This window comes from Silurus meridionalis, chromosome 2 (genome assembly GCF_014805685.1).
Source record: "Silurus meridionalis isolate SWU-2019-XX chromosome 2, ASM1480568v1, whole genome shotgun sequence".
In the NCBI taxonomy this organism is placed as follows: domain Eukaryota; kingdom Metazoa; phylum Chordata; class Actinopteri; order Siluriformes; family Siluridae; genus Silurus; species Silurus meridionalis.
In genome coordinates, this window is record NC_060885.1 from 13388021 (window position 1) to 13453631 (window position 65611).

The 65611-nt window shown below is 37.8% G+C and overlaps 4 protein-coding genes across 5 annotated transcripts in view; 1 reads left to right on the top strand and 3 right to left on the bottom strand.

The window, feature by feature from the left end:
- The first annotated feature begins 227 nt into the window (after nucleotides 1-227).
- On the top strand, nucleotides 228-8937 carry LOC124395227 (L-threonine ammonia-lyase). Its single transcript, XM_046863739.1, has 11 exons — nucleotides 228-553; nucleotides 2551-2908; nucleotides 3301-3417; nucleotides 4030-4271; nucleotides 4459-4624; nucleotides 4922-5021; nucleotides 5166-5241; nucleotides 6284-6409; nucleotides 7216-7383; nucleotides 7796-7853; nucleotides 8058-8937. The coding sequence occupies exons 1-11, from the start codon at nucleotides 450-452 to the stop codon at nucleotides 8154-8156; spliced, it is 1614 nt and encodes a 537-aa protein (XP_046719695.1). The 5' UTR covers nucleotides 228-449; the 3' UTR covers nucleotides 8157-8937.
- Nucleotides 8938-11348: 2411 nt separating this feature from the next.
- tmem254 (transmembrane protein 254) lies at nucleotides 11349-18696 on the bottom strand. The gene is made up of 4 exons (XM_046863743.1): nucleotides 18542-18696; nucleotides 13548-13651; nucleotides 13408-13467; nucleotides 11349-12102 (listed from the first exon to the last, which is right to left on the bottom strand). The coding sequence occupies exons 1-4, from the start codon at nucleotides 18626-18628 to the stop codon at nucleotides 11979-11981; spliced, it is 375 nt and encodes a 124-aa protein (XP_046719699.1). The 5' UTR covers nucleotides 18629-18696; the 3' UTR covers nucleotides 11349-11978.
- Nucleotides 18697-20610: 1914 nt separating this feature from the next.
- On the bottom strand, nucleotides 20611-46178 carry srfb (serum response factor b). Of its 2 annotated transcripts, none has more exons than XM_046875867.1 (8): nucleotides 45069-46178; nucleotides 37557-37823; nucleotides 28767-29025; nucleotides 27105-27275; nucleotides 26687-26803; nucleotides 24198-24395; nucleotides 23860-23936; nucleotides 20611-23039 (listed from the first exon to the last, which is right to left on the bottom strand). In XM_046875867.1, exons 1-8 carry the CDS (start codon nucleotides 45717-45719, stop codon nucleotides 22944-22946), a joined length of 1836 nt encoding a protein of 611 aa, XP_046731823.1. In that variant the 5' UTR covers nucleotides 45720-46178; the 3' UTR covers nucleotides 20611-22943. The 2 variants fall into 2 exon arrangements, with proteins under 2 accessions (XP_046731823.1, XP_046731832.1); XM_046875876.1 differs by having other exon boundaries at nucleotides 23835-23936.
- A 3972-nt stretch (nucleotides 46179-50150) lies between these two features.
- Nucleotides 50151-65611, bottom strand: part of ptk7b (protein tyrosine kinase 7b) — a 100221-nt gene continuing 84760 nt past the window's right edge. Inside the window, exons 9-20 of the mRNA XM_046877261.1 lie at nucleotides 64961-65096; nucleotides 61561-61680; nucleotides 61277-61426; nucleotides 59965-60109; nucleotides 59654-59781; nucleotides 58377-58577; nucleotides 55982-56137; nucleotides 54490-54722; nucleotides 53894-53974; nucleotides 53598-53749; nucleotides 51990-52168; nucleotides 50151-51828 (exon numbers count right to left, since the gene is read on the bottom strand). Coding sequence (XP_046733217.1) covers nucleotides 51668-51828; nucleotides 51990-52168; nucleotides 53598-53749; nucleotides 53894-53974; nucleotides 54490-54722; nucleotides 55982-56137; nucleotides 58377-58577; nucleotides 59654-59781; nucleotides 59965-60109; nucleotides 61277-61426; nucleotides 61561-61680; nucleotides 64961-65096 — 1842 coding nt within the window. The 3' untranslated portion in view covers nucleotides 50151-51667. The remainder of the gene's footprint in view (nucleotides 51829-51989; nucleotides 52169-53597; nucleotides 53750-53893; nucleotides 53975-54489; nucleotides 54723-55981; nucleotides 56138-58376; nucleotides 58578-59653; nucleotides 59782-59964; nucleotides 60110-61276; nucleotides 61427-61560; nucleotides 61681-64960; nucleotides 65097-65611) is intronic.

The following is a 65611-nucleotide window of genomic DNA, read 5'->3' on the forward strand; positions in this document are numbered from 1 at the left end:
TGGCTGAACTTATTCCCTGTCTAAGCCTGGACTGTCTGAGAACATACACACTGCTGCAGATGTTAACTACAGACAGACAATATCGTAGAGGAAAGTGGAATTGTCTCTTTCATTCATCACAGAGAGACCTGAGAACAATGATTCTTAAGCGTTAAATCTCTATCCATCCAGTTATCTGATCATCCCACGTCATGGCTCAGTTTAAACTGGGACTGAGACAGGAATAGAGTCCAAGGCTTGGCCAGCAGAGACCCAGAGCCCAGGAAGTGGCAGGTATTTGTCTATAGGTAATCCCTCTTAAATAGTCTCAGTGAGCACATTAGAGTCATGCAGTACAACAGAGTGAGTAGAACAGCACACTGTTACTGCATCTGTACTTTCAACCCACAGATTAAACCAGATAAAAGCTGGAGTTATTGTCTCAATAACTCAATAACTCAAAATTCAGAATGAATTTCGCTGCCCAGTATTTCTTCACAAACTATGTGGCGGAGAACTCACCAGCACGCAAGGGATTCCGTGACATTGAGGACTACGACCCCTTCTGGCACAGGTGGGAAATTTCATTCTTAAATTTCTATAGAGTCTCTGACCTCAAGGTTAGAGATTCTAACATTGTGTGTATTGTATGTGAGAGTCTCTAACCTCAAGGAACCTCAAACATGAAAGGTTCCTCTCAATATATCAATTCATTACTAGACTCTGTAGTTCTTACTCAGTTCTAGATTTTCCTGCATGTGCTCATATTGACTTTTCCAATTAAAAACATCCTGCGCTCGTTATACACATAGCAGGCATTACTACTTTCATATATACTATGTGTATATTACATAGAGGTTCAATATAATCCAAAACATATATTACACTTAAATTCATCTAATGCCATTCCAACACTGAGGGTCAGGACTTGACAACAATTACTATCCCAAAGGCAAAATCATATGGTTTTCTTGCCAATGTAGTGTTTTTGTCTTCCTACACTTCCCTAACATTTAAAAACATAGAAGCCTCTTCCTTATTTTCATATTTAATGTGCAGCACAATGTAATCTACTGCTCTGCATAATGTGACCCTTAGATCCTCACTTTTTTGTATGTTTTTGGTAATCCAGCATTTAGTAGATTATCTGCAGAGATGGCAACAGTACACACAGCTTTTACTTAAAAAGAAGTGCAGATACTCATGTTTTAATAAGACTTTAAAAAGTTGAAGTACTGACTACACTAAAGTAAAGAAGTACATGTATGTAAGTAAAAAGTAGACATTACTACTACCTGTTTTAGTGGCACCCTGGTAACTGGACCTCACATCATATTAATTACATTGACACAAAATAATTTAAAATTGTGTTACCTAATGAATGTATCCAGGCTGAACAACCACCATATAGAACACAAGCAGAGTGAAGATGATGATGATGATGATCAGGTGATCAGGAATGTCTCTGTTCTCAGTCATGATTACATCACTGACTCCCTCTGTCTCATCAAAGTTAACCCCAGACTTCCTGTTGCCTTCTGCCTGCTCATTTTTTCTTCCTATACTAACCTACATCTGTGGTGTGTGAGAGCCAGAATTCATACACCAGTGGTAGATTGAAAAAGTCATGCAATGACAAGAACTAGTTAATGGGCTGAAAACGGCACACAATTAGAAGAAATATTAATTAAAAAAATAGATTAAAACTAAAGTAATGAGCCTGTTTTAAAAATGTAAGAAGTAGAAAGTACAGATATTTCTGTAAAAATAAAAGCATAAGGTTGTTTGAAAAATAAACAGTGAAGTACTGATAGCAGAAAAATCTACTTAAGAACAGTAACAAAGTATTTGTACTTCATTACATCCCATCTCTGATTATCAATTACTGTTTTCATCTGTAGGATGAAAAAGTGTAGAAAATGAATCTGCATTACATACTGTAGTGTCCAACAATATCTGTATTAAGAACAATATTGAAGTGACATGCTCAATCAGATGATCTAATTCTCTCATGTATCTTGAGTGTGTAATGTTATCTGTTAAACCACAGAAATTGAATCTGTTTGGTCTGAAGTTTTTGGGGTGGTAACAGCAGAACAAGACTCAGTAATTCATTATTCATCATGATCATTTCTTTACATTCAAAAATGTAAGAATGTGTAATACCTTTCAAATGACATTGATTATGATTATGACACTGAAAGACAGACATTGTCTTTATGCCGGTGCTTTAAAGTTGACTCGAAAACAACAAGAATATCATTGTCAGATCAGTATATGTTATCAGCTCACACACACACACACAATCGTATCTCTGGTATCACACTGAAAATGGAATTTGAGGAAAAATAGGTTGAATACATACTATCACTTCGTTTAATTGTCTTTTTCAATCTTTGTCTCTAAACATATGTTTCTTGGCAGCAGTTCCATAGATCGTTAGTCACTCCTGATTTAGTTTAGAAAGAAATCACTATATTTCCATCTAAATGTATTACATTAAACAAAAATATGATATGGAAAATAAATGAGGTACTTTTTTCTTTAACAAAGATTTCTGCCTTTCTTCAGCAATAATGATCAGCCTTTGAGCAGCAGCATAAAGTCATGCTCCTTCCATGAAGGCAGATGCCAAAAAGACATCATCAGCAATGGAGTCCTTTCCCATCGATCCACCCTCATCTGCCCAGAGCGTCTCCGAGACTTTGGTGCTGAAGAGTACTTGAATGGAGACGTGAGACCCTTTATAACCAAAGTGATGGAAGTGCCTGAGATAAAACTAAAGGCACCTCCTAAACCCGCCATCAAAATCAACAAGGACTACATGCCTTCACTCAAGCCACCTCTTGCTGAGTGCCTTGTCTTTGAGGACATCAGTGCAGCAGCATTAAATATCCAACAGTCAGGAATTCAGAAGACCCCCTGCACAGTATGTCATCCAATCTCAGTTGCTAGCAGGACTTGAAAAATGGCCACCCGCATGAGCAACATTCTGTATAAACATTTTGACAAGATATTCTTTAACCTCTAAACAATATTCTGGCCCGACTCAAATTTTTGTCTAAACAGCTAATATAAAGATAAATGGCCTGTTTGTTTTTCAAAAAAATATTTTCCGTTTAGAAACATTTGAAACTTTTTGGAGGAGGTGAGAAGGTTTGTTTGGGATTGAGGTTGTGTCCTGCTGGTTTTCATACTGTAAATACTTGCTGCCTTCATGCTTAGTTTCAGGAAGAATGAAAAACATTTAGAGGTCTTGAATAAACAAACTATCATCCAACTCTGATGCAGAACAAACAAGTTATCTGTTTTGCTTTTTAGTACTCTAGATTATCCAAACTCTACGGAATGGAGATTTATCTGAAGAAAGAGTACCTCCACTACACAGGTTCAGTAAAGGAGAGAGGAGTTTTGTATCTGCTGTCTTCCCTAAAACAGGTGAAATTTGCATAAATTCAATAAAATGATTTTGGGTAAATCAGTTTATATTAATTAGGTGAGAAAAGTAAGTGGGAACTTATGAAGGACAATATTTAAAGCCTTACATAAGTTTACTTTAAAGCAAAAAGCTCCCAGCTCAAGAATGGATAACATGTAGGTTTCCTTTGGATTCTCCATTTTTCTTCATCTGTCTATAAACATATTGCTATATAGATTGGCTACATTTAAATAGCCCCATAGGTTGTGGAATATTCACTGGATCCACAACAACCCTGAACAGGATGTTAAAATAAATAAATAATATTAAAAAATAATAATAATCATTACACCTGTCATGTAACTAGTTGCATTCTTTATACCAATTTAATAGCTTTACCCAGTGCACCTCCATCTCCCCACTCCAGGACCTGAAGGGTCAACAATTTGTTTGTAAATGTCATCATGGTTAAAATGATTTTGTCCTTTTCCTTTACTCCAAGAATATCCCTAAAGTTAATAAAACAAATTAAGAACCTTTAAATTACACTCAGGTTTAAACCAAACTGACACACAATTCTTTATGCAAATTTGTTCAATATAAAATATATATATATTTGCCCATTTTTGCAGGACCAGCAGAAGAAAGGTGTCATTGTGGCCACAGACTGTAATTTCTCCATGGCAGTGGCTCACCATGCAGTGGGGCTGAACATCCCAGTCTTTGCAATAATGCCTGCCTACATTTCTCCTCCACGGCTGCGCATGTACCGGGACTATGGGGCCATGGTAATCTCCTATGGCAGCACGGCACGGGATTCACAAAACCATGCTCGCCATCTGGCCAAGGAGAATGGCTACTTTTGCCTAGAAGAGTGAGCGTTTTTTTAATTCAGTACCACACATTTTAATCAAAAATACATTATATACATTAAGTGTGTTACATTATACATTAAGTGTGTATTATCATTCTTTACTTAGTAGTTTGGCTTAGTTTTTGTGTGTGTTCATTCAAGCATTGATTCAACCACCTACCCATCTGTCTCCCTCTCCACCTTGCAGGAATGATAGTATAGTGTACCTGGCAGGTTTGGGTACAGTAGGCATAGAGCTCCATGAGCAAGTGCCCAAGCTGGACGCAGTCATTGTGCCTGCTGGGGGACAGAGTGGAGTGCTGGTTGGGACTGCAGCTGCCATCAAACACCTAAACCCTCACATCTCAGTCATAGTATTTCTCAACATTGTTCTTTATCGCTATAAAAATGTAGTCAAGTTTATCATTTAAAGCTTATTCTTAGATGTTGTCAAGGATTCATAGATGACAGATGGTTTATGCCCGAATTAGTTTAAAGAGGACACTAATTGGTACATCTGGTAGAGTATATTTTTAATAATTATAGTTAAAGCTATTGAACAATAAAGAATCATGAATCAAATGGCAAAAAGCCCGGAGAAAAATATACAGCCCATTATCACTGATGAATTATCACTTATTCGAGATATTGTTTTTTCCCCCCTCTGACAGGGTGTAGAGCCAGAAGAGTTTCCACTTCTACTACAGTCCCTCAGAACAGATTCTTTTGCCAGTGATTTCTCCCACAACACAAATAACAAGCTTTATAGAGGTATATGAGTTTTCTCCTGCCTTCTGCTTTTCACTTGCCAGCAAATCATATTTTACTTTAAATCTTTTTTTCTTTCTCTTTTCACCATTATCTTATTATGATGAGATTCCACATTTAGACCTGAGCTCTTGTTTTGTTTCACAGATTTCACACAGCACTCTTTGGGAGCACACACTTTGCTAATGGCCAAGAAAATGGTGGATAAAATGATCTCTGTCAGGTATAATGTCTTTTTTATTGCACCTAATTCTGAGTTATTAAAAACATTGTATTCCAATTAAGGTATTCTGAGATTCACCTCTAAGTAAACTTGGATTTAACATTAAAAATAAATGTAGCTGTTTTGTCATTTATAGTCTGTGGCTCACACAATGGGCTTCATCAAGCTGGATACAAAGTCATTCACAAAACTGAGTATAACTTATTTCATAATTGACTTGGGGGTAAAGCATTCCATGAGTGAAAACAAAAAAGTCTAGCTATTAGATTAGAACAAAATAAATGCTGTGGTATAGAATGAGGATGGGTTAGTGTTTATCTATGGTGGCTGAAGAGTTGCAGTGACTAAGCTTTACTGGTGTATTTTATTTTATTTAATTTTTTACTTTTTTTAAGCATTCGCTGCTTTCAGCTCTCTGTGGGTTTTATATTATATGGAGATTTGTTGGGATCACTAAATGCAAATCAGTTGTGCCAAGACCACGCTGGCATTTTACAGATGATTGGCATCAATCAGCAATAACAACAAGTGGATGTGTATATATTTTGTTCAATTTGTCCAACCAAAACATTAACACACAACTTTGCTACGGGATGGTCTGTGAGGCCCAGCATTCCCAGTTTGATTAAAACCATAAAACATTTGTTTTAACATTTCTACAGCTACAAAGAATGAATAAACACAAACAATGCAGAAACACACACGTGCTACATGAAAAAGCTTTCAGCAGACCAAGAAAAAAATAAAGGGCATTCTGTTAGTAATCTAAACTTCTTTACTTGTTTTTTTAACCTAATTTACCTTGATAGCATTCATGGTGACGTTAATTTAGATAAGAACAACAAAATATGATCTTGGAGCACAAATTCAATACATATATATATATATATATATATATATATATATATATATATATATATATATATATATATATATATATATATAAGATATCATATTATGTTGATATATTGACATATATATTGAAATATTATGAAGTCTCTTATCTTATATATAAGATTATGATTGATTGTTCTTACCATAGGGAGAAAGACAATTTGGTGGCCATGCTGAGGATTCAGGAATATGAGCACACCATTGTAAATACTGAGGGAGCCATGGGACTGGCAGCCATTTTGGCTGGTCAACTTCCAGAGCTAAAGGGCAAAAGGTAAGCTGCACTAAAATCAATTTCACATAAACAGCATAAGATCCATGAAGTTACTGAGCAACTTAACTATGAGGATGGATTTGGACTTTAATTAATACAGTCTGCTAGAATGGATTAGGACTACAATAGGCATGAACAGTTCTGCATTTAAGCACCCATCAGTGAACAGTTCACTGAACAGCACACCTCAACAATGTGAAAACCATAATGAATGGACATTAGGTGCCACCCTGATGAGAAAGTTTCCCTTGTGAGTCTGGATCTTCTCAAAGTTTATTCCCCATACCATCTCATGAGCTATTTTCTTGCCACTGTCCTTGCCACTAGCTTGCTGATTAGGTATAAGTTTTATAATCAATTAATCTCTGGAAAAACTGCTTTGGGACAATGTACATTGTTTAAAGCGCAATACAAATACATTTGAATTGAATTTAATTTAAGGGCCAGTCAGTGGGAGTAATCCAAATGGAGTTGACACTGTAGATGACATTACAGTGTTAATACACTACACTAGAATGCTATCATAAGAAATAATATCTAAAATAAATTCTAAATGGGGTAATACAGTGCAATTTCATTATTCTGGATAAAAACTAAATATACTGATTAATATCAGCATCATTTTAATAGCAACGCCTTTAAAACTATATGTAAAATATGTAATATATGAGGACATTTTCGAAACATTTAAAATGAAAGATGACAAGTAGTATCAGAACTATTGTCATAGCTATTGACTACTGTGTGTGTGTGTGTGTGTGTGTGTGTGTGTGTGTGTGTGTGTGTGTGTGTGTGTGTCGTTACAGAGTGGCAGTGGTAGTTGCCTGTGCTAACATGGAGCTGGACATGGTGAGGGATTGTATAGACAGAGCTCTGGTGCTAGACAACCGTGTGAGCCGCTTCACTGCTCAGCTGGAAGATGGGCCAGGAGACATAGCTAAACTGCTGAATATACTGGCTCGGGAAGATGTCAGGTCAGTGAAAAAGAGAGGCCTGGGGGTCAACAGCAATCATTTATCATCAGCAATTAATTATTATTACAAGATGATGACAAGATGGTGATTGGGAACAGGTTTGAACAGATTAGTTACAGCAAAGGGAAATTATTTCGTATGCTAGAGCGTAGAAAAACAAATCCTGTGCAATTGTGTGCTTCCAAGTTTATGGTAACCGGTAATGTATGAGTAGGACAATTTATGTTAAACACAGATAAAAATGAATGAAGCCTTGAATTATGGCTAAATATGCTACTGCTTTATCAGTGAAATAATAAGAAAATCCAACACAAATGCTGCACTGAATATGAAAAGGTTATTGACTAGTTCTGTTTCATAGGGACTAGCTATTTGTTTCATGTGTCACTGACATTTGCACATGTTTCTTCAGGCTGTTGGATATTTGCCACAGGAGGTACAGTGATAGGGTAGATCTCTTCAAAGTACAGGTGAGAAATCGTTTCCTGTGTCAACAGTCTATCCCTGCCTTATTTCCATGCATTGCATAATAGAGTCTTTAAGACGTCACCCATGCTGTTTGTACATGCTTAAGCAGTCAGTAAACAGCACAATCACATCCTATTAACACAGGGTTGCTTAACCAGAAAGGTTTTTTCCTGTAGGCCAAGTCTGTGCTGTGTGTGTTTGAACAGGTGGAGTGTGTTGTGGAGCTGAAGGATAAGAGTCAGAACTGCCATCTACACAGGACATTGTCTGATATCTACCCCACACTGCACTGGCTGGATCAGTGAACTTATCCTAATGACTGCTGTACTGACCATCTGTGTTTTCGTGTGAACGTGTGCACACATCATGACTAGCTTTTGCAAACTCAATCACTAGTTCTTACTTACATTTCTCTCTGGGATGATTAAAGTGATCTATTTATCTATAGACAAAACACAAACATGGAACAAACAGACACAACAAAGGAATACATAAACACACACAGGACAAACATCAGATACATACATATCCATGAGGTCAATGTTAATGTAAAGCAATTTTTTTTTTGGCAGCAATGTTTCTAGTTATGTTTGAGTAAGCTTTATTTCAGCCAGAACTCTCAGGATGAAGATGGCAAGGTTATTTATAGGCGTGTAGACAGACTTGCTCTGTTCAAATTCAGAGATGTTAAGAACCATGCTGCAGTTAATGGAGTAAAAGGGACTAGCAGATCTATACAGGTGATGCAGAGAGGTGGCAGGTGAAATAGCATGACGTATGGCACACACAACCGTGGTGCCCGTCTTGTTTTTTTCTAGTTAGGTTACACAGATAGAGAAGCACCACCAATAGGCTGTGGCACCAGTTTTGAGAAATCCTCCAAGTGGCATTTATTAATTTTGCTCTAAGTATAATGAATAAGGGGCAAAGACTTTACTATTCTGCAAATGTATAAAAAATGTAGATGACCATAGATTATATTTGTGTTAACTCTGTGCTCTTGTATCTGTGTGGTGTTTATCAATCAATACCCACTTATTGTTATATAAGGACTCATAAGAGTTAATTAAACATCAGACATCAGAATGAAGAATGATTTCCTGGGAAATTCAAACACAACAGTTTTCAGATCATAGACAGACTGGTGAAAAAAAAAAAGACTGTGTGAAGGGTGTGCAGGCTGAAATACCTGCTTGATTAGAGATTAGAAGAATATGATTACTGGATTCAGCTGAAGTAACTACATAAATGTGCACGTGTATAGATGTTCCTGATAATGTAGACAGTGAATGGATCTATATTATGAACACTTGGATAGAGAGAGGGAATATATTACTACTTCTAGTCGTCTGTGTATAAGTCTCATGACTGCAACTCACTCCATAATGACCTTTTAATACTGTGTGATATGCAGAGTGAATGACACGCCGCCAACCAGCATCAGCTGTCATTCACTCTTCCAACCATCCTTCAAAATGCTAAACACATCTCAGCCACATCACATAAATATTATTATCCATGTTAAGATCTGCTGCAGAGGGAGATGTGTGTTGAGATGGATAGTGGAACCAAATTGGTGCAGCGTGGACGTCATTCTCTTGAGTAAAGACTGGAGAGAGTGCTTGGAGTGAGGGGTGATTAGTGCAACCTAATCTTTTAAGTCCATTAGTTAAGGTCATTCTGTCCCATAGACCCACAACCAAATGCAGGATATGACATCCCCTGAAATAGATGGACAGACTGGCCACTGTAGTTTTCTCAGAATTGAAGATTTATAGTAATAGAGCTATTATCTTGGTCCTGCTCTGCAATATAAATGTGCTGGGCTTAGCTGTGCTGGATAAGAAAGTGCACAAAATATGCATGCATTTGTGCGATTCTACAAAAGGTCATTTGCTTTTCTCTTGTGAAATACCAACTGACGTCAAAAATAAGTCTTAATGTTGCTTAGAAATATGTGCAACAAAAGCTTCTTTTGTTATTGTTCAAGAAGGTGGTTGTAGCATGGCTGAAGCACAGAGGAATTAAGGTTCTCAATCTTGCAGAAAAAAGAACAAGGTTAAGCTTAGTGATGAATCAAATGCAGTCAGTGTGGTTTTAAGGTCTTTTAATGTTTAATAAATCAAAGCTGAAGCTCTCCACTTTAATTCTGCAAAGAAAGTAAAAACAGCTGCCAAATGCTTTCAATTTCTTAAGTCTGATTATACATTTTAGGTGAGGGAAGACATGCAGGTAGTTGAGTTGAAAGAGGCAGATGTAGAGGACAGGGGGATGGAGACGGATGATCCACTGTGGCGACTCGAAAGAAGTAGTAGTTGTTTTTTGTTATGAATTGATATATTTCCACTAAATAAATCGTAAAACAGGAGACCAGTTTGTATGCACATCATATTTTGAACCTTAAAATTGTACATTAACAGCAATTGACACCATCACCCAGAAATACTTACAATCACATTTATCAAACTGGGCAGTTTAGGGGTGAGGGCCTGGCTCAAGAGCCCAGCAGTAGCAGCTTGGTGGTGCTGGGATTTGAACTGGTATCCTGAACCTTCTGATCAGAAATCCTACATTTTACCCACTGAACGACCACTTCCCTAAGAATTATGTTCAAGCCCAGATTTGTCAGTCACCTGTGACCTGGAGGTCTGGAAAAAAAAGAATTTTTGCCAATAATGGATTCTGGGTTTGAAACCATTTTAATGGATGAGAACAGTCAGTCAGCCTAAAGATGTCTAAAACCTTGTGCTTTTATCGCACAAGGAAATGTCAGGCTTTGGATCGCTATGTGTAACATATTTTCGAGAAAGTTTATAGCTTATGACAAAAGTCGTAAAATATTGGAATGCCAAGTCTTTATTAAAAAAAACAAAAACAAACAAAAAAAAAAAAAAAAATCACATCATCTTAGTCAAATCCGCAGCATTAATTCTAAAATATATTCATATATAATTTAAATAATACATTCTTCATTTCATCATATTTAACATTTCAATTCTTCTTAATTGTAAGGAAAGCTTTAAAAATCATGCTTCAGTAAAACCTGTAAGCTGTTGCTTCAGTCCAGCTTCAATGCTGTGATTAATAGCGGATGTCAGACTTGTGTTCAGTTGTGATGTAGCTGGACTACGTGACTCGGGTTCAGCAGGAAATCAATTGTGAAAAATGCACCAGATAGTTTGTGTGGTATCTTTTGTTTGCTGTAGCGTTTAAACTAACTGTCATCTGGAATGATGTCTGGAATAAGAATGCATTTCCAAGGTGGCACAAGTACAACCTATGTGTAATTGAGGGCATTTGGGAAAACTCTCCGCATATGACCAGCTGCAGCCAGTTTAATATTGGACTTCTTAGAGGAAACTGACCTGCATTACAGAGTAATCACAGGAAGGAGTTGCTTATCAAAACAGCTGTAACCTCCTTCGACAAATAATACTTAAATATTGATCGCTGTATTATTTATCTAATTATTAACATAAATAAAGGAGTAGTTGATCTTTAGTTAAATTATATTAAATCGGATAAAGTCTTTTGACGTTGTTTGTGTTCAAGCTTGTCGGATAAAACCATTTGAGTACAATTTTTGTTTAGAACAACTTTAAAACAACTTCCTACTCATGTTTGCCAAATTTATCCCAATGTTTGAAATGTCCATTGTCCATTCAGGTGGCCTGCTCTCCAATCTGTGACAGCACCAATAATCTGTGTGGGTGAAGGCATAGTTTATAGTCTGTGAATCATGTCTCTGTGAAATTGCTAACTGCCGAACTGAAATGATAAAACTCCCACCCAATGAGAGCTTGAACTCCAAGTCATGATCATTGTACAGAACAACAATTTTCATCTTACAATCTTAAAATTAAAATCTAAAACCTCTACAGTAAAGCTAACAATTCCAGCTGATTTATGGTGGTTATTATGAAAGTCTTCTATTTATAAAAACTTTATTCCTCTAAGGAATGTTGGTGGCTGCATAAAGTTGCTGTAAGATATGTTACTGCCCATAAATCTCACGGTCATATCAGGTTTATCAGAATAATCCTGTTTTTGAATTATGCGCCATATATTTGGCTTTGATTAGAAGGCTCTACTCCTGATTAATCCATTGGAAAATAGGATGCAGCTGCTCAGTGCCGTTTGGCGCGACCGCCTGCCTTGTATTTGAGGAGCAAAGCCAGAGATGCAAAGCCAAACAAAAGTGTCTGAACAAACCACAGGAGCCGTGTTGATGGACTGTCGATGCCTTTATCACTGCAGAGATCAAGACAGACAGCGAAAGCAATGGTTGAGTTACAGTCATGCATAAAGTGATGTAACGGCACAAGATTTTATGACAGTCTACTGCCCCCGTGTGGCAAGCGATGAAAAAGTATTACTACTACAGTTTTTGAATTTCCCATTCAGTGTGGATACATACACTATTATCTTTAAAATATATATAGTTTTTCGTTTATAGCATTATAATATTTTACCTACTATACAATAGTTAAAAAAAAATTTTTTTAATTATTAGCAAAACACCCTCCCTGTCCATTTAAAAAAGGAAGAAAGGAACATCAGCCAGTCATGTGGCAGCATTGTAATGCAAAAATCAGGCAGATACAGGTCAAGAACCTCAGCTAATCTTCATTCCACACATCAGGGAAAAATGTGACCCCAGTGGCATGGTTATATGTGCCAGATGGGCAGATCTGAGTAGTTCAGAAACCTGCTGATCTTCAGGGATTTTATATACTAGTCCCAAGAGTTTAGTCAAAATGGCACTAAAACAAAAATGTAAAAAAGCAGCAAATTTGTGATTTTTTTTTAAACTTTAGCTATCCAATTTTGGTAAAACTGTACACACTGTAGCCTCTGGTTTTTGTTTTTGGCTGAGCAGAGTGGAATCTACTGTAGTCTGTTCTGCTCTTGATTAGTATCTGATTAACATTATGCACCATGCTGGTGCCACATGACAGGCTGAAGTGGATAACTACCTGAATGAGCAGGTATACATGAGTTCCTATTAAACTGGCCAGTGATGTATAATACTAATCGCCGGTGTATGTGCACAGGTTTCAGGCACTACAATCACTATTTATATTTATACTACATATAACGATTTTTAAAATGATTATGGTAAATGTAGGTAAAGAAGAAAAAAATACATATTTTAATTGAGTCAAACATACATATGCTTCTTAAAATCCACTAAATCAGACTAATATCTGTTAAGACACATTATACCACAGCACTGTTTAATTTGCAAATCAAATTGGCCAGAAGTTGCTTGATTTTCTATAGTAGTGGCTCTTAAAACAAATCTGCCGGTTTTTTAAAGCTTCAAATTCTCATATGCTCATTCTAATACATTATCACCGGTATAGTAACAGTTAACATGGGGTAAAGAGGGAAATAACACTTTGGTACATGTGGTTTTTCATGCCACCTCATTGTTAGTTTAGTTATTTTCCTATAACTGCATAACCTCATTGTGTTTTATTCATTGCTTGCTAAGGATCCACCGAAACCAAAATGCTTTTTCCCATTTCTATCATATTTTCATGCACTGCTTACCTGCAAACTTTTAGTGCCACCAGAGCTTCACACAAATGGACCGCCCAAGCAAGCCACCATCTGAAACACACCCAACACATAAACCAGAGCTGTCACAGGCAGAGGGTCTTATAAAGAACACCACATGTACAGAGACTCACCCCTTGTACATGAAACTGTGATATTCCTTGACCAGGTACTTTGTGAAAGCACCAAGTGGACCCAGTGTGTCATAAGGGAGTTTCTGTGGCCAGAACACGGCCCACTGAAAAACACAAAATGTGATTCTCTTATACTCTGTGTATAATCATAATGCTAATATATACATTTATTTTCCCCTCCCTCCCTCCCTCCCTCCCTCCATCCATCCCTCCCTCCCTCCATCCATCCCTCCATCAGTCTGCAGTAGAAAGGATTCGGCCCTAGAGTGTTTAAACTGTGTTCTCACATTCAAACGATATGAAAAACAATGCTAGGGCCAAATCCTACAGCTATTATTGTGCCTATATATGACAGTTTTATATATACAGATTATATATTCTGAAACACCTGTACATCTGAAGTACATTTGGGCAGATTTTTTTTTTTTTTTTGCATCATCACCAGTAATGATTAGGATGTGAAATACATTTGCAGGCGTATTGACTGGACACAAGGTGGATTATTAACTTTTTCAAAAGGAGTAATTTAAAAAAAGTAGCATGTCTAATCAGTGTAAAAGTTTAAGATCGAGTTTATTTCTATAGCGCTTTTCACAATGGACATTGTCTCAAAGCAGCTTCACAAAAATTCCCTGATGAGCAGCAGCGACTGTGGCAAGAAAAAGCTCCCTTTATGAGGAAGAAACCTTGAGAGGAGCCAGACTCAAAAGGGAAACCCATCCTCATTTGGGTGACATCAAGAGTGTAATTATAAATCGTAAAACAATACAAAACACTGAGAACCACCATGAGCACCTTAGTGTGTGATTGTAAGTAATGTCCTTTCTACAGTCTTATACAGTCAGTTGACTTTTGGAACCAGGAGCTACTGAGCAACTGATAAAATAGCTCAAATTTTGAGATCATCATAGATCCAACACCAGCTTCTTTATGCCAGAGCCTTTAAACATTTGAAGAGGTCCAATGTCCAAACTTTACATAAAGTGCGATCCAAATGACGCTGGTACGGGCTACATCTTTGAAGTTCCACAATCTTTATGAGGTGGGACGTGACTGGAGCTGGCACAACCTCAGGATGGGTAGAGAAAGAGAAGCAGTGGAGAGTAATTAGCGTAGCTGCTACACAGACACACACACACATTCACTCAAATGTGTGTTAGTAAACTGTAAAATCTTTCCAACACACATTCCACCACCGTTCATTTATTTATTATTTATTATTCTCGACTGCACCACACTCTCAACTGCTGTTTTTTGCACATTTATTACTGTATTATACTGTTTACATGCTGGTTTTTTTGCACATTTATCATTTATTACTATTATACTGTTTACATGCTGGTTTTTTGCAACTTTGACTGCTGCTGCATTCTTGCACTACATTGTTCTGTTTATACTCACTTCTGGGATATAGTTTTTAGTTTGTATAGTTTTTACAGTCTGCTCGTACAGTACTGTATAATCAAGTATACAGTAGGTTTACTGGTCGGTGCTATATTGGGTTTTGTGTCTTGTCTTGTGTCATCTGTCTGCACTAGGATGCACTCGATGCACTTTATGTAGCTTGTGTTGTAGCTCTATGTTGTTTTGTTTGTTGTTGTTTAGTGTAGCACCAGGGTCCCGAAGGAAGCTGTCTCGTTTTTACTGTTTACTGTGTACCACTGTGTATAGTAGAAATGACAATAAAAGCCTCTTGACTTGACTTGTAGGACTCGCTAAAAAGATACGTCTTTAATCTGCACTTAAACTGGGAGAGTGTGTCTGAGCCCCGAACACTGACAGGAAGACTATTCCAAAGTTTAGGAGCTAAATGTGAGAATACTCTTTGCTATTCTAGGAACTACTAGAAGTCCAGAGTTTTGAGATCTTAAGGAGCATGATGGATCATTGCGTTTTAGAAGACTGGATAGATACATGGGATCTAAACCATTTAGGGTTTTGTAGGTAAGTAGCAATAATTTATGGTATATTCGAAACTTAAGAGCTACACATAGACAAGTGATAGCTCAGTGTTTAAAGTTAAGGCTACTGATTGGAAGGGCAGGGGCTCAAGCCCTGGTATCACCAAGCTGCTGCTTTTGGGCACTTGAGAAAGGCCCTTAACCCTCTGTGCTCCAGCGGTGCTGTATCATGGCTGACCCTGCACTCTGACCCCAGCTTCTGAACAAGCTGGCATATACGAAGAAACGAATTTCACTATGCTGTAATGTATATGTGGCAAATAAAGACTATTCTATTCTACAGTATATAAACACAAAAGCAATGGTTTAGTGTTGACTGAAAGTGCTACAACTTGTTTACCATGTTTGGTATTCAGAGGAAACACGGCAAGGAGCCAGTGAAGCGTTACAAACTTGAAATACTTGGGGGAAAAGAGAAAATTCCTTGCATTTGTGTGCAAAGGTCCCACTCCTTATTCAATCCAATCCTTATTATCAGAGGTGGAAAGTTACGTTTTTTACACTAATATCTGCATTTTCTTCTTCTTACATTTTTAAACCAGGCTCGTTAGATTTAATATGTTTGGTGACATGATCAATATTTATTTCCTTATTTTTTCAGCCCATCAATCTATTTCCTGTCATTGTGCTGCTTTTTTAACCTACCACCAGTGTATTATTTCCTGGCTCTCACGCACCACAGACATAGGCTAGTTTATGATACTAACAATAAGCAGAAGGCAACAAGAAGTTTGGGGTTAACGTGGATGAGACAGAGTGAGTCAGTCATGTTTACATGACTGACTCACTCTGTCTCATCCACGTTAACCCCAATCTTCTAAATTACTTTATATTAATATGATGTGAGGTCCAGTTACCAGCAAGACACTAAAACAGGTAGTAGTAATGTCTACTTTTTACTGAAGTAGCTGTCAGAACCCAAACTTCTTTACTTTACCTTGAGAGAAAAAGTATAGTCAATACTTTAACTTACCAGAGTATTTTAAAACATGAGTATATGTACTCTCACTAAAGTAAATGATGTGTGCACTGTCGCCATCTCTGCTTATTATTATCTCAATGAGACCTTGTGATATAATGCATTGCTCAACCTTAAAATTTTACCCCATACATCTAACATGGCCAGCCATTACTGCTGGTTTATATCTAAAGCTACACTTTGCTGTTTTCTTAAAATGTTGCCTGCTATCACTATTTCGGGCAAATTAAACATAATGACAAACTACTGCTTTAATATCTTTAGGCTAGGCCATTTCAGTTTATAAGGCAAGCCACATAATAGACATTAAAAACTATAAATATAAAAGTTATAGTAAATGATACATCAAACATTATTTAACTTTCTATTTTGCGAACTTGCAATATAATTATATCAACAAAACAGAAAATGGTTTAATATTTGCAAAGGTTTACCACAGGCTGTGGACTCTCCCACAGTTCAATGTACCTTTGACCAAAATATAATCAATAACTGACTGAAGTTTAATGAATTGAAGTTGGCTGGTGGGGAGTAACTGCAGTGACAAGACAGAAAAGCCAGAGGACATGTATCAAAAAATGTAATCGTTGAATTTTCTGAAATAATGAATGATGACTTGAAATAATCTAAATTGTCCATTTTGTTTGCTGTTACAGCTGTGTGCTGACAGATATATCGACCGTACAGTATTAATTCTCACATTCAATAATCATTTAGAATGGGACAATACAGATAGAGGCTTACAGTGTTTCAACTGTGGCAAAACTCAGCAGTTATATGGAGTCCTTCATTTTAATACTTTATAAGGTTCCCTGGTGGTCTAGTGGTTAGGATGCGCCGCTCTCACCACTGTGGCCCGGGTTCGATCCCCGGTCAGGGAACCAACCCCAGCCATTAGGGTTGCACAAGCCTTGGTGCCGGTCCCAAGCCCGGATAAATGGGGAGGGTTGCGTTAGGAAGGGCATCCAGCGTAAAAACATGTACCAAATCAAATATTCGGATGATCTGCTGTGGCGTCCCCTAACGGGAGAAGCCGAAAGAACATTTTATAAGAATTCCAGCGTTTTCTTCTACATACGTACTTTCTGGATAAAATTGCTGTCTTGTGCTGTTGTATTGCAGTCCATTTAGATCTGTTAAATGTTTGTTCTGCATTTGTGATCTCGGGGGGGGACGACTGTTCCCATTCGCATTATTAGTTTATTATTGATTTGAGGTTTGATGGTGGGATTTTACAGTCTCTGTCTCCCATAATGAGGGTTTTCTGAGCAACAGTATCTGCCTGTTTAATGTCATATAGTCCAATATGGCTTGGTATCCAGCAGAAAGAAAAATGTTATAGTTTTGTCTCTGTAGTTTAGGGAGTCCACCTTAAATAGATGGCTGACAATTATGGTATGTTCTGTCTTTAGGGATTCAAGTGTTTGGAGGGAAGTTTTGAGTCTGTGCAGTTTAGACACAAACAAGTATTAAACAGGTGATAGGATTTTTTCCCCCCAGTGAAAGAGGGAAAGGCACTTTATAAGCTCCATCACTCAACCCCAACACACACACACACACACACACACACACACACACACACACACACACACACACACACACACACACACACACACACACACCAAAACCACTATTCATCCACTGACCTGCCTATTATTTGACTAAAGCTGCCATTCAGGCATTGTGTTTACACTGGTAGAGTAACTTTATATACCTTACACACATGAATAATGCAGGACCATGAGCCTGGACAGATGCACTTTGTCCTTCACACACCCGTTCACTCTTTATCTCAAATGTGATGAAATTCTTCACCTTTACTCCAGACAACGTCCACAATACAATACACACTTCACACAAACAACACAAACTTCCAATTTCAACAACTGTTCAGCATCACACTATCAGGACCAGCGGTTTCCATCACACTACTTACTACTGTAATAAACAGAAATAGAAAGCAATCCCAGGAGAAAGAAAACTGCACAGAGATGAATGAAAAGTTTCTTTCAGGGGCTTTTAGCTTCTATTTCCGGTGATAAAATGCAACTCACTGTGTAGTAGGACATGGACAGAGTTACAGTTACTATCCAGAACAGACTGGCCCTCCGGAAATACGAGCTGCCGTCACTTTTAGCCATTTGTGATGCAAGTCTGCAGCCCCTGTGAACACCGAGCCGCTCTCCAGCCACAGGACTCACTGAGCGGATATGGGAAACGCCGGGCTTTTAAACAACCGGAAACGACCCTTTCAAAATTAAAGTTTGAAATGATGTGGCACGCGCTTGTCAACTGTAGCTCAAAATACAGACCAAGAACCAGTCACTTTCTAATATCTCCAAAGTTTGTTATTAAACCTGTTGAGGGGAAAAGCGAGTACTGGAGAGGGTTATTATTATTTATACAACCACTCATTATCATCATTATATAAAATAAAAATAAAATATAAAAAAAAAGAAACAGTTGGGTTAAGAAGTAGGAATTTGAACAAAGTTGTCAAACTTAAGGTCTAAGTACCAAATACAGGCTTTTTTTGTTGTTGTCTGTGGAATAGTCTAAATATAATATTGACGTTGCAGTACCAACTTGACAAACATATTGACACAAATCTATACGTAACCTGTAAGGGCACAGGGGGTGACCAAGAACCAGTCAGGGGGGACCATGGGAAAAGTCATGTGCCACAACACAAGTTGAATGACATAAAAATGGGCATTGCATAAGTGCCTGGATAACACATCTCTGTTATCAATAACATTATTAAAAATCGACATTATATGTTTTATTGTTTACCAACTTACTGCAGACTATTTGCACACATCCTTAAGTAGAAGTACAGATACTCCTGTTTTAAAAGACTCTTGTAAAAGTTAAATTACTGACTACTTTAACTTGCGTAAAAAGTACAAAGACATATGGGCTTTGACAAACAAGTAAAAAAGTAGCAGTTAATCCCATTTATTTGTGATTAACTTAATCACACAATTTTATCTGTGCTAAATGTACCTTAAATTAATACTTTTAAAGTTTATAATACTTTAATCAGCACAGGCATGGCAATATATGCAAATGTATGTTTATTATTAGTGAAACCAAACTCAACATAGAGCATGAAGATGATCTGATACCAGAGAAACTAACTTTCATACGGATTAAATAATCTGAGAACATTTGATTTTTCAATGTGAATTTTTTTATTTAAAAGAAGCCACGCTAAACTTTTTTATACACACATGTCTGTGAGGGTAAGTATTCACTGAGATTTAGGTTGCTTTATTTGTGTCTCTGATTTGAAAGATGAGCAGAGAGCGCCACCTGTCTGCTTTCTTTATTTTTCAAAAGCACAGCGTTTTGTTAAGTGCACACAAATAAAAGTAGACCCTTTACAGATTCAAATGATGTATTGCTTTTATCTGTATGATCAAAAAAAAAAAGATTTGTTTGAGGGGAAAAATGGCAGAAAACTCTCCGGCGTGTTTGTTGACCCCAGAGGGTTAATTGTGTGCTTCATGGGGGATTTTGGTGCTTGATTTAAAATTTGGCACATCAATACAATCATGTGTACTGATTTAAAAAAAAAAAAAAAAAGAAATTATTTTTATTATATACGAGCAAAGAATAGACGTTGTGAATAAACATGTATTGTGCTAAAGGTTTAACTTTCACCTCTTTTATATTTATTTATATTTTAATAAAAAGTCAAACAAATGTGCACTGCATTAATTGCACATTAAAAATAGTATCGTTAAAATGACAGCCCTAATACAAAACAAATTTCAAATTAGTTTGTGTCCTAATTTTCACCTCTAGACTTAATTTGTTGTATTATAATAATAATTAAAAAAAAAAAAAAAAAAAAAAAAAAAAACACAATATAAAGCAACAAAGACCAGAGAGCTGTCTATGGGAGGAAAAAAGGATTCAGAGCCACAGAACAAAACCCCAGCCACATGTTCCAATATTTTTTTTTTTTGCAAATAAAACAGGATTCTGTTGCTCTTCATCAACTATTAATCCAATCTCTAAGTCAGATAATTCTTCTTTAGAAAAATAAAGACAATTTGCAAAATATAATCACAATGTTGGACTGCATGTTCATTACTCTACAAACAAAGAGAGAGGATCAGATCAATAGATTTTTTTTTATTACAAAACTCTGTACACTTGCTGTTACATGAAGATTCCCAAAAAAGAAGAGGAAAAATAAATGGAAAAAAAAGGCAAGCAACAACCTTAAAATTTTAACAAGAAAGGAACCAGTGTTCATTCTTTTTCTCACACCACTTCATAACTATCAAACAAAACTCTAAAATGTATCAAACTAAGATTTCAGTGAAGGATTTCACATTTTCTATAGGAGAAAACAGAGTGTAGAGGGAAACAGTGTTTGGCTGGTAGAGAACCTTGCACAACTCCATGGCGCCAAATGCTAAACTGGGCACTGAATACAAAACAGTGAAAGCCGCATCAACCGAGAACAGAAAGCCATTCCCACAAAAATAAAAAACAGTAGATATAAATAAACATATACAATACTATTCCAAAATACAGCATTTCTACAAAAAGGCATAAGGGCAACGTGTGTGAGCTGCAGCATGATCATACTTTGTCATTTGGTAAAATGAGAAGTCAGAGTGTCTGAAAGGAGGGGGGACGCTGGCTAAGCTATTAAACCAGTAAAAACCTCACACTGAACCAAGGGCTAAAATGCAACTGGATTTGATTAAAAAGAAGTGAAGCTGTGATTGTAGCAGGTTTTATCTTGGTAGGCTGATTAAAATAAAGAGATAAATCCACTTGCATTATGAATTCACTGTCTGACAGATTAACAGTCGACTGAGCCCTTAAGCATAAACAGTGACTTCAGTATGAAAAGTTCAGGTTGTTCTCATTACACGGTCATTTGACAGTCATCTGAAGCTCTGACAAACAGTTTGATGCTAGTTTTCAAAGGCTTTAGTGTTATTAAAAATATACCTTCATACCAAGTTTTTTCTTTTTTTTTTTTTTTCTTTTCTTCATACAGAGGAAACAACTGGAAAGTCCCATTTCATATCCTCTACTTAATCTCACCTTCTCAGTTGAGAAGTGTTAACAGTTAACACTTAAAGTTCCTTATCTTAGCATTTTCCCCTTATCCCTCAAACCTTTCCACATTTTTTTAGCATTACAACCAAGAACTGAAATAAACTGAAGTAGTGAGTGGACATCATAAATCATGATTTCTTTTTAACCTGCTTATTTTCTCACTTATCAATCTAAGCAACTTTAACCAACTAGGGGCCTGAGAACTTCTGTAAGAGAAAATGGCAGTTGGTGCTTTCTCCCAAACATAGTATGCTACCCTGTGATGCAGAATAAGGAGCGGTTTAAAAAGACTCATTGGCTGGCTGTACATGTCTCAGAGAAAGCAAGGTCTTCAATCTCATCCCCTGCTGTGTGAGCTAGCTGGTGGGAGTATAATTGGGAAATTTAAAAAGTCTGTGACCACCATGTCAGCGATCAGTACATTCATGACAAAGGGTCATAAGAGGTCCATTTCAGTTCCAGGCTGAACCACTACAAAGAGATATTGGGGTGAAAAATTTTCATAAGCCATTAATTACCTTTTTTTTCCCCAGCGACTCTGCTACAGCCTTTGGTAACAGTACTACAGCACAAAGACAGCTGGCCAATGCATAACAGATTATAACTAGAGAATACAGTAAAAATTATGAAATCATGAGGGTTTTTTTAATCCTCTTTTTGTTACAAACAACCTTGCCAAAAAAAAAAAAAAAAAAAAAGCACTCTTTCTCCATGATCATGTAATCGATAAAATATATGTATATTACATAAATTTACAATCAGTTAATACTTTTGTATACGTAAAATACAAAACAAAAAAAACCCACACACAAAACTACAGCACATGCCATTGCACTATCGCTAAAATAATAGAAAAAAATATATGTACAGCTCTGGTTTAATTTTATTCAAAGCCACCACCTATTAATATCATTCTTACTTGAGATTGCTTTCTTACCCGATATAGCTTACACCTCCACAACTTTTCCCTATTCAAGCGTGCACACACAAATAGATCCACACAGAAATACTGACAAAATAATTCATCTTTGGCCAAAGTGAGAGGCTGCAGTGTGTGCAACAGTTGAGTAACACTGTTTTTCATTTCCCTTTGACGAATTGAACACTCGTGCTTTCCCACGCATACAAATAACATGCAAAAAACGCATGTCGGAAGAGTCCTAAAAATTTCAAGACACACTGGAATTGAGAAGACTTACTTTATCTCAATTCATCAGTGTCTTTAAGAGTTCAGGACATACGTTTACAGTACAAACTGTACAACCGCACACTTGGATGGCATAAAAATGAATGAAATGATTCGAAATGGAACAAGGCATCAATAAATAGCGATGTAAGTCTCTGGCAGGCCGTCGATTAGCGGCACTGTCAATCACTCTTGGTGCTCTGCGTGGTGTCCATACTGACCACCTGAAGCTCAGTCAGATTACTGTTACTGCCGCTGGACTGCTGGCCAATCACCATCTGTGAACAGTGGAATATTAGAACATGTAAATTAGGCAGGCTGATTAACAGCTTGTATTTCAGCTCACAGCATGCCACCTGATATACATTTCTGTACTACAGCACCAGTAAACACGTGCTATGTTGCAATGTATTACAAATCCAAATGTATGACCAGGAAACATTTATTAAAGTCTTTTGCTTTCTGACCATTGACCTCTAAATCTAATAATCATAGTGCAGCTAGACTGGTAGAGACAACTTGCTGCCTGTATTTTCACAATATTTATATTACTGATCTGTTAGAGGCCATGAATAACTTATGGCTGAACTACAGCCACAGCTAAGGGACATAACTGACTGGTTTTGCAATAGTGAACAACATGAAACAGCTGACAATGAATATAAAATGCTTGTTTTTATTATTATTATTATAACTTTCTTTTGAAATATTTTAGATGTGTAAACTGTGTGGCCATGGGTCAGTGTCATGTCTCTGTGTTTAGAAACTATTATTTGCTGATTTATAAATAAAACTCTTCATATGCGTTCTGCATGGAAACCTAAAAAATGTAGACGGACACTTTTATAATTTATTCGACGTTCTTCCAGTTCTGTTCAAACTTCTGAAAGCCTTGTTGAAAAAAAATAAGAGCGATTTTAAAAAACATGGTGCTAGTGCATGCAGTGCTCCTGAAAGGTCTGAACATCAGCAAAGGGAGAGTTCAGGCAAACAAACAGCCTCCTCCTCCTCCTCTGCAGTGGGTTAGTTCACTCAGTGGCATGCTGTAGCAGAAAGAATATTAAGAGTTTCACTTGTAAATTGGAGATCTTGCCGTACTGGATGTAGCTGCACCGCTGAAACGGGGATCTGCACCGTGCCAGGGGGTGCTGTGAGAAACACCTGAGGAACAGCACCTAAATACACACAAAAAGAAATTGACTTATGGCAGTGTATTATACGTAGGACAATAAAATATGATGAGGGGGTGTGCTGTATTAGTTTTCTATGTGTATTCAAAATTCTCTGTGTGGAACAGAAGGCCGTTTCATAAAATCAATAGACACCTTCTGGCCAGTCACGGGTGAGAATAGCACAGAATAACAAAGGTCAAATAGAGTAATGAACAGGTATTTCTGACAGCAGAATTGTATAACAGGCACAGCGTGTAACCTCACCTGTATCCGAGGCCTGTGCGTGGGACACCTGCATAGCTGAGGCGCTCTGGGAGAAGGCGTTGAGTACAGCCAGGCCCCCATCGGTCAGTGTGGGAGTTGAGGCATACATCACGGCATGGGGACTTGGGTACATCATGTGACCTGCTACAGAAGTGGGCACTGACGATGTGACTATAGTAGCAGGGAGGCTGACTGTGGCTAGGAGGATAGATAAAGCAGCAGATAAAAAGGAGAGAGAGAAATATTCAATTGTCACTAACTCAACTCCTTGCACTTTTGGGCTTTTGACACCAGGTGGCAGTGTTGCACAGAGAACATGTGCACCCTTCACCACCCCACCATAAACATTTAAAAAAAATAAACAAATAAAAAGACATTTAAACTCAAGTGTATGATTCTAAAAAAAAAAAAAAAAAAAAAAAATTTTTTAAACAATTTTTTCCCAATATAATCGCTTACTATTTTGCCATTCAATTTGCTACCTCTTACCCCCATGAGTTGCCATTCAGTGTCATTTTATAGGGTCTTTTAAAAATGCTTTCCTTTATTGCTTTTCTCCTCTTTAATTTCTGCTTTGTCATCTATTTTGATGTGGGAGGTGAAAACAGAGGAGTGAAGCATGATCAGATAGAAGGTGTTGAGCATGAGTCATTTAATCAGTTTTAGCCACCACACTGCTTGCCAGTTCACCTAATGGCATCGTGCCCAATCTGACAACATGATCAGTCCAGGCAGTATGGGATCAGCTGCTTTTACAATGTAGCTGAGTAGCAAGGATCACTTGATTAATGCAAGTAAAATGTACCCAACACTACAGAGAAAAGCAGTGGTAGACAAAATACACCAACACCTTACTCAAGTAATTGTGCAACTTCCCTACTTTAATATTACTCTAGCAAACATACTTGCTTTTTAGGCTTAATACAGGCACACAGTGACAGTACCCCTTTCTCCACGCAAACTCACGAGAAGCACAGAGGTACGATCACATGTAGCGTGCTTAAATGTGCTCAGAGAAAAATTGGACTGCAAAACACACGACTATATTTACCAATTCAGGTCCACTTCACCAATCCAATCACCTGTGATTAATGTTACTACGAGGTCTGAAGAAGCATCCTTATTACAAATAATGATTAAAAGGAGCTGGTCAAGCCTAGGCCTGCAAAAGCTACTTGATACTAGCACCACTACCACCTCGCAGCTAAATGTAATTATAAATGGCACCATTATTATTTTACCAGCGATTCTGCCCAACATTAATTTATATGCAGAGCGGCATAGTCCCAATTACCCAGATAATTGAACACCACTTTGTTGTGCTGGAAACTATATTGTGTGTGGCATATTCATGAAATCCCTTAACATGTTTATATTTGTACATCGTCTAGTTTGTACAATTATAATTACATACATGCCTGAAAACTACACTTCCTTGATTTGAAAAATTCTTCAAATCTCAAAATACACAGCATTTAAAAAAAAGAAAAAAAAAAAAAGAAATCAGCTAATCCCCTAGAAGTGGAAAAAAAGCAATTTAAAGAGATCTGATTCCACTGAAAGATTTGCCCACCTCTACATGTAACCCAAAAAAAAAAAAAAATACATTAGTGCAAAGTTTTACAGTACTGCAAGTTTACAGAGAGAAATGAGTCACTTTGATCAGCCTGTCTCGCTGGCTGAGGTAAAACGGCATCCTGCACCATTTTAACACAAGCCTTTTTGTCCTACTCATCTCTACTTACACATGTGGGGACGACATTGCTGATTAATCTAGATAGTTTTGTTCTGATCTGCAAGTCGATATATGGTTACAAACTAAAGTGGTTGCACTTATGTCCATTTCAGTAGAGCATGTAAATATCCTAAAACAAGAACAAACAGTGATGGAAGTGTAGCAGCCTGGAACCACCATGACCATTTTACTAAAGAAAAAAATATATGCTAAACTTCAATTGAACTTGCTAAAGTTTGGTATATTTAGTCAGTAAATTTGTTTCACAAAACACAGAAGTGGCAGAACCAACTGGCGATTTACAGTTTGTGCATCTATACGCATTCTGATCTTTTTATTTTCCTTACAACTAACTGTGTCAAACTAATTCTGAAATATCTACTATCTATTATCTACTAGTTACTGTATCTTGCTTTGAAAAGCTTTGCCTTTTCATTAGAAACCCGCCTACAGAAGTTTATACATAGATACATTAAGAGCTAGTCAGTCAGACTGCAACAGCTTGAAGTTCCTGAAACGTATGACCAGAAAAGTCTAAAGAAATGTATATGAACATATCAAACAGAAATAAATAGTGCAAAATTTGGAAGTGAAACCTTAAAATGCTCTTGTGGGTTTTTTTCTTGGCACTATTTGATCCCACAAATGACACTGAATTCACTTACAAATATTTACAAATTTCAGCAAATTTAAAACCCTATAGCACAGACATGAATATGTTGCAGAGTGGATAAATGATCTGTTCTGAGTGTACCTGTGGAGGCAGTGCTAGTTTGGGAGATCTCAGGGCTGCTGCTGTCTGTGTTGATTGAGCTGGACTGAGTGCTGGGCTGCACCTGGATGGCTTGGAGCTGCTGGGGCATGGCTCCTCCTAAACACACAGCATAGTTCAAATGTAACCTATTTAAAAAAATACAAAGCTACGACGCACATTTGATTTATACTACTAAGATTAAGTGTTCCTCAATAATTCTTTGATGTTCGTTTTCATGGGACAACATTGCTGTAGGATACTACATAGTAGTAGAGTTAGTATGAAACCGACACCAACATACGTTAGCTAGCAGGATTCAAATTATGTGAGGAAAACAGACAGGGTTATTAGCTGTTCATAGAATAAACACAAGCTTGTCATATATCAGCCTATACAGACATGTGTGTTTGACACAAACCTGTGAGAGAGACAGCAGGGAGGCGAAACACTGCTTGCTGGGCCTGGGGGGTCTGTGTAGCTGTAACGGTGGCAGTAGTTAGAGTCTGACCCTGTTGCCCCTGTAGAGCCAGAGAATGCTGATGCAGCTGCCCCAACGGGATGGCCGGAGTACCAGGAGGGAAAGAAGTGCCTGTTGTGTATCAGCAAGAAATCAAAATGAGTGGAAACAAGCCATGTGTCAGAATTCCATATGGCAGAGCGTGTTTACACAAAAAATCTAATGGAACAGAAAAAAAATTATAATCTCTCTCTCTTTCATATATATATATATATATATATATATATATATATATATATATATATATATATATATATACATATATATATATATACACACACACACACACACACACACACACACACACACACACACACACACACACACACACACACACACACACACACAAATAAAATCAGCGGCACACATGAACTAAAAATTCATGACTGGTCATTTTGTTCATATAACTGTCAAATTTCAGGAGATTTCTCAAACTTTAATTCTTTGTTAATTTAGCACGGACCACTTTAATAAATTTGGTTACTTCCTGAAGTCACATGAGCATTCGCATAAAACACATACAGATTTATATTTGTATACAACATTCATACAACCGTCTCTTACAATGCTCACACTGGGAGAATCAAGACAGTTAAGGCTCCAGCACATCATGTGGAGATGCCCTTCAGCTGGCTCCCACTAACAATATGATGTAGTTGAGAAGTGAACAGAAGTTGTGTTATTGCTTCGCTCATTGCGTCATGCACATGGCACCTAGGCAAACTTCAGAACAAATGGAAAGAGAATGGGAGAGGTAATGAGGTAGGGGGTTGTTCGAGGAATTTGACTGATGTCCAAAGACAGGGTGAGCTACAGCTGTTTTGTTGGGGGTAATTCAATGCTTCAGAACTGTTTGATTATGTGCATGTGTGGGTGGGTAGATAGGTGTGTGTGTGTGTGTGTGTGTGTGTTAAAACACCTGGCAGGGTGCTGAGTGTGAAACAGGTGGAAGAGTGTGAGAAACAGGAAGCAGCATACTGAGGCCTGCCATTACAGGAAGAAAATCATGCTGCAACCTCCTGCTTCGGACCACACTGCTATAAATATCTAGAAACCACACATATACAGTATTGGCACCATATGGCACTCATACAGCACTACATTAAATTCAGAATGAGGGCCACTTGAGCATATTGAAGATGGTCTTTCTTTGCAACAAATGTGAGATGAGAGTGAGAGCTGCTCTGTTGTCTCTCTAGTGTTTTAATGATGCCTCACATCTGCTTTCACAGCCTCATCCAGACTAAGAGCCCATGAAACCCAGCACAACCCTGACAATCTTCATTGAATATTCATAACTAATTACAGGCAGTGCTTGCCAGTGCTCTGTGCTATACCCATTGTGCAGCCATGCTAATTATTCCTGTTTCACAATGGCAATCAAAGGCACTATGGCAGAGTTTCTTCTCTCCAGAAGCACTGCTTTGTTAAGCAAAACTGCTCGAGCTAGCCACGCAGCATAGACTTTCCAGAGATAAAGGTCATTTCAATCGATGCCAAACTTGGTTCAACAGCCATGCAAGTAGAAAGAAAAACAAAGACATTAGGAGTTGTTTTGCCTACCTGACATGAAAGTGAATCCTCCAGGAAGCTGCATGACCCCTCCAGTGGCAGCTGCGCTCTTCAGAACAGTCCCATTAGTGTTGGCTAGGGTGCTCCCGCTGACGCTGCTGACACTCCCAGACACTGGTGCCAGGTAGTTGGTGATGGGGAAGGAGGGGCCGCTGCTCACTTGCATGGTGGTGGAAGTGGTGGGCACTGTTGCCTGGGCACTGGTGCTACCTGGCAAACTGGCCACAGTGAAGGCTGGCTTCAGAGTGTCCTGCAAGAAAAGAGCGGGAACACCATCATTAGCACCTTTAGGAAACATGCTGAAATTTTGTGTTTGCTATATATTCTGAACTGTATGATTTTGCAAGTCACACTGTAGCATCCAATGTAATGAGTATTTCGCAATAACAGGTAAACCACCAGAGATTGAAAGATTAGAGAGAAAGAGAGAGAAAAAAAGCTTCCTGTTTGGTAAACAAGCAGCAGCAGCTACCAAAATTATACACAAACACTGCAATACATGTAAAACAGGAATCATCTACATTTTTAGGAAATACACAAGTTCTCATTTTTAAAATACATATTCTTACATTTAACAGAGGTTATTACACTTTTCAGAATGGTATGAACATTAACCATTGAGGTAGAGTTGTTTGGTTCAGCAAAATTAGTTTTGTTGACTAGATTTGCTGCTGAATTTATGGTTTAGTGAATCTAACTACAATCTTGTAGGTGATATTTATTAATTATGATTTAGCCAAGCCAAACTTGTGCAAATTATGTGGGTAAAATGTGAAGTTCCTAACAGCAGAAGACCTCACAAAAACACACAGGTAGACAAGACTGGAGACTCTGGAATTGCCCCTGAGCATGTGAATAAACATAAATGTGTGTCGATTCCTATCAAGTGTGAATTCTTTCCCAGTGTTCATGCTATACATCCAGGATTCACAGTGACACAACCGGAATAGGCAGTTACTAAATATAATTGATTTTCAATTGCTATAATCAAGCAATGAGTTGTCGATAAGAACCAACAATCTGTCTCATTACAGTCTCACTTTTGGTCACATGAAAGAGCACCACACTGAAACAGGAAGTAAGTCAACTCTAATCCACTGCATCTAGTGTGGCGTACTACATTTTTGCTCGCATCTGTAATAAACTTGCAATCAGTTCAGGATGAAAAGTCATTTGGAAAACATAGATCAGTTATGTCTAAAACATTTCATATGTACTGTAGTAAAAGCTTTTTTGCATTGTTGCCATGACAACATTAGTTACTGGCAGTCTCTTCAAACAAACCACTTTTAAATGAAATGTGCTCAGAGCAAAATGTCTAACTCGCTATAGAAGTTCAAAATTTGTTCAAAATAATGACCCCATACACTCCTTTCTATTATCTGTAATGAAATGTTATTTGAAGCAATGCATCTGCAGCAATCCGAGGAGGTGTGCGAGGGCGAGCGATGTCAGGACACATTGTACCTTCCCACGTCTTTTTAAGCCTGAATACCACACTGTAATTCAGTCTTCTACACCTCAAGTCTCCTTTAGGCGCCAGTCATGCAACATGCTCATCCTTGATGAACTTCTACACTCACTTCTTTTAGTGAAAAGATGCAGCCAAAGCAACAGCATAAGATAGAAAAGAGGCAGAGGAAGGAAGGAGCGGTATAAGCAGGTGTGCATGGAAAGCAAGCTTCAATCTCTTCCTCTCTTAGCCAGAAAAATTAAGATACAGATTTGCCTCCCCAAGACACCGCATGCTGTCATCTCTGCACAGCCGAATCAAAATTATACCACTGGCAGATACAAATCGCAGTACAATAAAAACAGCTGCTGACGTTCAGCACGAGGTGGTGGCTCAATAAAAAAAGCTTTGTGATCAGCTTTTGCAAAAATTTTCACTGACATGCTCCAGATAGAGTCACTTTCATTTGCAACCACTATAAAACCAAACAGAACACTCAATTAAGCACAAATGCATTACATACAAATCATTGGCTTAACGACTTCCCCTTTCCTACGATTGCAATCATTCATTGCAAGATTCGACACACGTGAATTTTAACAGAAAACAATCGAGCAAATGTCCATCAATGAAATAAACCAAAAGTACAGACAGTCCCCGACTTATGATGGAGAAGCGTTACAAGGACACTATCATAACTTCGTAAGAATAAGAGTACCGCAAGTCGAGACATAGCCTAACCTACCCAGGAATCTTATAGAATAATGATCAGTATTAACAAATTACAATACATAAGTTAGCAAAACAGAGCTACGGTAATGAATAAACTGACAGTATATATGTATGTGGGAACAAGCGCATGCACAAGTGCCAGTTCACGAGTGGAAACGGCGTTAGACATGACTATACATTTTATTCATTTCATATGTTAAAATTAGAGCCATTAAAAAAATCAAACAAAAAAAAGAACAGTGGTCCCTTTCTCCCCCTCATCCAAAATGAAAACTTAATTGGCTCAGACAGCTGAAAGGACTGACCTTGCTGTAACCTACTAACAGCTCCAGTAAGAGGACACATGGGGGCCCTACTGACTAGACTAGCTTCACTTAGTAACAAGAAAATTTATCACAAAATTAATAATTAACATCTTTGTAGGCTCTTTAAATCAAAATCCTTATACACAAATTGGCAAGTTTCTCAGAAGGTTTGTATGTTAAAATCACAGTTGTTTAAAGCTGTTTATCTTACACAGAGGAATGTCACAACATCGAGACTCTGACCACTCCTCTCATAGAGGTGCTGTTTAAACAGGACTGAGTGAGTAAGGAGGACACACTCATGATTGGTTTCCAGGAAACCCACCAACGCAAGCAACCAGCAGCAATTTTTATTATTGTTTCAGATATTATCAAGATTAATGAATAATGGTTTACATAACCTGCAGTATTAATTACTCAGGGTACAACCAACAAGCATGGACAGGATGAGTTAACTGTACAGACCTGTTTCTAATAGGACCTATTCCCAATCAGTAGTAAACAAACAAACAAACAAACAAACAACACCACCACAGAGAACAAAAAAAGCTGCACATCAATGAGGAGTGTTGCCAGGAGGTCCAAAGTTCAGAGGTGCTATTCAAACATCATAGGGTTTGGACAAATCCAACAGTAGCATGCAGTTAATATGAGAGCTTTGCTCGTAAATCGATATATTTTAGTGGTATCTGTCCGCATTATTTATTTATATATTTATTTTATATATATAAAAAATGTTTGCCCTATATGTATCGGGGTATACATATATAATATATAGTATCTGGCCATTAATTATACCCTGATACATCTAATCTATTGCTTGCCATCGAATGAAATAATGAAATAGTGAGAGAGAGAGAGAGAGAGAGAGAGAGAGAGAGAGAGAGAGAGAGAGAGAGAGAGAGAGAGAGAGAGAGAGAGACGTTTAGTAAAAAAAATAAATCTAAATTACTGGACAGGAAAAAGTTACAAATAAGAGAGGAAATAAACTGCCAATAATTAACCAAATCATGTAGATTATAAGAATCTAGCAGATGAGGGACTAAATGTCTAGACATCAGTTTTTAGATAATTGACTTTAAGGGTTCAAATCTTACATAATGTAACAAGGGAGCGGGTGGTACACTTAAGTATACTTAAAGTATTGTAGGCATCATTATTATTTGAGTCATACTGAATACTGCAGCTCAACATGCCAAATGACTGAGACCCTTTGTAGCAGCCATAAATACAAATGTGTTACGGAAAAAATGAAAAAGTAGTGCAGTGTTCCGATGTTTTAGTTTTTATATATAAAGAGGCTAAAAATTCAGAGATTTCGTAAAACTAAGCACACGTGAGCAGTATACTCCACACATGTGTTTCTATACACGCACCCAAGTGCACACGTGAAGTATGAGAGTTCCTGACTTGAGTGGGTGGTGTGTGAGGAGCGGACAGGGCTGCTGGTCATATGATCTTTCAGGTCAAACTGTGATGGGCAGACACAGTGGCATGGCGAGGGAGGGGATAGTAAACGAGGGACATAAAGAAACAAAAAGGGGTGAGCGTGTGAACAGCTGAGGGTCGTGACAACTGCCAGGAAACATGAGCTCGCAAGGAGAGCTTTTAACCCTTCACACACCGCAATAAAATCTACATATATTTGCACAGGTTGAGATGGAAATATTAAAACGTGCACATCATGTTTGGTAGAAACTAATGCACATAAATATTTAAGAAAAATTGTAAGCAGTAAACAAGCATATACAAGCACCAAACACATGGCAAAATCATAGGTAATAATCAGCACACAGGCGCACAGCAACAAATGGTCAGGAACAGCTCTTTGGATATCATGGTCCCTTAGACAGATGCATTTTGGGGGTTGGAAAATGTCAAGCTGTGATGGGTTAAGAATTTCTCAAACTGGAGATCTGTTAAGTTAATAACCCAGTGTTTTTCTAAACATGATCTCCTTTACTTTAAATCCATACATTTTCTTTCACAAATGGGACTTCTTTCCCTGACTGAATAATTTTACAGATCCTTAAGGAAAGTTTCTGTTTTCATTCTATTGCACACGCTTTGGAAAGTTGTTAAGTCATGTATTATGTCAGTGTCATTCTAAGAGCTTTATTGGTCCAGTGCTGTAGTTTTAGTTTTAAAAGTAGCACTTTATCAAGTTCAGTACTGGAAATGTTTCTTTAAATGTAGTGCAACTCTCTTTAGTGTATTTAGAGTGTGTTAAAGTACTGATTCAGCACAAAATGTAAAAATAAATAAATAAATAAAAAAAAAAAAAAAAAAAAAGACAGCTCGAGTTTATTCCCGATTTCCAAAATACACCCCAACACAACACTCATGCTGTCTTAAAAGATAAGCATTTCTTATTAGCAATTTTTAAAAGTAAACAACTGTATTCCTTCCACCAATCCCCATTCCCACTTCCCAGCTTTTAACAAAAATGTAAAGAGGCAAGGATGGAAAAAAAATTAAATTTAAAAAAATAAAAAAGAGAAAAATAGTTAGGGCAGAGGGCAATAAAGGCTAATAGATAGCATCTTCATGTGGGTTTTTTTTTTTTTTTTGGTCCATGTAAGAAAACACCCACAGCAAATAATGACGGCAAAGAGAAAACATTAACTCTACAAATCATCTCTGTAGATCAACCCTAGAATAGACATACAACTTAGGCCTGCTAAGAAGAATATAAATTTGATTTCAGATGATTTCTAGTTAAGATGGTGTAAATTTGTAAGTGTAAACAAACTACTCTTTAGGAAAATGAGTGCACTGGATGAGCAGCAGAGACAGAGCCAGGCTAGCAGCCTCTCTCTCTCTCTGCTTAACCCTCCTCCAAAGCTCCCACTCGCTGGCTTCCATCTCCCGCCTGTCACCCTGCCAAAGATCCGGAATTCACAGCTCCATTTGGGACTGCTATAAAAGGCAAGGCAGCCCAAGAAGCAGAGGTGCAGCCAATCAGTGGTGACCTCAGTGCAACACAAGGCCTGAATGACTCCTCCTCTGAGTGGCATATTAACACACCGCTCAACACCATCAACCCTGTTGCTTTAAATGTCACTCACCAACTCGCTGTGCCTTAGTGTCCGATCTATTCTTCCCCAATGTCTTTCATCCGTCCACGAGACACTTTAACACCAGTGCAGTGATAAAGCTGCATACAACACTAAACTGACTTCCCTTTATCTAAATGATACGGGCTTATCATTTACGTTTTGTTTCTCCTCCTCCATTTCTTGCTGTCTCTCTTGCAGTCTCTGGGTCTGCTCATCAGTCTGGGCTGTGCAACTACATGACCTCAACCACTGTCTTTTCTTAGCACACCTCACACTCATTCACTCCTGCTCACTGTTCTGGTGGGAGACAGGACAAGACCAACTTCACAAGACAAATTTAACTAACCATTCTTACACACTGAAGAAATTAACTGAAGACGATGAGCTGCACGATACCAGAGTGAAAGGAATACATTTTAAATTCATCCATTAAATGAATGGCTCTCTCAATAGTGCTGCTAAACTGAGCAAATAGTCTGCGGTTTTTACAGGAAACGATTACAACACAGACACCAAAATACATTAATTACTCTTAAGTGCGTGTGTGTGTAAAGCGTTCGAGAACACGATTAGAATATAGCTGGTTATTTTGTAAAATAAATAAAATAAATAAATATAAAAATAAATCAACTGAAACTGAGCTCATTTACTATTCTGACACTGTCATACCAAATTAAGGGAAAAAAATCATTAATAATGAGAATCACCAAGCCACCACCCACCTTAAAGTTAGGAAGGATAAGGATTAAATAAAAGTTTAGACTGCTTGGTGATCTGACTGCATATTTACACAAAACATTTTAATTCAATTATTGGCCCAATGTTGAGCTTCAAAATGCAATACCACCACAAAGAATGAAATATACAGAATTTATGTCGTATCCTGGCCTAATAACAGCCATCAGTATGATGCAGGTGAAAGCATATGGACAAGGACAAAGTAAGGGATCTCTGGGTCAAAGCCATGTTTATTAATTGCAGGCAGTGGTCGAGAAGGATGAAAACTTTACTCTAATGAGAGCTGGAGTAAATACAAACTGCTCCAGGACAGAGTTAGAACGGAGGAGAAGCACATCATCAAACCTGAGTTTTGAAGTCTTGGAATTTGAAAAGCTTTGCTTTCAGTGGACAGAGTCTAAATGTTGAACCTAGCTGACAGGCTTATGATGGTTAATGTAAGTTGATCCACTGAGGTGTGAGAGGACACGGAAAGCTGGTTTTTAAAATCAGAATGATTGGAAACAGAGCATCTCACACGCCACAGAGTAATATTTGCAATCCTGATGTTAGAATGTGTCCCAGCTCACCTCTGCTTATATAGCCAGTATATATAGTGGTCAGTGGTTCAACCGCAAAGAAAAAAAATATATATATATTTTTATTGTAGTGTTGATTGCAATCTTTTAAACTATAATGTGATCCTACTCTGATAGCTCAAATTTATGCCCAGCTTTAATTTAAAAAAAAAAAAAAAAAGGACTCATGAGTGGCTCATGAGTCTACTCAGCCTGTAGAGCAGGCCTTACCCCCACTGTTAACTGCTCATTCGCAACACAAGAGTAAAAAACACCAGACACCATCTCCAGGCACTCACTGTGGGACTCTGTAAACACAGGCGGCTTTGGATCAAATCATGATGGTCACGACTACAGATGGCGTCTCTGCTTTAAAGAAGAAAAGCACACTCACTGTATTAACACTACCACCTCTGAGAGACTCATCTTAAATAAACATCCCCTAATCATTCCTCTATACATATAAAAAAATAAAGAGTAAAGAAAACATTGGACTCAAAAGACAGCTGAAGCCTATAAGGAATGTGAGGGGCCCCGGCCAACAGCACGAGCAGGGAAACCATACCATATAAGGGCATGGAGGCAGAATCAAGTTTTTATCAATGAGAGAGGTGCGTTTAAGTGTGTCTGAGCTGAGGTGACCGTGTGGAAAAACTGGTACATGTGCCATCCAAGAACTTCTGAGAAACATCAAAACATGTCTAGGGAAGTTCAGGGGATGAACTGGAAGTCGCTTCAAAGCGACTATCAATTAGTCAAGAGTACAACGCAGAATAAGGCAGAGTGTTAGGCGTTGTTGGAGCTCTGGGACTGAGCTCAAAGCTTGTTTATTTTATTTTTTAATTTAATTATGCTTTGTGTATCGATCATCCTGTAGCATGAGACAGATTTGTCACAGAGAAAAAATGAGAAGCATTCACATCAGCTTTGCTGGTAGTTTAGATAATCTTAAATGATCAGAAATGAAGCAAAAAAACGGGATTCATTAATTCAAAAGTGAATTAATCCAGCAGATGATAAAGTAAATAGAGTATCCATGCTTTTGATTGCATTTGAACTGCATTTAATTAATTTTGATCCTAAAAGAAGACTGAGATGAGCAGGTTCTAATCTACAAAACTGGGCACATAAATCCAAATCTGATGTTTCCAATGATGCATATTGTATTTGATTTTCTAATGCTTCCCATTTATAGAAAAACTTAAATTATTACGAAAAGAAAATGTCCAAAAAACTGAAAGCAGAAGAGGTCAGTAGAAGTTCAACACTGAATTTGTGAATTCGTTCAATGCTTTAGATTAAATATCGACTGGGACATGTGCACATGAAAACAGGAGACATTTTGAGACACTACCAAGCATGAAGTAGTGGGAAAACTGAGGAGAATCAAAGGCAAAAATCAACAGTGAATGTTTTGATGATTGTGTAGCATCACTACTCATCTTGGGGGTGGGGGGAATAGAGACTCACCATTATCACAGACAAAGGAAACGAAACGCAGCTGTAAGCACTGAAGATAGTGGTTGGGTTGATATAGGAATAACCTACCTTCCCAGAACTTTCAATTAATCATGCAGTGCTTAAGGCAATCCCAGACAACATAGACAAAAGATCCCAGCCTCACTCACTTAAGATAAACTCTCAAATGCTCGAAAAGTCTCAAACTACAGTTCTCACTTTGTCATTAATAAAAACCCATCCTGAAACAGATTAAGCATGCTTATATTAAAACGCCGGCAATGTGCTTTGTAATTCGGGTGCTTATTTTTAATAGATGGAACAGAATTTTTTTTTTTCCTGAAGTGTGCAGTTGTTTGAAGCTCTGCTGTAACAGGAGGACATTGTTACAGGGACTAGAAAGACAATAAATATACACATTGCTTTTATTACCCAATGCAAACCACTCAGAAATGTTTATAAACTGTGTCGAGGCTCACCTTGGTTTCCCCGAGGCTCTCAGATTCAGACACCTGATAGGTAAGGTCAGTCTCCTCAAAGCCTGTGGCACTCATGCGCTGGTCTGTAGATGGGTCTGAGCGGGGAGGGGAGTCTGGAGAGTTCAGGCATGTTTGGATCAGTGCCTTGCCAGTCTCGCTGGTGATCATGGGCTGGAGCTTGCGTGTGGCAAACGTGTACACATGGCCTGTTTCACTCGCCACCAGAAGCAACACCTGAGTACCCGTTAGTGTGGAGAGTTCATAAGCCTGCCATGAGGGAAGAACAAAATAGAAGATACAATTTGTACAGGTTCACTAATGTTAACTCACTTTTCACTGGAATTATGGAAGTAGTAATAAAGTAGACATCGGTTTGTTTAAGTTACAACAGGACAAAATATACAAATGGCAGCAACAGCGATATATTTTATAAAAGATATATTTATTTACACTTCAGACCCAAAATCATTTTTATTAAAAAAAAAAAAAAAAAAAAACAAAAAAAAAAAAAAAAAAAAAAAAACACACAACACTTTTCTGCTCAGCATGGTAACTTCTGCATGGCACTGGGGTGCTTAAGATAAACTCAAATTGAGACACCAAGCTGGTCCTGAACTCAGAAATGCATGTAAGAAAAGCACAGATTAAGCCCCAGGGGAGATAATAGAATGAAGAGAAGACATTTTGTGGCTTTGGGTCACACAGTGATGCTTACAAACATAATCTACAAAACAGAACCCTCACTGGGCACATGGTCTCCTCTGGAGCATACTGGAGCTTACTGAGAGAGAGGGGGGGGAAGAAAAAATAAATAAATAAATAATAATAAAAAAGCTCCAGTCCAGTAGAGCTGCAGTCATGGACTCTGACGTATGGCTAAAACGTACCTAAAATAACAGAAGATAAGGTTCCAAAAATAGGGAGCGCGATACTGCGAGACTGATTTCGTTCTCTGTGGGGACTGTAGGGGGGAAGCAACTACATGGGGAACTGGAGCTCATGGAGACCAAATCCATTGTGAAACCTAACTTTAGTGTTATATGTTCTTGCAGTATTTCTTCTATGCTCCCTACATACGCTTAATTTTAACACAATGCGATTAATATATTCTTTATTATAAGCTCCTGCTGTAGTTAGCGAGATCATTCACTTTACCCATGCTAGAAACTTAAAATCTCACCTTTAACTATGTGTTAAGTGTTGCTTTTCTGGCAAAAGTCATTAATTTTACATGTTCTGGTTTTAAACTTAATACATGGCTTCAGGGGATGATGGTGCCCATTACTCAAACTTTAACAAAAGAGAAAATGGCAAAACCTCACTTTTTCTACAAGATATAATTGGAATCTTCACCATCATAGAGATTACTAGGTGCCATTTCTACATTAGACATGTGCACACCATATAAAACTACCGATATGGATGATTTGGGCCCAATCAATCCAGTTCCTGCCTTTGTGCGTGGTAACTAAAACTACTGTATTTTTTAATCGTACAGATAAGAGCAATACATAATTTGAATCTGTAAAGGTTTTAATTTTGTGTACAATTAATAAACAAAATGCTGTGCTTTTGTAAAATAAAGAAATGACAGACTCTCTGTAGTCTTGGTGATGAGAGATGACCAAGACTACAGAGAGTCTGTCATTTCTTTATTTGCTGAACCTTTTGCTATGTTACCACATGGATGGTAACATAGCAAAAGGTTCAGTTTGACATCCTGGTGATTTACATTATTTTAAAATACCACAATCACTTTTAAAACATTAACAAGAATATTGTCTTTATGCTCTATGCGGAGTTTGACTAATAATAAACAAACATTTGCATAAGGCATCCACATTTGTCTATGCCCATGTTGATTACAGTGTTAAAAACTGAAAAAGTATTTTTTTTTATATAGAACAGAGAAATGTGCAATTTTAACTTGTGTTAAAAAGTAGTCAGTACTTCAACTTTTACCAGAGTCTTTAAAACATTAGTATCTGTACTTCTACTTAAGTGAAGGATGTGTATACTTTTGCCACCTCTGATAATACACCATGACTAACTGCAAAGCTGTTACTCCAGAACAACTCTTGCCTACATATACCTTTGCACCAAATGAGCTTAAACATGAACAGAGATTCAAAGACATTCAAAAACTCAGACATTATTAACAGAGCTGACACAGCCTGAACAAATTTCACTAGTGAAATCTAATTTAAATTCATCATTTACATATACAAAGGAAAAGCAAACCATGTATTATGAGCCCTTTAATGGGTTTTAAGATTAAGTCTATCCATGTAATTGTTTCCTGAACGTTACCACACTCTCATGTTACACCATATGTGGTTTTTACATGTAGTAAATCATAGGTAATTGGAGAAGTTTAGATTTTATGCAAACAATTTAATGCATAGTGTGGCCAAACATCAACTACATGAGAACATTAATATTTAGCTTTCATTTTTCAGCCATAGTAACACGGTCATTAGTCTCTCTGCTTAAAAAAAAAAAAGTATAACATTCATTGTTGGAGATACAGATGGCGGTAGTTTTAAATGGCAGGTTAATTAACAGATTATATGACAGAACTGAAGTTCACAGACAGACAGAAACCCAGACTGAACTTTGCTGAAGTCATCTGTGAGGCACACAATGCTTATGAGCAAGAGTGTAAAGGCATGATCTGCAGCACTCCTCTGAGAACATAATTAACTTTGCTGACAAATGATGCTATTTGACTTGGATCAGAGTAGAGGATATTATTGCCATGCCAAATTCAACATTAACTAGATTGTAAAGTGGGGGGAAAATTAATGATCTGGTTGGCAGGGCCTAAAAACTTTACCCTACTCAATGCTGAAGAGACAAAACAGATGTCTGAACAGCGCTTTCATCATTTCATCAGCACTATGTTACATCACCGACTGTGTCTAAACCAAAAGCCTGCAGGCTTTTCAACCTGATTATGACATGGCTGATGAGAAGCTTCCTGCAACAGGAGGAGACACAGAGCAATAAGACATACATGTCACACAGTGAAGTTCTGTAAATGTGTTAGAGCAGTAAGAACACTGCCTCCCTTTAAATCACCCTAGTTGTGACTAAACAAGTATAAGAACTTAGTTTAACCAACTCTGGATTGTGTTGTTTAGCAACTGCTATTTGCACACTGGATCTTGTTTACATATACATACTTGATCATTCCAAAGGGTGAATGGCTTCAGAGTCTTCTACCCATAATCCTCTGCACTAAAGGGAGCCAGTCTTTAGAAGAGGGAGACACTTGCCTGAAGGAACAATCACTAGTGTGTGAGAGTGAAGGTTCAAGGTTACAAAGCCAGGAGCAGGAGCAGTAAGAACAGGCAGGTGACTTGTAATTACTGCATAATGACTTAATTGATGTTTGACTTCATTAAAAGCCTTTTAATCCCTGCATGCTTTCAATAGGTGACAAAGGAAATGTGTAGCATAGTATCAATGATAAAAGCCACTCAAAACTACTGCTTTCTGAGAAAATATTAAGCTCATTAAAGTTAGTTAACATTATAGTCTACTATATTACAACTAGGTATTTTTTGATGTAGTTATCAAGGTTGGTTATATGTATTTTATTTAAGAATAAATCTGTGGCTTAGTATCATGTTTAAATACCTTATTTCTTAATTAGGTGTCTGCAGATGGTAAGTCAGTAGAGTAGCATTTCTTTTTTTCTTATTGGAAAAAATACACACACACACACACACACACACACACACACACACACACACACAATCAAAATATAAATGTATAAATGTTTATGGCTGTTACAAACATTACATAATGTGCTGATTTCAACATGATTAATTCACATCAACACAACACTTAATTATCTTTGTTTTTAGCCTCTCACACAACGATTTATTCGGATGCCAGGTCTGATCACTGTTTTTCAATTCTTAACACTATTTCAAACATTATACTTTCACCATTACTGATGACCCATGCAACCAGGTATATTTCTCACACACACACACACACACACACACACACACACACACACACACACACACACACACACACGTATGCTGCCATCAGATGTATCAGCGTTCCACAAAAAAAATAATTAAATAAATTAAAATAAAAAATAAAATAAAATAAACTGCTAATCAAAAGATTAACATACAGTTAGCTACTTGCTATGGATTATGGTTGTTTTACTTGGTATGTCTCACTTTTCAGTGAAACAAGCAGTTGGGTGGTGGTGGTTTACAAATACTGCCAATACTTGTACTACTCTGAAGGCATCCAATTAATTGTTTACTGCTATTGTTAACAGATCAACTCGGAGTGAAAAATCCAACCTCGAGGAACATGTTACGATTGGACAGCCCACAAAACACTGGCTCAAGTCACATCCAAACCTCGATCAACAAATGCCATGTTCCATAGTTGGTTTTGAAACTGAAATTAAACTGCACAGAGAATTTAACCACTCTGGCACCTGATCCAAACTGCTCATGCTGTTCTACTCTTATAATTAAATAATGCAAGGCTATAAGCAATCGGAAAAAGATTAGTCAATCTTGATATTGCTAGTAAACAACATTTTACTGCAGAGACCAAATTATCATGCATTGAGCCCTACGGAAAGGCTAAGCTGCAGCCAGAGCCAACTGATAACCGTAATGCCAGTGCACATCTGTGCTCTACTTTTACACATATGTAGATGTGTGCTGAACAAAGGTCGGCTTGCAGTGCCATCATGACTCTTCACTTTGGAAAGCACAGCTGCCCTTTAATTTCATACAGTTAAACATTCAGGGCTGAAAGTAGATAATATCCTTTATTTAACAATTACAAGTAGGTATTATCTCAAATTAAAAGATATTACATTTGAGATCATGCAAATGCTGGGATTCATTAAATCCCACTGAAAAACCTGTTCAGAAGACAAAACAAGAGGTCCAACATTTTACCAATACCATATTATACATAGTAAAACAGTTGTGTGTATACATGCACACATGTGCACAAACATTTAAGTGCTAATTATGTGCCAGCTGCAAGGAAAATACATACATAGATAAACTATTTAGATTATAGGTCAAGTGCCTCAGGATATGTTCACACCAAACATCAGAATGAAGAGACCGCGATCCTGTGACTTTGAATGTGGCATGGAAATTGGTCCCAGATGGGTGGTTAGAGATTTGCAGAAACTGTATATCTCCAGGCTCTTTCATATAAAATAGTCTTGGGTTTTACACAGAATGTTGCAAAAATAAAGAAATAAAAAATTTGAGTGAGCAGCAGTTCTGTTGGTGGAAAAACAAATTGTTGAGAGAAAAATTGCAAGATTGGTTCAAACTGCTAGAAAGGCTGCAGTAACTCAAATAATCAAGCAGCCTTTTTTCTTCAGCTATTCAGTTTTGGCAAACTGTGCCCAACCTATAGTAACTCAATCACTCTTTACCACAGTGGTAAGCACCCAAACTGGAGAGGTGAAAGTAAACAATTAAATCACCATTTCAATATCTATATAAATGCATTTGGAAATTACATTTCATATTTTTTCAGACTCAATGCAATGTCAACATAAAAATAAAATAAATCAATGTGTCAAAACTGCTCCATATCAAGCAAAATCACTGCAGGAAGCATTGTGGCCAAAATACAACCTGTTGTCCTGTTTGACTTTCAGCCACAGCAACATCAGGCAATGTTCTCCAGACCACCTCACTTACTGTAAACCTTTACTGTTGCTCAACATGACTGAGAGGTGGCCAATAGTGCAGAGATTCAGGCCAGCTGTTGGTGTGTGAAGAAAATGTAGGGATAATTCAGCAGGTTGCTACAAGAACAGTAGGACTACTGGGGAACAACACTGCATTATAGAAAACTTTAGCAGTGACATCATACTCCCGTTTGGACATCTGATTAGAGGAACGAGGGCAGGTGATGACCTTCTACACGTTAACGGGGATCAAGTTAAATGCCCATGTGTTGGGGAGAGAAGCTACAGTTGTTCCACAACATATAGAGATGCCTTTGGACAGGTGGCACAGTGTTGCTGTAGGATGAAGATTTGTCCAGAATTGAATGAATGATCTTTCAGCTGTGCTTTATGGCCAAGATAAAAGACCAATTTACTTAAAAAGCTATTTAAATCCTCACTTTTGGTTCTTTTTAGTCAAATAAGGTCAAACACTACATTAAAGGCCACGTTACTCTAGTGCAACTCATATCACTTCTACAAACCTAAACAGATGTCCAGTATGCCAAATTCAGCATCCATGCACCAGCACCCTACAAAGGTGGAGGTGGAAAAATAAATAAATAAATAATTTGAGGAAAGAGCGAAACATCACCCTAACTACCTACCTACTCTTTCCAGAACTGGGGTCCTTGCCAACAAAATAAATAAGGTGCAACCATAGCACTATGTGGTAGTCTCTAAAAAGCAACGACAGTACAGCATTTCTTAATCACCTGCAAGGCCTGATAGCAATTTGTGGTTTCTAAAAAAAAAAAAAAAAAAAAAAAAAACACAAGCTGTAAATATTTGCTAACGAGTTTAGAGCGATTCTCACACTTACCATGGAAAACAAATGGACTTGAAGTAAGAATAGACTGTTGTGTTCAATGTTGTAATACGCAAGATAAGGAAACTCATCCTACATCAACCTGATGCCCTGAAGGACAAAAAGCAGATGGGTGGACTTTCTCAGTGTACGGGTATGAAGCTCTGATTGGCTCTACTTTCATTTGCTTTTGGTGCAGATGCTTGTTTCCTTAGATCTGGGGAATAAATTGTCATAACTTGGCATCTGACTATATGTTAGCTCTTTTAAGGACTGAGCACCAGTCATGACAAGCTAGGACACAATGTTACAGCAGCCATGTAAAACTAGCATGCAAAAATATTCAGGTTAAGCGCAATTGATGAAGGAGACTCTTCATGTAGGCCAAACTCTGTGTGTGTGTGTGTGTGTGTGTGTGTGTGTGTGTGTGTGTGTGTGTGTGTGTGTGTGTACACACAAGAAGGGTGGTGGTGGTCTGAAATAGAGAATGTCAGTTGCTCTGTTCTATTTAAAGCTTACAGCCAGTGGGGTCTGTTGTAATTCCCAGCCACCATTTGCCACAGAAGAGGACATGCAACAGTGTCATCTCCATTACATCGCAGAGAGAGAGAGAGAGAGAGAGAGAGAGAGAGAGAGAGAGAGAGAGAGAAAATATATGTGAGAGATAAACAAAGATTGAAAAAAAGTTCATGGGGAGTTTAAAGTCCTGCTCCATCCCATAAGTCATTCAGAGTTTGTTTACAGAGCACTTAAAGGTTATATGAACTGAGCAGTGTAGGAGTGAAGAGCACATGCGACTCAGGCCTAGAACTAGTACACACAACTGCATTTCTGATATTCTTTGACACTTATAAAAGCCTAGACTAAAAAAAATGTTTAATCAAAAGGAACAATTTCGAATCATCTTTTAAATGCATGTATAAATCAGAAACTGCAGCTGCTCATGGTGGGAAAAGCTCACCTTCTTCATGATACCAGTCTTCCTCTTGCTGAAAGTCGTGTACCGTCGCAACTTGTTATCTATGAACTCCATCTTAATCTTGACTCGCCCGCGTGTTTTCTTGCCCGGCTTTGCTCCGGCGACTCCGCCGGTCAGCACCCCGTAACCCCCAGGTTGAGCTTCGGCCTCTTGGCAGATTCCTGCGCCTTCCATCTCCGCTCTCTCTCGCTTCACTCCCCGCCTGCTGGTTCCCGAAGAGCCAGTCGGTTCGTCCTCGTCTCCCGATTCGGAGTCCGCGTCAGAAGCGCTGCATACCTGCGGTACGCCGACTTCTTTGTCCCGGTCAAATCTGGCGCTCATTACACCAAGTCCTACGCCCATACCGGGCTGAGTGGCGGCTTGAAGTGCGCTCAGTCCGCTACCGTTCCCTGGTCTGACACCCGGTCTGGACGAGATCCCAGGCCCGCTACCTCCCAGCATCCCCGCGCTTTCCCCCAAACGTCCTGCTGCAACAGGGAAAGGACCTCCGCTAGTCACTACTTGTCCGGCCCGGACGAGCCCCGTACGCAGAGCACCGCTGAGCACCACAGAGCCGTGAGCCGCGCCACTCGCGCCCGCTGATCCGTTTCCGCTCAGTGCCGTCCCAGCCGGGCTGGATAACATCCTATTCATGAGAAAACGTGAGACGCCTAAACGCCGAGCAGCCGTCGGTGTTCGTATACGCAGGAAATATTGTAAAGCAGGCACATTCAAATAAACCGAAATGAAAGTAAAAACCAACGAACACGGTGTAAACTACCAACACAAAGTTTCCCCCTTTTTTTCACTGAAGTGTTCCTGCTGCTGCTGCTGCTGCTGCTGCTGCTGTCCCCGGGAGCCTTCAAACCGGCTACAGCCTCACATCACCTCCCCGTTTTCCCAAACCCCGCGCCGCTCTCTCTAAAAGGAAATCACGAAGAGCGCCGTCTCGACCAATCCGCCTTGTCACTTAGTACGCACCGTATACACCTAATGCATGTCCCCCGGCTTGGATGAATATACAGTCACGACAAGAGTCCTCTACAGGCTCTTACTGAACCACTACTGAGACAAAAACCGTGAAAGGTCTCCTGGGTATATTGTAAATATTTTGCTTAAGAGCCCCAAAATCCATCCGCGCAGATCTACTTTCCTCCATATAAAGAGATACAATGTTTCCTTATAAGGAGTTGTCGCTCCATATTTGGTGAGTCACAGTGACGACCTATGATTGGCTGAAGAGAGAACTGCTCGCAAGACGATTGGACCAAGCGTCGAGCTCATTAGAATAAATACCAAAATGGTTGCGATCGTGCGAACGTCATCATGGAAAGGGGGAGGGAGACTGTCCATACCCGGGCGAACATCAATTATGTTGGACGCCTTTGGATGTAAATACACTTCTCATGGAGTGGACATGTTTTTTTTTCTTTCTGAACTTTTTTGCATCAGAACTTTTAGAAGACATATCACCAACTCCAGTGCTCTTTAACAAACTGGTGTCTGGGAAAAAAAATCCTAGACTTCTATTAATAGATGTTAAAGTTTTGCATTGGAAGGGGTGCAATAAGTTTCCTGTGAAAAAATGCTGTAAAGATGCATAAGGGAGAGATCATTTTAATGCTGAGAAATATATTTCTATTCGATTGAAATATTTAATGTTGTACATTTATCTATGCCTTTCCCCTTGTAACCAGTACAACCTACAACAAAGCAGTTCTCCTGTTAATAAATCCCAAAGCTTAAACAGTAATATGAGCATGCAACACATGAAACTGATCTATTACTATAACATAAAGAGGTTATCTCAGTACAATACAACATCAGGCTAGTCCAGATGCGTGTGTGCTGCAATTCATTGTCAAAAGAATGTGGTGTGCAATAAACACCAGTGGATGTTTTATATAAGAAAGTAAGCCTATACTGATTAATATACCCAAAATACCAGCCATAAAAGGAAGTTCTGAACTTTTTGTATTGTATAACCCAAGCACACAAAGTGCAAAAAAATAAATAAGATGAGCAGTGCTGCCTAAAGGGAGAGAGCAAAGACTAGGTTGTTTTGAATTGCATTATTCTGCTATAGGTGAAAGGGAGACGTGGTGCACAAGAGCCCAGGGCTGTATTTACATAGCAAAATAAGCAGAACTCAAGATGCACACCCATCACTGCAGAAGAACACATATCTGTGGCTATAACAAGAAGACACTTTGCACTCTGTGAGCCTTCTTCGAGGACTCCCAGACACAAACTAATAACAAGAGATCTTTACCACAATTTCCGGACTATAAAGCGCACCCATATATAAGCCACACCCACTGAATTTTACAAATATTTTTATTTTTAACATAAATAAGACGCACCTGTCTATAAGCCGCAATGTCTTCACTGAAACTAATGAACTTTACACAGGCTTTACCGACAGACACTAAATGCAATATGTTGCGCTTCTATTAGCAGCATAGCGGTATTTTGGGAATAGCATGCCTCTGCATTTACCGGTGTTACTGCATGTGTGCAAGACGAGGATTGTGTCCTTATTATTTTCTGATGCTCATTTCTAAGTTTCTTTGACTAACCCTTAACGCTGTTGCCAAGAAAAATAAAAAAGCACGAGTTTTGGAAACCTGCCTATGCTTATATGATTTCTTTTGCAACTGGAGTTAGTGAACTCTCCCTTAACCCAGACTCAACGCGCTACAACGGCTTGTATCTAAACAGTAGCCTACCAAGAAAGTCATTGTTCACTATCTTCCTCCTTCCTTTCACAACTATTTCTCTCGGGAGTTTATCTTTTGGCATCGTCGTGCGTTTAAAAATCACCCGGTGGACGTTTTTTCTCCCGATGCCGTGCAGCTCAGAACACAGGTGAGGTGCGTTCTTTCGTTTCCCTTCGGGAATTTCATTGGTCTAATGTTATGTCGCTCTGGCTTGAAGTTTGTGAAACCGGGAAAAACCCAGGAAAAAGTCATAAATTAGCCGCTTCATTGTTTAAGCCGCGGGGTTCAAAGCGTAGCGGTTTATAGTCCGGAAAATACGGTAATATAAGAATAAACCATAGAAACATTATAGAAAGAAGTGCTGGTTTTCACTGCAGCAAGTATGAATATGGATCAATCCAAAAATGACCCTAGAGTGGATTGCTCATGAATATCTGTAAGTGTTTTTGTAGAGATGACGACAAAAATAGCCAACAGTTGATCAGACGGGTTGGATCAAAAGTTTAATATTAGTTGATCGAATTTTCTGCATTGAAGAATACATGTGCAGACCCATAGCACCCTCTACTGAGCAGATCACAACGATGCATGAAATGTCCGAAATGATCAAAGCCATGCTGACCTCTCATCATTGCAACCCAACAACATCTGCTTTCATTATGATGGGAGGTTTGCAAGGGCACCTACACCTGACCATCCTAACAATGTAGGAACTTTGCCAGCAATGTTACCCCAAAAGTATGAATTTTTCTATGTAACAATGAAATATCAAGAAAAATTTATAAAGGGTAAGGAAAAATACCAATCTTAATATAACCCACTGCCTGCTGCTTGGTATGGTCATAAATGCTCTTTGAAGTTATAGGATATAATCTGCCAAATCAATGATGAAGTTATCCACCATACATTCAAAACTCCAGGTCTTTCTACACCATTTGCGATCAGAGCCATTAACGATAAGAGGGTAATGGAACAGAAAATCACCCAAACCTCTGCGGTTAGATCAGCAAAAACCTTTTGTCTTTTAAACACATCAAATCTCAACATTGCTTAGAAGAATTATAAACTTAGTTTTCAGATATTGTGCTATTTGTTGCACAGACACATGCTCCATGATTGTGTAATTCCCCAGTAAGGTGCAAAAAAACCCAAAAAACAAAAATCAGGCTATCATGTATAATCCTGCTTAGAACTTTGGAGGGAGTTTGATGAATGCATAAAAAAACAGGTTTATGATCTAACCAGTTTATGAACATATGAAAAAAGTGTCCCAGAATGTGATCCATAGAGGTGTGTGAACTTTTCTTTTTAAGAAAAAGCACCCCAGGATTTCCCTTTGAACAATTCTTTCTTCTGAACAACTTCTCTTTGCAGGTAGGCTCGTGTTGATAGGAAGTTCTTTTTTATCAACAGGGATTGAAAAAAACTGGGTAGGGCGAGTTGAAGGAAACCAAATACCTGTTCCAGTGTACAATCGGGTGTGGTGGAGGTTTAACCTCCAACAAGAAAACAATACTATAACCATTTTTACAAAGCTCAACACTGAAATAATCCAAAATGAACAAGGCGTACATGTTGCAATGACTCACTAAAATGAGGTCAATACGATTTAAAAATCTTAAGCAAGATTTGAAAATTGCTGTTCACAAATAGCCTTTATCAAATATAAATAGATTGTTGTTAGGCATACTGTATAAATCAGATGGAACAATTTGAAATATAGGATATTTACCTAAATCATTATGCAAATCCTTCATGTCTTAGGCACTCGTGGCCTGTAAAATTGATGGTGACCACTGAAACTCTCAGCTGTCCAGTACCATTTCATTAAAACATAAAAAAACACAAAAGCTTCATCATATACTTGAAACTTAATTTGAATGTACCAGTATTTTACTACTCTTGCTGGCATGCTTAATAGTCTTCTTCTGCTCCTTTTTTGCTATTTAAAAAAGAAAACCACTTCAATAATATCTAAATTCAGGCTGACTTGTTCTCATAGGTCACAGTTTTGTTACTGTTCACTTTATGTCTCTTACACACCAAAGTGTGTAATATACAACAGGTTTACTGGTGGAGCTATTTTGTATTTAGTGTATTTGTCTTGCACTGTCCTTTATTGTCTTGCACTGTCTTGTGTTGTCTTTGCACTGTTTGCACCAGGTTGCACACGATGCACTTTATGTGGTGAGGACACTTACTGGTCCTTAGCCCCGTGTTTTCTGTTTTCTGTGATTGTTGTATGTAGCACCAGGATTCAGGAGGAACGTTGTTTTAGACATCATCTAACAACATTTTGTAGAGTATTATAACAGTCTTATGATTTCAGCCATCGCAGCAATTTCAGAAATGTAATACAAGCATGTTATTACAAATGTGAATGTTTAATGTAAGCAGCATACAATGTGATTATTTTGACCTTTGCTAAAGTAGACTAACAAAACACTGAGTGCTTAGTATGTAATAAAAAAAAAAATTAAAAGGCAAGGACCATGTGTTTATTCAGAGAAATAAACAACCAAACCAACAGAAAATAATCAATATATCATATGAAAAGATTAGATATGAAACAATTCATAAAAAATAAAACAAAGCAACTGTATTATAAAATAAACTGAAAACTAAGTTGTAAAAAAATCCTTCATGTCTTAGGCACTTGTGGCCCGTAAATTTGATGGTGACCACTGAAACTCTCAGCTGCCCTACAATACTTTTCTAACTGCAAAATAGATGTTAGAATGAGTGGAGTATATAATCTTATAAAAGAGTACCATTTGGAGTACCATTCATTAAAACATAAAAAAAAAACACAGAACCTTCATCATAAATAAAGGCTCACATACATCCTTCTACAATGAAAAAGAAAAAAAGAAAAACATAATATATAAAACAGGTATTTAGGTGAAATTAGTGCATGGTGTTGGTATTAATGAACGTAACAGGAGCTTTGCCAAGCAATAATACAGTGAGGTGGTTATAAATATCGCTATGCAGAAATCTTGAATACATAGTTCATCATGGCTTTAGGCTTGTAGGCAATAAGATGTATTGCAAGTTTCCTCCATCAAAATATTATGGTTTCATATGAGCACCACAAGGTAAAAAAGGCAAGTATAAAAAAATTAAAAAAGTACAATTGTAATTAAATATCTCCGACTCTCCTTGCACTTTCATGTGTACAAACCAAATACTAGAAGTATTCGTTTATTCTGGAGCATAAAGCCTTAACAGGCAATCTCTCTTCCAAACGTTGCTCTTTTTGACTTGGACACCAATCCACTTTGCAAAACTAAAAAAAAAAAAAGCACGCACAAAAACACATACATTCTGACACGCAACTATACGCACAACAACTTCAAGTTCATTAGCTGAGCATCGAATGCAGAGTCCAGCATATTTAGGAGCCACATTGTGGGTTTTGCCCCAATTGGGGGTGGATTGTCCTGCGCCAACAGAGGTGAAAGATCAAATTTAAAGATCGTACCCCTTAAAGATTGTCTGAGGCTCCAGAAATAAAGAAGGAGATCTCAGGGTAGAAAAGAGGCAGAGCTGAAGATTAAAAGCATAAACAGGCGATTGAAATTGAATAGTCAAAAGCATGTGATATGAAGCCATGTTTAAGGCAGATAGAAGTCTCCAGGGTTGTCATACTCTCTTTTACACACACACACACACACACACACACACACACACACACACACACACACACACACACACACACAGACACATTGCCCTGATATCAACGCCCCTGTTTGTCATTAATGCACGCTTGCTCCCTGAAATGAGTGGGACCCAGTCTGAGCAAGTTTGTGATTGTTGCAGAGCAGAACTGGAAAGGCTTTGCTCCAAAACTTCAGGTGGAAGGAGGAGCAGATGTAGTCCTCACACTTTACTGTCCAATGGAATGTCTCCCAGAGCCTGGGTTAACTCACTGAAAGATGGGCGCTCTTTAAGACTGGGAGCCCAGCACTGAATCATCAGTTTGTAGACTTTAGAAGGACAGGTTTCAGGAGCAGAAAGCTTCAGTGTGCCGGCTTGCAGGCCTACAACAGATACACATACTTCACTTTCACACACAGACTCTGTAAGGACATGCACTGATAAGAGACACTGACAAAAGCTAAACACAAAAATAGATGTGAGCATGTTCTATATGCGTAACGCAACGTGCGCGGTTGCTATGCGTAATCATTTGTGTTCTCACCTTCGAGTACATCCTCATGACTCAGTGAGGAGTATGGCAGCTCACCATGGCTGAACACTTCCCACATCAGCACACCAAAAGCCCACACATCAGATTTGGTGGAAAAGTCATTTTCAAAGACTGACTCTGCAGGTAGCCAGCGCAAAGGGATCAAACTCTGCCTGTAGTGGTAATACTCACTGAGGAAGAGAATAAAACAGAGAGAAATGCAATCCAGTAATACAATAAATTATTGCTTGGTAGCATGTTAACAAAACAGTGATGCCAGTAAAGTTATATAAATATTAGGGATGCACCGAATATTCGGCCACCGGAAATTTTCGGCCGAAAATGGCCCAAAAGTGCATTTTCGGCCAAAAGACTTTGATCACCGAAAAAACACGGCCGAAACAGTTTGTTGTGATGACGCAAACGGAAACCGCGGCCCGCACGTGCATGTCTGAAACAACATGTCTGCGGTGTGGACGTATTTCAGTATATCTGAGAAAGACCCACGGATAGCGATTTGCAAAACATGTAATGCCGTAATTTCGTCTGCAAAGACTTTCTCCACGTCGGGTTTAATTTATCACCTGAAATCTAAACATCCCGATCGCTATGCTGAATATGAGAGAACGCGGCACAGAAAAGCAAAACCCCTCCGAGCACGCGCACTCCGTCTGTGGTGGACGTTTTTGAAAAGGCAGGAAGTTTTGCAGTGATATTGTTGTATTGTATCTTTAAGCAGTTGCACTTGTTCTGAATGCACTTTGTTTTTAAGAAAGAACATATTTAATTTTACAACCTTTCAGCAGGTCAGAGGGCCTGTACATTATTATTTAATGTACACATGAGTGCATTTAAGTTAAACATTTAAGTTTGAATTTTAATTTATTTTATCCTGTGCATTGTTGCAATGTGCTATAAATAAATATTTTCATAATTTGTAATTGATTTATGCTTTGAAACTTTAATATTAATTTATGCAATTGAAATGCCTTGATTTTAGTAAGGTTAGTACACAGTCATAGCCATAAATGCAATGGTAATAATAATTGGCATAATTTCTTTCGGTGTTTCAGTTTTCGGCCTTGCTTTCCTCTTTTTCGGTTTCGGGCAAGAATTTTCATTTCGGTGCATCCCTAATAAATATATATAAAGTTAGTATGATAGTAGGTTGGGCCTTGATGTGGGATGAGAGGCTTGGGGTACAGTTAATGACATCTTAAAAGAGCTCAATGGGTCTGGGGTCCTAACTCTTTGCAGGTCTTAGACAGTTGTGTGTTTTTGTGGCAAAAGTTTGAGAAAGAAAAACACATATTGGTGTAATGTTAAATGTTCACACATTTTTGCACATTGTGAAAAACGGGAGTGCAGGAGGGATCAAATTAGGAACCTGGTACAGTATGATCAATGAAAAATAGGATTTCATCATAGCCCTATTTTAAACACATTTAATACAGGGTCACTCCAACCTGTCAGAATGTTCTATGTTAAGCCGCATTTTCAGACTCTCTCTAACCTGACAATATTCCCGAACGACTGCTTTGTAATATTTTAATGTGGACATTGAATGAGAATGAAAAGCGAAGTAATTATGTGCATCATTCTGAATGTGGTGGTATAGACCTGTTGTAGACATCCTTGCTCAGGCCAAGTGCAGAAATCTTGACTTGTCTCTCTCCACTAATTAGGCAGTTCCGGGCTGCCAGGTCCTTATGGACAAAACGATGGTTGGACAAATGCTCCATCCCAGCAGCCACCTGGGCACAGAAGGATACCTAAAAAAGGACAGGGTAAAACAGGATGGGCAGAGAGCAGGTAAGAGAGAGGTAGAACTGAAGCATTAAAAAAGATTTGTGATTTATTTTCAAAATAGCAGTGTGTCTTCTGGATGCAAAAAAATGACAAGTTCGATGATTTACTTTGGTTTTGGTACTGATAGGTTGCGGTTTGAGTTTCTCATCTTTGCTTTTCGAAATCCTCAAGAACTGTTTGAGATCACCCTAAGAAAGAAACGAGATATGCATTATATAATTAGAATATATTCATGTCATTCTCTAGAACCTTTTATATAACTTGTATAACAGTGAACAGTATGTGGATATGATATTCACAAAACAATAAATAAGCGTTAATGCCAGTTCTAAATATGATCAGATCTGGCCACCCACCTTTGGAGCTGGACACGCTTGTGCTAAGTTTGGATGCCAACAGAGTGCAATTATCCAACAGAAACACAGTAAAAAAGCTTTTGAAACTGTTCATGGTGAATAATTCTTGACTTAATGTGACAGATAAGTGAGACCGGAAAAATTGCAATTACAAACCAAAACATTTTTTTACGTTATATATATATATATATATATATATATATATATATATATATATATATATATATATATATAATTATTTTTTCCGATCTATCTATCTATCATCCATCCATCCATCCATCCATTTATCCATCTATCTATGTTACACACGTAGGGTCATGCAATTAAAATAGCTAGGTTTTATTTACCAGGTCTATATACTCCAGGATCATGTAATGAGGTTCTGTGTCATTGCAGAGGCCGAGCAGGCGCACAATGCTGCTGTGATTCATTTTTCCAAACATGTCGACCTGCCGCCTGAACTCAGACTGCGACAGCTCGTCTCTGCTCAGCAGACTCTTCACCAGAACCACAGTCTGTTCTTCACCTTCCTCAATCCCCTGTGCTTTGGCTAAGAACACCTCACCAAACTCCCCTTCGCCTGCACACATAATAATACACACAGACACAGACACACATAAGCAATCTATAAACATTTAAATGATTTGGATAAGTACAGCATTTATACAGAAGATTATTAAGATTATTGTGGAACACTCTAATCCTTGCATCTTATTCTGTTTCAAAGACTTTGGCAACAATAATGCAAGAGATTTGTAGATCTGTGTGCTATTAACAATCTGGTCAACAGTGGCAATGTGTTCCCACAGCAGAATATACCGTACATTTTAGAGTTCACCAAACAACGTAACTGAGAACCAAACAAACCACATCAATGTAATTCAAATAAAAATATTCTGAAGAACCATGCAGTGTATGTAAGTTACACAGGGAGCAGAACATTTTACTTGATCCTCATTTGAGTGTGACTTAAACTGGATCAAAAAGAAGTGTATTAGAAGACCAACACAATGCCAGAAATACAACACAGGACTTCCAAATGATGCACAGAAGCTGGAAGAACCCTGCACAAGAAGAAAGGAGAAGAGACCACCGACAGCAAATAATGAAGTACTAGGCCCAAAAAACCCACACAACATGAAGCAAAAACATTAAACAACAAATATCAGAGAAAGGAAATGAAGTGTATGCAGATGTGAATTAAGCAGGATGAAAATATATCAGAGCTGACAAGCACAGGTAAATCCATTTAATTTAGATCCATTTAAAGACAGCCCCTGCACAAAAGATCCCCACATTGTGCATAATTAAAAAGTCAGTGTAGGGGAACTACGCTCAATAAAGTACATCCGTTTTGTTGACTACAAAAGACACGTGACAGTGAAGACATGACAAGTCTTCTCATGTGTAACAGTATAACAGCCAAAATTGTCAACATTATCAACCAGCCATCATCGAGGTTTAAAGCTGTCACACATACTGTATCTAGGCAGCATCATTGACAAGCAGGAAGGCAGGAATGCTGAAGCAAGAATCAGTGTTGTTGCAGGTTTCTCTTTGCCCTGAGCAATCTCATCAGCTGTGAACTGTCCTACCCGATATCGTTTATCAATAAGACACCACGGGTGAGTTATCAACGCGGGCATTTCCAAAGGGCACATAAAGGACAAATAACAGACGGTTGTGAGAATCCTTTAGAACCTCTAAATAAGGAGTAGGACACTGTCTGGCCTTGTGTCTCTCATGGGCAGTCACAAAAAAGGACTCCAAAAGATCAGAACTAAACCGTTTAGGACAGTGTGTGTGACACTTTGAATGTGTGTCGGTGAGAGACTTTACCTAATGTAGTGATGATCTGTAAGTCTGCCCTGGGAAAGTGGAACTTGTCTGTGTTGCTTTGGCATTTTTCAGCTCTAGACACTGTCTCTAGATTAGTAAGAGCCACTTCTTCCTGGATCTCTGCTGTAGTTTGGCCATTGTGCTGCATAGCTCCTCCTAGTAAGTATGACACAGAGAAGTATTATTTTTACACAGAGCCCTGTGGATCTCAAAAAAGTTAGAAATAATTGTTGTACATCAATAGTAAATGTAAATAAATATTATTGTACTTATCAGCATAAACGTCAGCAGGCAATTTCAGTAATTCTGTCAATCTTTTTTTAAAGAATCAGATAAGCGATGAGTGCAAAGACTGGTTGAAATTTAACAAAAAACATAATGGGTGTTTTCAATTCACCTGTTCATAAAGGGTTAAATGTTGATTTTTGTCCAGTGATCTTTTTTTGTGGAACCTCATAACATGATTTGTTAGAAAGAAAGACAAAGGAATTTACTTGTCACATATTCGTTACAGCGTAGTGAAATTCTTTTTTCATATATCCGTGCTTGTTATGAAGTTGGGGTCAGAGCGCAGGGTTATCTATGATACAGCACCCCTGAAACAGAGGAGGTTAGGGGCCTTGCTCAAGGGCCCAACAGTAGCAGATTGGCAATGCTGGGGCTTGAATTTCCACCTTCTATGCAGTAACCCTAAACTGTTGAGCCACGGCTTCCTTATGCAGAATATGTAAGTCATCAAAACATACTGACTTGAATATCTTTTACTTGACTATCTTGCTGTTTTCTTTCTCAGCGATTAGTACCTGACCTGTACTTTATCTCACTACACATCTTCTCTTCTACAGCGTTACATGATCATTTAAAAGCAAAAAAGGCAAAAGGGTCGATATAATGCAAAGGTTAGCCGGATTCAATCTGTAGAAAATATAGTGATACATTTTACATAGTTATGCACAATGCAGATGCCAGGACGTCGTAAACCTGATAAACAGTGTTGGGGGTAACGCGTTACGAGTAACATGCATTAGGTAATAATATTACTTTTCTGGAGTAACGAGTAAAGTAGTGCGTTACTTTATACATTTACACATTAATATCTGAGTTACTTTTTAAAAAGTAATGCAAATTATTTTTCAGTTAAATTATTTTGCATAAAAAAATCAATGCTGAATTAAAATGAACGTAGCCGCGGGAACAAAAGCTGGTCAGAAGCAGAGATGGCAAACCAGAGAATTACATTACTGTGATGGAAGTATTCTCATTATTTTGAAATAGTCGAGGAAAAGGAGAAAGGAATAATGGTTAAGTGTAGATTATGTGTTGGGGAAAAGCTCTTGTCAACTGCAAAAAATACCACTTCAAAAAAAAAAAAAAAACATCTGCATGCAAAGCACAGCACTACAAATGTGTGTGTGTGTGTGTGTGTGTGTGTGTGTGTGTGTGTAATGTTGAATATATGCAACATTATGCAATGTTGCATATATGGAAATGGAGACAGAAATATAGAAAACTTTTGCTGACTTTCCACCACTGCAGCTCTATTGTATTATTTCCATGGTAGATAAACTGCCACGGTCACTGATAATAGCGCGAACTTTGTAAAAGCGCTCAGAATGTTTCAAGCTGATGATGACGCAAAGAATGATGTAGACGAGGACGAGGTCATATTTACGGAATTGCATGATGTTTTACGTGATGACAGCGAAAGGTATGTTCTCCCTCCACATCACCAGTGTGCAGCCCACACCCTTAACCTTATATACACGAACGATAGTTACATTTCTGATGGCGAAGGCAGATTGCAAAGCAGTGTACAGAAGTGCGACTGGAAAGTGTTCAGCCTTGTGGTCAAAATTTAGTCGATCATCTTATTGTTCTCTAAGAAGTTATTAAACATTTTAAATGTTTAAGAAATGTCTTTTGCCCTAATATAACTTATTTCTTAATGGCAAATATCTATATTACACCTGTTACACCTGTAAGGCCTGAAAGAGATACAAGTAACGCAAAAGTAATATAACGCATTACTTTCCATAAAAAGTAACTAAGTAAAATAATTAGTTACTTTTTTGGGGAGTAACTCAATATTGTAATGCGTTACTTTTAAAAGTAACGTTGCCCACAAGTGCTAAATAAATATATTATGTGCGCTCTCATTTATAACCACAAGATGGCAGCATTTCTTGCTTTTAATTGTTCTACAGCAATTCACGAAACTTAATTATCCTATCATACTTCTTTTCCTCACTTAGGCTTCTGCCTTTCAGAAGAATAAAAGTCACTTGTGTTACATTAGACTAAAATATCTGCAGCTCCAAATACAAGGTTGGATGGACAACTACATCATGTAAATAAGAGTAATGTCTCTATCAAACGCATTCACGTTCACACTCACCATTAAGACACTCCATCTCCGGCTCTTCCCCATCCAGTCCCTTCTGCAGTCTTTTAGCATTGCGTCTCTTCTTGCAGTAAAACATGAGGCCGAGCACGGCGATGATGTAGGCAACAGCTGCCCCCACAGACAGACCGATGGTTTGAATCATCTTATATGGCGTTTTCCCCTCGTCACTGTCGCGATTATTGTTTGGCTTCTCTAAAGTGAGAGCAGAAGAAAGAGTTTTATTGTTTAATAAGCAGATGCTCTATAAATGTAAAGCATACAGGGCAACAACGCATTTCTGTTTTCCTGTTTTCTTGCCACAAAATATGTCCAATAACACAAATTGAAAATATAAAAAGATTAGTGTTGTTGGTAGGAGTTAGGGTAATTTTCGATGAACACCTACAGACACATTGAGCATCTGCACAATATTGAATGAGGGTGTGATTAAGTTAAAATCCTCTGACAATAAGTAAAACACAAAAACTCACTGTGTGTGGGTGTGTGAATATATTGTAATTCATTATGCATTGTAAAAACTACTGTTTTCAGTTTAAGGATTTCACTGATCAGTAATATTCTTTTTATTTGCTTCTTATTTCTAACATACAAGACTTTAGGGTTTAATACAACAGCAATGTTTAATTCGGAAATCTGATTGGTGAGAAGGGTCCATTCAAAGGAATTTGCACAGTGTATGCTTTGCATTCTTTTCTGAAAGCTGTAAAAACGATATAATTGTTGAGCTTTATGGTGTAAGGAGACATTTGTTTAGCATTTAGAAGAAGTTTTCATTGTCAGCTCCTGTAACATTTACAGTTTTCTGCCATAAGAACATCTTTAGGACAAACAACTTTGTCTGGAAGAGACAGCAAACAGACAGAGCTGTGTGGGGAACAATTACTTCTACAACAGTATTAACTACGAATTCTTACAAATATTACATCTCATTAGTAAATAAATAAAAAGCAGAAAAATTGCTTTGTCCTGAGAAGAATAAAATACTTCAGGACATGCTGGTTGAGATGGTACCCTGTCACACTAGAGCATGCTGCTGTTGATTATTTTTCTGTAAAAGTTCATACCATAAGGTATAATATCTTGCACACCATTAAACTTTGGTAACTGTTTCCTTTTGATTCTGTCTACATTATGAGAATAATGCACATGTAACATTGTTAGAGAGAAGGCTGTAAGTCTTGTATTATTTGCACTGTAAACCACTTTTAGACATTAACAGGATCCAGCTAAATTGTATTGACAGCCACTGTGCATGTGTGTGTTTTTACCTACGACGTAGAGCTGTACAACTCGATGTCTGATGCCACAGCTGTTGCCAGCTATACAAGTGTACTTTCCCGTGTCAGCAGTAGTGACGTCGCTGATGATCAAAGAACCATTGGGCATCTCTTTAAATCTGAAAAAGCAAAAGACAGCAAATAAGAAGAATAAATAAAGTAATAATGTACTAAAGGCGATTTCATTCTGTTTGAACAAACGACTATCAAGCTGTCACAGATCACGAAAGTACACAACCAATATTTCACTTAGTAGTGGCCCACAAAGTGCACCCAAATAAATAAATAATACAAAGATAGACCTGCTGGTGCTGGTAGACAGCGCTTTGTCTTTGACCATCCACTGAATGTAAGGCTGGGGCTCTCCAGTAGCCTGGCAGTGCAGTGCTGCCGTGTGACCCTGATACACTGTAGTGAACTCCGGTTCCACCTTAAACTCTGTATACACTGAAAAGCAACGACACAATATGAAAAAAGCATTTAGCATACACCCTTCCCCAGAACACCTTACAATTATCTTTTTATACAACTGAGTAGCTGAAGCTCAAGAGGATTTCTACTCTAAACTCATGACCCTCCAATCAAAAGTCAAACAACTAACCTATATTTTCAGCTTGGCTTTTTAAAACCATGAGCTACTGCAGGTGTGCTCCAATATAACTGTCCTGTTTAGCTAATTTAACCATATCAGAATAAACTAAATAAGTATTTTACTTTCTTGTGGTTATACAGGTGTATAAAAGTGTGCGCAGAACATAACATCACACCAGCTCACGACAATGACGTCCACTCCAACAGAGGCTCAAAAAATAAATATAAAAATGTCAAATTGCACAGCTGCACTTTATTAGGTTACCTAAAAATGAAGTCTGAATTTGCCTCTACAAATATTGTTTTACAGTAAATTGTATTTTGTTCTATTTTTGTGCAATATTCTGTTTTATGATTTGTAAATAAAATGGTCCTTTATTCTATTTTTATTCTTCGTTCTTTTTTACGCTTTTAGTTTTTTTGTCACTGTCACAAAAACATAAATTTGACTTTGAGAGATGTAATACACTTGATCATTAACTACTTACATTATTACTAATTGATCAAGCCCCACTCATTTGCCCTACTGCTTTTACACATTTGTGTGGGAATTTGCATTCCCTGCAAAGTTTCCCTCTATCTTGGTTTCTCAGAAAAAACTAAATGAACACCAATTGTGCATTTTATCTACAAAACAGGCAACACAGACTAAATATTAGAGCTACAGTATCTACATTAGCAGTTAATCTTATTAAATGTGTTTCATTAAGACATTAAGGCGAATCCTATTTAGTTTAATAAAAATGTTAGCAACTGCTGAGGTCGGAAAAAAAAACTATCAGACAGATTTGCAAAAGAATTCTAAACAAACTGCAGAAGACATGGAAAAGTCTTTAGAGGTAAGTGTAAAAAAAGTATGCATTACATCACATTCATAAATATTATAATGACTGTTTTCATATTAAGGTTTTAATAAAATGTTTGACCATCTTGTTTTTTTACTTTGTTAATAGAAGAAACATCTGTAAAAACAATGTTTTGTTATTCAAGAATGAGTTAAGAAAACATTTCAATTATTCTCACCTCCTACAGTAAGTGAGACATGGGCTCTGATCTCTCCCTGTGGATGGTTACTGGCTATACAGGAGTAGTTCCCCGCATCATTCCGTGTCACTTTCTCAAACTGAAGAGTGCCATTGAATTGCTTTATATGAGCAGGGACAGAACTTCCATCTACAGAAAAGAGACAGAGTAGGTGAGAGAATTCAACATAAAATCTTTTATAAACCAATAAAACTATTAAACATTTTTATAAACTCAAACCTATTGCCTAATTTCACTCTGTAAACCAAAGCAATGTCTCTCACCTGCTTTGGTCCAGAGTATAGTAGGAGTCTGTCTGCCTGTAGCGGAGCACTGAACACTGGCCTCTTTATCCAGCTGCAGACACTGTGGAGACTGGGGAGCAGGGGTGAACTTCAGCTTCTCTGGAACATGCACACAGGACATCACACACTGTACATGAGCAACAACAAGGTCCATTTCACAGAAATGTAAGAAAACAAACAAACAGTTTTTTGCGGTAAATTAGGCAGAGAATAGGTTATTTTGATTTCTCTTATTTCTCTTCCTTTTGACTATCTTGTGTGTCTGACAACCGGGAAACTGAAGGTTTTCCTTAACCAAACTTCTTGAACTGTTCCAGTTTTGTATGTATTTTGACAAGAAGCAAAATTATAGTTTTTACTCTTCTCAAAAGAAAGACAAGGGGAATTACATAAAAACATTTCATTCTAACTGTGTTTACATTACTCATATCAAGTATCTGATTGGAAGCTGAACTGAGAAGATTATGAATATAGTTTGAATATGGCGACACACTTATTCAATCCACTTGATCAAAGCCTTTAAAACTCTATGCAGACTATTTTTAAAACCATGTTTGCTAGACTGGCCCCCTAGCAGCCTAAAAGTAAAGCAAAAACTAACCATGAGCTTCCTATTTTGTTGATCACTTTTAGTCCCCATCTGATTTGTACTCACCATTTGCTGTTTTAATCTCTCTCTCTCTCTCTCTCTCTCTCTATCTATCTATCTATCTATATCTATATATATATATATATATATATATATATATATATATATATATTTATTTACTTACATTTGCGGGCAGTCAGGGCATCTTTGCTGGCCTAAACACTATCAGAAGCACTGACGTACATTTACCATTTACAACCAAAATTCTAATATTTGTTCCATGAAATTGTATTAATTTATTCCCAACAGTTTATTCTCTTAATTTGGTAGCATTTCTCTTGGCTGCACTGCTTCCAGTACGTGTATGTGGATGTTACATTTTTTGTCCAATCAGATTTTAGCCTCTATGTGCTGCCATGTCAATCTAATCTGCCCAGGGCTTGCAAAAGATCCAATCAGATTTCAGATTCGCCTCACAGGGCCAGCTAGATGAATAGCGTCAGCATTTTTCCATCCTCTGATTGGTTTGTCATGGGGAAACTGTTACAGTCAATTTCGACTGGCAAAACACGTGTGTAGCATGCTGCACACATTAATACATCTGAGTTAGACTTTTTTTTGCCTACAGAGAAAGAAAAATTGATAGTGGTGGTATTAAGAGGTGGATTAAGTTGGGTAAGTCCCCACTGAAGGCCCAGGTACCAAATGCATGGCCCACCACTGAGATATATATATACATTATATATATATATATATATATATATATATATATATATATATATATATATATATATATGAGCTGGACCGCAGAGTGAAGGCAAAAGGGCCAACAAGTGCTAAGCATCTCTGGGAACTCCTTCAAGACTTTTGAAAGACCATTTCAGGTGACTACCTCTTGAAGCTCATCAAGAGAATGCCAACAGTGTGCAAAGCAGTAATCAAAGCAAAAGGTGGCTACTTTAAAGAAACCTATAATATGACATTTTTCAGTTGTTTCACACTTTTTTGTTATGTATATAATTCCATATATAATTCCACATGTGTTAATTCATAGTTTTGATGCTTTCAGTGTGAATCTACAATTTTCATAGTCATGAAAATAAAGAAAACTCTTTGAATGAGAAGGTGTGTCCAAACTTTTGGTCTGTACTGTATATATATATATATATATATATATATATATATATATATATATATATATATATATATATATATATATATATATAAATTAACGGTCTCGACTTTTTATGTTAGGTTTATTTTAACAGAGAAAGACAAAATATCAACAAAAAGAAACAGAAAAAAGCATTAAAGGTTAGAAATTAATGTGTATTTGTTAGAGTAAATATTTAATCCTCAAGCAAAACTTGACTTGGTACTTGGTGGAGACCCTTATTGGCAAGCACAGAGGTCAGAAGTTTCTTTTAGTTGGTCAACAGGTTCTCGCACATCTCAGGAGTTTGGTTCACTCCTCTACTAAATTCTAAAGGTTTTGAGGTTTTTGCTTGACAATTCAAATATATACAGTATATATATGCACACCGCATTTGTCAATCAATCAATAAAATATTTAGATAATAATATAAAAATACTCTGTCAATCAATTACAATACTTAATCATGATTAATTGCATGATTGTCATGAGTTAACTCGTGACTAAACGCAACTTAATCACACATTTTTATCTGTTCTACATGTACCATATATGTCAACTTTTCACGTTTTTAATACTCTAATTAACATGGGCATGAACAAATATTAATGCTTTTTGCAAATGTATGTTTAATATTAGTGAAACCAAACTCAACATAGAGCATGAAGACAAAATATTCTTGTTAATGTTTTAAAGCAATTATGGTGTTTTAGATCATCAAGACACCAAACAAAACCTTTGCTGTTTCCACACGGACGATTTTATTTGCTGGCTGTGTGCACCATGGTGGCTTTTTGTGCTTGATTTGAGACTTGGCGCATCTGTATAACAAATATTTTGTTATCATTAAGTTATTTTATATATATCTGAATAAAGAAAGGATGTCGTGAATAAATGTGTGATGCATTAAACTTTTTTTTGGCTTCTCCCATTAGGGGTCGCCACAGCAGATCATCCGTATTCATGATCCGCATGTTTGATTTGGCACGTTTTCACACTGGATGCCCCTCCTAACGCAACCCTCCCAATTGATCCGGGCTTGGGACCAGCACTAAGAGTGCACTGGCTTGCGCAACCCTAATGGCTGGGGTTGGTTCCCTGACCTGAGATCGAACCCGGGCCGCATCGGTGAGAGCGCCGCATCCTAACCACTAGACCACCAGGAAACCATAAATGTGTGTTGCATTGGAGGTTTTAATTTTGCCTCTTTTTATTAATTTATTTATATTTGTAATAAAAGTCGTCAAATAATTATAGTTAATAAAATTAGTGCCGTTATAATGAATTTGCGTTAACACTTTACATTTTGACAGTCGTGGTATATATATTATTGTAATATGTGAGTAATACATATTATTTATTAATTACTCGCATGCTCCCACTATTTAGGAAATGAAACTCAAACACAGCCACACCAGAAAGAGAGATCTGCCTCAACAAATATGAGACAACAAACTAGGTGAGACCTCTATCCAGGCTGTGTGATGGAGATGGAGGAAACTACCACATGTAATGGGTTTATCAGACATATCTGTGGCCGCAGAGTGCCACCATCTCAACACTAGAGAAGATAAACTGTACAGAAAGACTGTTGACTTTGGAGGAGATAAGATACACACAGCTACACATATACACACCTAGAACGTAGACCTTGGCCTGCCCCCTTAGGGTACCACCCGCAGTCTTGCAAATGCATTGATAGACCAGTCCGTCATATACCTCCACGTTGTTTATCCTCAAAGTCCCATTTGGAAAAAGTTTAAACTGAGAATTCTGCAGATAAACACAAAATGATGATTAGTAAAACAATTATTCAATTTATCTTTAGCAACCTGAAAAAGGGTGGCTTAGTGTTTAAGATGTTTTACTTCTGATTAGTCACACCCAGAACCACCAAGCTACCGCTGCTGGGGCCTTGAGGAAAATCCTCAACTGCACAGTTATATTACAAAGATAATTGTGAAATGCTCTGGATTAGAGTCTATGCCAATTGCAATGGATGTAAATGTCTGCAATAACCTCTTTATCCTGGGCTGCATTGTGGCCATATCCCAGAAAAACAAGATTATTTCATCATGCCCAAACATTTACACACTCATTCCCACTAAGGGACAATTTAACAGTTAATCCATCTGCTGACAAGTTTTTGGGAGATGTGAGAAAACTGGAAAACCCAGAGGAAACCTAAATTATTATTGTTGTTATTTAAAACAAATTTACTATCAAATGCATACATGTTTAAATCCGAAGGCCACATCTATGCTTTCTAATAATGTTATACGTTTGTT

Excerpts from the sequence above, each read along its gene's own strand:
- srfb (XM_046875867.1), bottom strand. The coding sequence starts at position 45,719 with ATGAATAGGATGTTATCCAGCCCGGCTGGGACGGCACTGAGCGGAAAC. Across the intron at positions 37,824-45,068 it reads AGACTGGTATCATGAAGAAG|GCTTATGAACTCTCCACACT; the intron begins GTGAGCTTTTCC and ends CCCTCATGGCAG. Across the intron at positions 29,026-37,556 it reads AGAGCCTCGGGGAAACCAAG|GACACTCTGAAGCCAGCCTT; the intron begins GTGAGCCTCGAC and ends CTTTTCTTGCAG.
- LOC124395227 (XM_046863739.1), top strand. The coding sequence starts at position 450 with ATGAATTTCGCTGCCCAGTATTTCTTCACAAACTATGTGGCGGAGAAC. Across the intron at positions 2,909-3,300 it reads TTCAGAAGACCCCCTGCACA|TACTCTAGATTATCCAAACT; the intron begins GTATGTCATCCA and ends TTTGCTTTTTAG. Across the intron at positions 3,418-4,029 it reads TGCTGTCTTCCCTAAAACAG|GACCAGCAGAAGAAAGGTGT; the intron begins GTGAAATTTGCA and ends CCATTTTTGCAG.
- tmem254 (XM_046863743.1), bottom strand. The coding sequence starts at position 18,628 with ATGGCTAAAAGTGACGGCAGCTCGTATTTCCGGAGGGCCAGTCTGTTC. Across the intron at positions 13,652-18,541 it reads TGTCCATGTCCTACTACACA|TGGGCCGTGTTCTGGCCACA; the intron begins GTGAGTTGCATT and ends TGTGTTTTTCAG. Across the intron at positions 13,468-13,547 it reads CACAGTTTCATGTACAAGGG|ATGGTGGCTTGCTTGGGCGG; the intron begins GTGAGTCTCTGT and ends GGTGTGTTTCAG.